General features: G+C 37.5%; 1 protein-coding gene across 3 annotated transcripts; it reads left to right on the forward strand.

Annotated features, from left to right (window-relative positions):
- The first annotated feature begins 1,958 nt into the window (after window positions 1-1,958).
- On the forward strand, window positions 1,959-56,992 carry LGI1 (leucine rich glioma inactivated 1). Of its 3 annotated transcripts, none has more exons than XM_044665694.1 (8): window positions 1,959-2,197; window positions 2,571-2,642; window positions 32,951-33,022; window positions 33,116-33,187; window positions 49,359-49,430; window positions 53,067-53,236; window positions 53,751-53,915; window positions 55,833-56,992. In XM_044665694.1, the coding sequence occupies exons 1-8, from the start codon at window positions 1,974-1,976 to the stop codon at window positions 56,666-56,668; spliced, it is 1,683 nt and encodes a 560-aa protein (XP_044521629.1). In that variant the 5' UTR covers window positions 1,959-1,973; the 3' UTR covers window positions 56,669-56,992. The 3 variants fall into 3 exon arrangements, with proteins under 3 accessions (XP_044521629.1, XP_044521630.1, XP_044521628.1); XM_044665695.1 differs by having other exon boundaries at window positions 1,974-2,197; window positions 56,614-56,992; XM_044665693.1 differs by lacking the exons at window positions 32,951-33,022; window positions 33,116-33,187 and having other exon boundaries at window positions 1,974-2,197.
- The last annotated feature ends 15,097 nt before the right edge of the window (window positions 56,993-72,089 follow it).

Consider the following 72,089-nt stretch of genomic DNA (forward strand, 5'->3'; position numbering starts at 1 on the left):
TGCATCTTTCCTTCCTTCCCTTCCTTCTTTCCTTCCTTTCTTTTTTTTCTTTCTTCCTTCTCTCTTGCCTTCCTTCCATCTTAGAATCAATACTGTGTATTGCTTTCAAGTCAGAAGAGCAGTAAGGGCTAAGCAATGGGGGTTAAGTGACTTATCCAGGGTCACACAGCTAGAAAATGTTTTGAGGTTATATTTGAACCCAGGACCTCCTGTCTCTTGGCCTGGCTCTCTATCCACTGAGCCACCTAGCTGCCCCCAGATTCCACATTAAAAATAAATCATATTAACTCACATTTATGAGAAGCAGTTTGGTTCAGTGGATGGAAACCTGGCCTCAGAAAGACCTGAGTTTAAATCTCAGCTATGTATATTGGCAAGTCATTTAACACCTAGGAACCTCAGTTTCCTCATCTGTAAAATGGTGATAATAAGAGAGGCAGAATGGTACAGTGTGAAAGAACAATGAATTTGAAGACAAAAAGAGTTAGGTTCAAATCTTACCTTTGCCATTTGCTATGTGTGTGACCATGGGTCGATATTTGACCTTCCTGGACCTCAGTTTTCTCATTTGTAAAAGAAATGGGTTGAACTAAATGTCTTCTGAGGTCCCTTCCTGGTCTAGATTTATGTCTAGAACTATATCTAATTCTCCTGTGTTATCTACCACCTATGATGATTCAATGAAATCATGTAGATAAAGAGCTTTGCAAACATTAAGTGCTCTTTAATGTCAATGATGATGATGATGTCTATGGGTGCTTATAAATTACAAAGCACTTTCCTCATATAGAATGCTCAGGATGGGGGTGAGGCTGGGAATGGGAGAGGAGAGAGCACAGGGGTCTCACAAGGTGATGAAGGGAGATAGGCTGGGTGGAGTCCTACTGTGTTCTATATTTACAATAACCCAGTGAGGTAGGAAAAATAAATGTCATTATCCCAATTTGGTAGATAAGGAAATGAAGGGTCTGGCTCATAGTCACATAACATGGAAGTAAAATAATTTGAACTCAAGTCTCCTGGTTCAAAAACTGGGTCCCTTTGCTGTTAAAAAAAAAAGTGCTTTATTCACATAAAAAGAACTCTTCCCTTTTGCAGCCTAATTTCTCATTTTTTTAATAAAGGAAGCTTCATTCATGCATTTAAAATAGGATTCAATTTGCAAAAATATGATTTACAGGAAACTTTTCAGGAAACACTTTGCTTGGGTAAAGTGAGGCATACCTGAAATCTGTTCAGCCTTTCCCCCAACCCCCCACCCCCTCCTCCATACTAATGCCTCCTCCCCCCTGAGGTATTGATCCACACACGTTGACAATACTTTATGATCACTATTTCCCTTGGGCTCATTTTTCTTCAGAAGAGAACTTGAACAAGGTAGAATAAAAGGAAACGTCCAAAGGCTTTCCAATAATTGGGAGACTTTCATTCTAACTTCGTTTTCCAGCGGGTGTCAGCTTTAAATATAGCTTCACTTCTGAGTTTGCTCGCCATGGGGATAGAAAATTCCCCAAGGTTTCTTGTGAGATTGCAGCGAGATCCAGTGCAGGATGACTGCTCCCACCCACCCACCCACCCACCCACTAATAAGCCATAATGCTGCCCTATTTTTGGTAACAATTAAAGGGCCTCCCTGTGAAAGCAGAAAGCTGTTTATTTTCTCTTACATCACTTTGCCCTCCAATGCTGTGTGGGGCTCAGTGTTGTCGCTGTGATGCAAGTCTGTTTTCTCTTCCAGCCAGTTGGATTCTCCCCATCTTAGAGCACCTCACAGGTCTCTCCCTCGGAGCTGTGCATTGCTTGAGTGAGGAGCAGCTCACGAATCAGCTGCAGGTCCCTGTTTTTTGAAAAACAGGCACAGAGGCAAAGAGAAAAGGGTGGACGAATTTTTCTGGACTTGGCCTGAGAGCAAGACAATCACCCTCTGAATCCAGAAGCTTTCTGTTCATGCTTGGGGAGATTTTTTCAACTGGATGGAACCAGAAAAGATCAAAAGGATGGGAAGTACCAGCAGTGCCAGCATCCCCTTGAAAAGAATTGCTTATTTCCTATGCTTTTTATCTATGCTTTTGCTGACTGAAGGGAAGAAACCAACGAAGCCAAAATGTCCTGCCTTGTGTACTTGCACCAAAGATAATGCTTTATGTGAAAATGCCAGATCTATTCCACGCAGCGTTCCTCCTGATGTTATCTCACTGTAAGGCCCGTAAGCATTTTGTTCTTTCATTTATGTTATGATGATTTTTTAAACAGAAACCAGTGCATTTGGTATTTTGTACATGCCGACAGAAGGATGATCTGGGGAGGAAAATTCCTCCTGCATGCCAAGCCTTCTGACAGTGTTACAGTCCGGCTGCATTTTAAAATCCTGCTTCTCCCCCTCTTCTAGCTGATCTTAAAACCCTTCAGATTTTTCTGTTCATTGTTATGAGAAACCTGTAGCAGATTCTTGCTTGTGACTTCATCTGGAAAGGAATAGTATTGTGTCACATGAAATGCTCTTTAATATAGTGACTGTTATGCTAAACTCGATTAACATGAGCTTCTTTTTCTTTTTTTTTTTCTTTCAGATCCTTTGTGAGATCTGGTTTTACTGAAATCTTAGAAGGGAGTTTTTTACTCACACCATCTCTGCAGCTCCTGTGAGAAATATTTATATCATGATTATTTATTATACCTTATTGATTACATGCCCCTAAAAAGCTAAGTATTAGTCTTAGGAAAGGCGTGGATGTGTTTGATAACGTGTGTATGTGCGTTCGGAGAGGCAAAATCAGAAAGAAATGGGTCTTGTCATCTCCCACTGGAAGCAGAATGCACAGCCCGGATGGGGTGGTCGCAGATTTGTTAACCTGTTCCACTGGGGACTCAGAATGGCAATTGCTGAAGTTGATTGACCATGGCAACATTTCTCCCAATTTCACTGCACTATTTCACTTTCAGTTTGGGCTTTGAGACTCGGGTTATTCTGTCTTTTCATCTTGAATTAGTCAATACAGACCGATCATGACAACATATGTACTCAAGATGTTGATTCTCAGGGAGATTAAGCACGCAGTTGCAATAAGGGATTTACCAAGTGAAAAAAAGACAAATTTTACCATCCTCCGCATGGCTAATTAAAGTCATTGCTAAGAATTCTCAATTGACAGGTTGTTGTGTTTTTTTTTGTTTTGTTTTGTTTTGTTTTTTTTGCTCATTAGCTAATCTTTAACAATTTAAAGGAGTAGCTGCCTTGGCTTCGTGTTTTGAGTTGGCCACCAGGGACCAACATATTCGAGTCTATGCCTGAGAACATTTCCAAAAAATAACATTTGACCAAGAAATCAGTTCTCTGGTGATAGTGATTTAGCTGGTTATTTCTTTCTCAGTTGTAACATTTGGGAGGGGACTTACATGACTGGGCTCACCCTCTCTAGAACTCACATTCAAAACGATGCTCAGGGTTTGTCTCCCCAGAACAAAGTAGAAATCTTAGAAACATAGGATGCTTTTGATCATTTAGATAGCCTCATTGGATACTGAAGGGTTCAAAAGGGATGCTTTTGGCCTGAAGACAATGATTGATTTGGATGCTTAAGGTTTTTAGCTGCCCATCTGCCCAGGTCCATGCAACCCGTATGAAAGGTAAAACATTTAACCAACCCATCATTTTGTCTATATGATGTCAAAAAGCTGGCTAGACTGGGATTTTTCACCTAAGTCGTTAAATCGGCCAGTTATTTTGATGTTAAATGGGCATCTTGGTTAATGACCATCAACTGGCTAATGACTTTCAGTGAGCGAGCGACAAATTTACTTGACACAGAATCTTAGAGCAGAAGGGTCTTCTAGTGTCATCTCCTATCCAATGATAAAATGGCTTCTTTAGGATTTTTATTTTACTGTTCCTGGGAATTATGCTTCTGGTTGTTACTCTTTTGCCCCAGGAGCTGTTAGTGGGGGTGTGGAAATGTTTTTTTTTTTAAACCCTTAACTTCTATGTATTGGCTCCTTGGTGGAAGAGTGGTAAGGGTGGGCCATGGGGGTCAAGTGACTTGCCCAGGGTCACACAGCTGGGAAGTGTCTGAGGCCAGATTTGAACCTAGGACCTCCCGTCTCTAGGCCTGGCTCTCAATCCACTGAGCTACCCAGCTGCCCCAGGAAATTGTTTTTAAAATAATATTTTATTGTTCTAAAATCTCCTAATGAGGATGGTTCATCCAGGGGTAAAAGTTCAAAATAGAAGTGTCAACACAAGTCCAATTTTTTTTCTTTTCCTGGCCCTTGATGGATATGTGCTGTGACAAAGACAGCTGAAATTGATCAAATAAACCAATTACCAAATCTCTACCCCATTTCTTCCTGTGTAGACCGAGCCTTGGAAGGCACAGATGTGGTAGAACATTATGGAAATAGTTACTGTGGCTGCTCAGATAATGCAATTACACTTATTTAGAATCACAGAGGGAAGCCAAGTGACTTGTTTTTAAATAGCCTACTTGGAGAATGTGCCATGCTTCAGTGTTCCATGCTCTGAGTTCCTATGGAACATTCCAGCCCTTATTTCTACAAGCAGTTCAGATTTCAGGAACAACAAAAGGACAAGTAACTCTTGTTCTATGCCCTCAGCTAACTCATTCTGACATGCCCCAAAATGGTAGATTGGTACCAGAGCTGATTCTCTGTGACACTAAAGTCAGAGAAGTTTATTCTTGAGTCCAGGGTCCTTCTCCTCCCCCCTCCTCCAGCTTTGTCCCCCTTTAGCTATCAATTCCCTCCTGTTCTCTCCCTCTTAACAAGCTCAGGCAAGTATCTGATCAACTCATTCACACGGAGGTGTTAATAAATGATAAGGTTCAAAGTGTTGTTCCTGCACTTTAATAAAGAACAAAGGCTTAAGCCAAAAAAAAAAAAAAAAAAAAAGATGCCAAGGATGTAATTTCAGTCATCAGAAAATGAATGAGACAGGCATTAAATGGGACGGGGCGGGGACTGGAAGACCCTCTGGAAACTTGAAAGCACAGTAGTAGGGCAGTCACTACTGCCTTCCTCTAAAAGACGGGAGTTGGTTGGTATACACAGGAGCAGAGGTTCTAGCAATGTGTGACTGCATTGTCAGCAAGGCGAGAAATGCAGGACACACCAGTTATTACTTGTGATTTGCAGTTGTTTTGAGGAAGAGATATTAAATGGTTAGCATAGGTTAGAAAACAAATTTGTGGTGTATCATATCCTGTGAAGAGATTCATGTCAACATTCAAATCACTTTATTGAGATGCAAAGGCAATTAATTGCTCCCCATTGTGCTATGGGGGAAAGAAGGAAAGAAATGATCTTTTTATTATTATTGTGGAATCAAATGCTTTTGCAGCCTTTCTGGGATTTCTAAGCATAGAAGGCAAGATGGGAGGTATTTTTTGAAATGTCAGGCTGGGGTACGAAGGGAAATAGGCACAGTTCCTCCTTAAGTTCCAGGCAATGTGTGGAGAAAGAATCATGTGAGACTGAGACTGCCAGTTTGTTTTGAAGAGGAAAAAAAAAAACAACACAAAAAACCCTACACTCTTGGAAAAGGAGAAAGGAAAAATCTGCCAATGGGAATAATAGAATGAACAAACAGAAAATTAAAATTGATTCTGTGAAAATTATTTGAAGTAATGTCTCCATGTAAGACTGTAGTTAACAAGATTTGCTCAAGCAAATTCATCTATCTATATTCGTATTTTTTATGAAAGTCAGCGATGAAACATCATCATTAAGAGCATGTTCTCCCTCTAAGCTTAGTGGGTAAGAAGGAGATTTCAAGAGTGAATACAATTTAGAGCACAGTGTTTTTTTATGATAATATGGCCCCTTTCCCTCTTGGATATAGGCTGTTTTTTTCTTCTTTGAAATCCCCTAAAGGGAGGGAGTAGTAACTGGAACTTAACTCTAATTTGTAGAGAGTGAAGTGTGACTAAATCACCATTAGTTTGTGAAATGATTTAATGCACTTAAAGGCTCCCAGCTCCTAAGAGAATTCTCTAAGTACAGCATGGATCTTAGATTTGGATGTAGTGTCTCGGACTTCAAAAACTAGATAGAGAAGGAGGTGTTGTAAATAGAGAATATTCCTATTTATACCAGTGAGATTCTGGCTGTGTAAGGGCTGCAAACTTGGTCCCCATGGAAAATCTAGAAATATTTATCTCTTTGATCTTTCCTTGAATCTATGAATCAACCAACAATTTGGCAGAGATAAATAAACTATTCCAAACTAGAAGAAAAATAAAAATATGAACTTCAGAAATAATTATCAGCTTCCTAAGTTGTTTTAAAAAAATGAATGGGGTCCTGTTTATCTCTCCCTCCCCACACTTACTACTCACATATCTCCCCTTTCCAATTTCCATTTATTCCTTTTTCAACCAGTTATCATTTCTCTAAAAATAAAGACTCCTTGAAAGAACTAAACCACACTCAGTAAATAGATATGGTCACACAAATCTGGGAATCAGAGTGCACCTCCATTGATATCTACTCCAAATCATACACCAAAGGAATCTCTACTATACCATACCTGATAAGAGTTTTTTCAGCCTCTATCTGCAGACTTCCAAGGAAGGGAAACCACCATCCCCAGAAGCAATCTAGTCTACTTTTTGGGTAACTTTAATAAATTAAAAAGGCTTTTCTGGCCTTGAACCTAAATTTGCTTCTTTAGATTCCACTTGTTGCTCCTAGTTCTGTCCTTTGGGGTGAAACAGAATAAGTCTAATTTGTCATCTACATGACAGCCCCTTCAAATACTTGAAAACAGATACCTTTCTGTGTCTTCCCTTCCCCACTCCAAGTCTTCTCTTCTCCAGGCTAAATATGCCCAGATCCTTCAAATAATACTCATATGAGACAGAGTTAAGGCCTTTCACCATACTGGTTTCCCTTCTTTGGACACGCTCCAATTTATCAATGTCCTTCTTAAACCGTGGTGCCTAGAATTGAACACAATACTACAGATAACATCTGAGCAGAGTGTAGTAGGATGTTCTATCCCTGGAAACTAGGACCCATTAATGAAATACAAGATTACATTAGGGTTTTTTGTTGTTGTTGGGTTTCTTTTGCCTGCTTCATCACCATGCCAGTTCATATTGAGCTTGCAATCTACTAAAAAAAAAAACAACTCTTTTTTTCTACTAAATCCCTTTTCCAAAATAAGTTTTAGCAATCCATGTTTCCCCCATGTTATACTGGTGAAATTGATTTTTTGAATCCAAGCGAAAGACTTTACATTTATCTTAAGTAAATTTCATCTTATTAGGTTCAGTCCAAAGCTCTAGCCTCCCACTATCCTCTTGGGTTGCCATTGTCATTTGGGATGCCATAACATCCAGTATGTTACCCTTCCTAGCAATGTGTTTAGGGATAAAAAACATAGCTAGTACATTTATTTTTTTGGTCCTTTTCTGCATGATCCCATCTTCCAGGAAAGGTCTGTTTCATTGCCTTATTGGGGCATGGAGATGATCCCAGCTCAATTAGTACTATAGGTTTGTTTTCCTACCAAATTGGAAAGGCTTCAAGATGCATTAGCAGTAGTCTAGATGTCTATTGTCTGAGGACCAGCCCAAATTTGGAAAGGTTTAATATCAGAGATCAGCTGCTAGGAAAAGTGTTTTGGGTTTTTTTGTTTTTTTTGGTTTGTTTGTTTTCATAGCACCAGCTCATATAGGCCATCTGCTCCCAAAGTGGAGTGGAATTTTAAGCTGCATTGGTAGAGGGAATCTTTACTACTCCAGTGGAGTACATCCCAATGAGATCTATGATCTCATTAATGTGGTTATTTTCTTCAATGATGCACCTAACAACCTATCCATGCTTGCCCATTCCTTGTGACTGGCATCTTTAAAGTCTCCTGAATTATCCAGAATGGGTGTATCCAAAGTGGTGGGGCCATTTTACATGGCCTCTTGGCATTATGAGGATAAATATTAAAATATATAGATTGTCCATTAATTGCCCTTTACTCTTGCTGCATGTATGACCCATCACACATTTATTTAATGCTATTCCTTTATACCATTTGTGTCTAATTCCAGGTTTGAAATATATTACAGTCTGCTTATATACACTTTACACTCAGATCCCACCCAGTTCTTTGGAATCTGAAGTGTCCCATGACTTGCGGCCATCAAGGTGTTTAAAAAATAGCTCTATGTTTCAAGAAGAAGCTTGGAGTAATTAAAAGAGCTTTGTAATTTTCTAAGACAATTTTGTCACTCTCTTCTTCCTATTAATTCTGGACCCAGCTCATGTCCTTTTGCAAATTCTTCCTGAGATAAGAATAATAGAAAGAGATAGAGACACAGAGAAAAAGATACAGGTAGATAAATTCTATAGGTCATCCATTGAACAGAATAACGGTCTGAATTATAGGCATTTTTCATCCTCTTGGTTTTTCCTGTGTGGGTAGTTAAGCCAAACTCTTGAGCAATAATGGATCTCATTTAGGAGGCTACACAATGCTTCCAAGAGTGATGTAATCAACCCAGTGTTACTGGCAAATAAGAATATTGTGAGGACCTAACCGTTTACATGATATCACTCTTCAACTGGTACTCTGCCCTGGATCTCCTCCATGACAATGGCAAATACCTTTGGCAAGCATTTAACTCCTTTTTTTATGCTTTGTTTGATACTAATAGTGATAGGGTCATTGAACAAGTTAATCTCCTATAAAAAGAATCTTGCATATTTTTGACATGTACACAAGAGACATCTTATTAGAGGAGAACCTTTAAGAGATCTTTTTTTTATGCTGAACCAAATGCTTTTTTTATAGTTCAGAAACAGACACAGTGAATTATTTTATTCTTTGTGCTTTTCAGTCAGTGTGTATGCTAAAAATGTCTAATATTAGTTGCAAAAGTCTACCAATTCCTTTCTAATATCTTCTTCAAGGGTATCTTCAATACGTGGGTGGATTAATTCTCATGAAAATTTGGTCTAGAATGGAAAGCAGGTGCATAAGTTGGTTGTTAAAGCTAGTTATAACGAGGTCCAAGATTTTTCCCAAATCCCTAATTATTTTCTCACCCTTCAGATTCTTCAGTGCTCTCAAAATTGCATCACTTCCAGCATAGACCTGCTCTTTAAATACTTGGTCTAGTCCTGTTGATTTTTCCATCTTTTTTTTTATCTGAATTATTTTTACTTTATCAAGATACACATCTAAGACAGTATTGTTAGAGTCCAAATATGGTGGCTCCTCTGTCCTTGATGGCAAAAAGAGTTTGCTATGAAAGACTTTACAGATCTTTTCTAATTTTTATTTGTTGTTTTCTTCCAAGTTTCATTCTTATGTATCCTCAGGAAGATTTTATTTAGCTGGTATATCTTTAAACTTGCTTCAAAATTTTTTTCCTATCATTAAGTCTGACTTTATCAGGCATGGTTGGCTGAGGTGGTTCCTAGGATCATATGATCTTCATGTCATGACAATTGAAATTTATATCAGTTAAACCTTCACATGAAATTCTTATAATTGGTGTCAATCGTTTTTCCACTATCCATATTCCATTTTTCAGCATTAGCAATATGTCTAAATAGTTCAGGTTGGAGTTGTTTTTAATTGTGTCTGACATATGTTTCTCATTTTTATTCTAGTTCTTAAATTAACTTTGATTTTTTTCTCTAACAAATCAGTGGTCTTATTGTACAAGCCAAATCAATCAATAATGACTCCCACATCAATAATAAGTAATGAGCCTGGCAAAATATAAGCAATTTCCTTTTTATGATGTTATTTGATGGTTGCCACAGTGCCTCCCAAATTTTGTCTCATTCATGATATATAGGCATGAGGTTTCTGTGTGATCTACAAGCTGTGGTTTTCTCCTCTTCATTGTTTCTGAACAATATTTTCCAACATGATTTTTGCCACCTTGACCTTTGCATGGAAGATATTGAGTGCAAGGAACATCTTGATTTAATATGTAGTGTTTTATCAAGTTCTTGATAGAATTTCTCTTCCTCCTTATCCTTAGCATCAGCTACTGGTGCATACATTGAAGTCATTTTCCCCATGCTATTTTTGCAAATATTTATTTTGAACATTTGACTACAAGATGACCATATGAGTCTATGAAATAGTTTCCTGTTGTTTTTGAAAACTTAATTTTCAAAAAATCTCTATTTGCCTCTTCAAGAAGAACCTACTTACCTGCATCTTCCTTTTGCTTCTGATTTTGTTTTGAATGAAGATGTCAAGCTAATCATGTATATTAGGCATTAGACAAATTTCTCACATAGGCTACTAATAACTAAGTTATCATTTGGAAATGATCTAAAAATGTGTGATCCTCAGCATTCTGTACCTTATTTTCTTCCGCTTTTCTAACTCTGTCCCTGCTGACACAGAAGTGGGCCACACAGGATTGAGAATAGTTTTCTATTTTTCATTTTTCTATGGATTTCTATTTCCAAAGCCTCAATTCATTGTGATCTTTAGCACTATTAATGATATTCTTATGGACTGTGCTACTCTTCTCTATCCTCTTTTATCTGCCGTTGGTTCTATAATCTGCACTTATATTTCTCAAAATCTGATATGGCTGGTGAGTTTCCTGTACATCCACATCTTTTTAGACACCTTCTATTTTTCTTTCCCATCAGAACTAGTTGAGTTTGGAGAGGAAAGCTAAGAATAACAAAAAAATAATTCTGTAGCTATATCAGAGAAAAGAGAAAGAACAAAGGAGGGGCTGGTCTTTGCTTGAGACAAACTAAATAATACCAAAAGAAGATAGAGAATGGGAAGAACTGCTTAGTTATTATTTTATCTCTGATTCCTCTGTGAAGGAGAATGATCTTTGGTCTAGAAAGAATAGAACAAAAATGTCTCATGAAATCTTGATATCTGAGACAAAACATCAAACTGCACTTGATGAGTTCATAACCAGTAGATAGACTACATCCTTAGCTACTGAAGGACTTTAGGAGAGGGATAGCTGAACCACTGACAATGATCTTTGTAAAGATCCATGAAGAATGGAATAAAAAAAAACATAGACTGAGAACTGGAAGGATTTCATAGGTTATCTACTGCAATCATCTTACTTTACAGATATGGAAACTTGACATCAGTACAAGGAAAGTCCAAGTGTCTTGCCCAAGGTCAAAAAGACAGTAAGTGGCAAGATTGGAATTCAAACCCAAGTTATCTGTACTCCAAATCCAATATTCTTTCCACTACATCACATTCATTGGGGAAAGAAAGTGGCACAATACTGGAAAAAGGCAAATACTGCCCTGATTTTCAAAGAAGAGAAGAGAATAGAGTCTATAAACTACAGGTCAATGACCTTGACTTTCATTCCTGGAACAAGTCTAGGATTTAATTACTAAAGGAATGATTAGAGAACATTTAGAAAAGAAAGTAGTAACTACATTAGGAGAAATCATGCCAGAATAACTACATTTCCTTTTTTGACAAGACTACTAGATCAAGGGATGTCCTATCAGTATATTTGACAAAGGCTTTCATGCTATTCTAGTAGAAAAATGAGAAGTTGTAGACTAGATGGTCAGAGCTCTCCCAAATTAGTTTTAGGAGATCTATAGTATCCAAGACTAGAGATACAATAGATCTAATATACTCTCCCCTAACCAGACCACTGTGTTCACTTTGGGGTACCACATTTTTAGGAAGAACTCTGATACATTAAACAATATTCTGAGGAGGAAAACCAGAATGGAGAAGTGATTCTATCTTATGCCTTACAAGAAAGAGTTGAAAGAACTATGAATGTTTAGCCTAGAGAAGACTTTGGTGATGTTTTAACTATCTTTGAGTAGCAAAAGGGCTAAAAAAGGGATAAATTCCTAGACTTGTCGTCTTTGTCTGTGGAGGTTAGATACAGTTAGCAGTCACAAAGAGACAAATTTAGGCTTCCTAACAATTACATCTAATAGGGGAATATGTGCCTCACAGCTTAGTGGGTTCCTCTTTAAGAGGCCTTTAAATAAAGACTGGATGACCACTAATCATGTAGGTTAGGAGATTCCTGTTTACTTATGAATTTGAATGGATGGTCTCCTTCAGTCTCTTCTACTTTCTATGAACAAACAATTGCATAGAGATATTTGGAGCGTATAGACATGGCTTCAAAGTTCCTCCACAGAGGTTTCAGAATTTATACTAAAATCAAACAGTAAAGGCAAGATTCAGTAATATTTCTACAGGTCACTATTAGATTCTCTCTGAGAAAAACTTGATCTCATGAATTCACTACACCACAAGGATAACAACTATTTCACTGTCTGCTATAGTTCAGTTGTTTCAGACATATCTGCCTCTTTATGATCTAATTTGGGGTTTTCTTGGCAAAGATACTAGAGTGGTTAATGCCATTTCCTTCTCTAGCTCATACTACAGATGAAGAAACTGAAGCAAACAGGGTTACGTTAAGTCTAGGGTCATACAGCTAATAAGTTTCTGAGACCAAATTTGAACTCATGAAGATGAGTCTTCCTGACTCCAGGTCCAGGACTCTATCCACTGTACCATTTATCTGTCCTCCATTATAATTATTAGAAAATTCTTCCTCCTACAGAATTGAAATCTGCTTCTCTATACCTTCCATCCATTGCTCTTAGTTCTCTTTCTGGGACCAAGTAGAACAAATCTAATCCATATTCCGTGACAACCCTTCAGATACATAAAAGACAACAATCATTTCTTTCTCTCCTTAGTCTTCTTTATTCCAAGCTAAACATTCCTACTTCCTTCAACCAATTCATAAAAAGTAAGGCTTGAAATGTCTTCACCACTCTGGTAATATTCCAACTTGTCGATATTTCTCCTAAAATGTGACAACTGAACACAACATTCCAGATGTGTCTGACCGGAGCAAAGAATGGTGGGACAATTTGTGGGTACCATTATGATACAGTACAAACTAATAGGAATTTAAATGTTTAGATGAGGGGAAAGAATGGAAAATTCTTGAGGACACAGAAGTGGGGGTAGGAAAGGAAAGAAGCCACAAAATCTATTTGATGTTGTTGAACTAGCTGGAGTATAAATCAGTTTGAGTTGTTCAATCAAGGAGCATGCATGATCAGCCATAAGGACAAGTAGGTTTTTGTTTTGTTTTATAAATCATCAAATATTGGAGGGACCACAACTGCCTAAGCAATCAGGAAGAACCCTGAAAAAAATGTTTATTGGAGCAGCTAGGTAATATAGTGGATAGAACACTAAGTCTGGAGTTGCAAGGATCTGGGTTCAGATTTAACCTCAGATACTTCCTATCTGTGCGGTGACCCTGGGCATGTCACTTAATTCCAATTGCCTCACCCTTACTGCTTTTCTGCCTTAATATCTATTTTAAGACAGAAGGTAAGATTTTTAAAAATATTTATCAACAGTTCTTCCCTTAGGATTTTCCCAACTCTCTATATTAATTTTAATGACTATTTTTAACACATGTAAAAAGGTAAGAGTTTGTTTGTTTATTTGTTTTTTTAATATATTATGTGACCTCTCTATTTTGACTTCAGGTGTCCATAATGAGAAGGCAAAGGAGTTTCTTTGTAGGAGAAAATTCCAAGATGTTGGAATCTTACTGCCCTTTATGGCTGGAAATTAGAATTAATATATCAGGCAGCTAGTAAGTCATACAGCTAGTAAGTGTCTGAGGCCAGATTTGAGCTCAGGAAAGATGTCTTCCTGACATCAGGGCTGGCACATTAGCCACTATACCACCTAGCTGCCCATATCAGGCAGTGCATGCTTAGAAAAAGAAAAGAAAAGAAGGGAAGCCAACTGGAGAAGAAACAGAAGTTAAAAAACAAAATAGATCAGAACTGGAAGACATAAGGGGGAGCATATAGAGTTATGCTTCTGCTACCTAATCATGTCCTGGCAGAATTCTTACAACCCCAGCAATTAGGCAAGAAACTTCAGAGTCTTCTAGCCTTTCCCAAAAGACACCAATGGAACTCTTTTAGGTAGCTTTCAACCTCAAACTTTTACCACTGGATCATGAGTTTGCTGGCTATGTACATCTTCTAGAGTTGGGGGTGGATTCCATAGAGATAGAAAACAGATTAGATTACAGTCCCCCTTGATTCTACAGAGGGTTGTAGTCATTTTGCATATGGCGGCAGAGAATGATTCTACTATTTTATTCCTTCTTAGTACTTACATTTTTGCTTTCACTTTTGAATTTATGACTACGCATATTCTAATAATAGAGTTTTACAGTGCTGGGGACTCAATCCATGACTTGTATAGAATCATTGTGGCCCATGGGCATGCTACCCAATCACCAACTCTTCCTCTCTTCTTTTTCTCTGAGATAGCTTGCTCACCCAACCTAGAGTCACAATGAAAGATAAGGGAGGTTACCCCATTATCACTATAATTCAACCTCAGGATCCTTGGTGTTAGGGAGCTATATACATCTACAACTCAAAACTGAAGTTCCTGAGCCCCAATTAACTTTCTTCCCATTTAAGCAAATTAACCCTCATTCTATCATTAGTTCTTAATCATCAAACATTTCTGAAACAAAATGCAAAGCAAAAATGATCATAACAGTCAATTCACAAACATAGGTTATACTTTTCCCACTAATGTGCTCAATATATGTAGGGAAGGTGGACACAGACTTTACAGAAAATTAGCAAAGAGACATGGGAGTAGGGATTGCCCTTTTGACCAGGGTGACTCATGACTCTGAAATGCTGGGTTTGAGGACCTTGATGTCTTTAAGGAATAGGGCAAGTTTTCTACTTGGAGTGCCACTCCTGACTGCTGTATTTGGACCACTTCTTGGCTGGGATCCAAGAAAAAGTATTATGTTCTTTTCTAGTTCCCCTATGTCTTGGATCTGCAAAGCCATTTATGTCTCCTCTCTTGGCTGTGCTCTGAGGGATTTTCTCTTCTTAAGTCACAGGTGGCAAGGCTAGCAAACCTCTGAGTTTTGCTTTTCTCAAGAAAATGGTGGTAGTGCGGGGCCAGTCAGACCAGCATTTCCTTTCCTCTGTTGACAGCAAAAAATTTCTTCTTCCTCCAATCTGCACCAGCAGCAAAACTGTTCCTCTAATCAGTAGCTCCCAGTCACAGTCTGTCTTCCTCCAGGCAGCTCAGGGGAGACAAGGAAGGTTCTTAGCAATTTTCTCAGCTCTCACTCTCAGCTTGGCAGCATTTTTATGAGTCATCTACTCAGGTGGACTTTACTGATTCTGGCTCTCTTCATTTATGAGGGAGTAGTCTATGCTTCTGTATTCTTCCTCTACTTCTTTGGGTTCTTCTACCTTCTCTGCTTCTCTTGTCACCACTCTGCTTCTTCTATTTCTTTTTCTTTTTTTTTTTTTTTTTTTTTTTTTTAAAACCCTTACCTTCCGTCTTGGAGTCAATACTGTGTATTGGCTCCAAGGCAGAAGAGTGGTAAGGGTAGGCAAGGGGGGTCAAGTGACTTGCCCAGGGTCACACGGCTGGGAAGTGACTGAGGCCAGATTTGAACCTAGGACCTCCCGTCTCTAGGCCTGACTCTCATTCCACTGAGATACCCAGCTGCCCCTTGCTTCTTCTATTTCTGACTGATTCTCGTTCCACAGCAAAGTCTACTTTAAGTCGAGAAAACAAAATTTATTTTCTGTCATACACACCATAAAAAGGCAGTATACAATTCTCCCATAGTCACTGAAAGTTATCAGGGTATCTTAGCTATCAACTTTAAAGTCCTCATAATAGACATATGTAAATTTTCTGCTGGAAAACAAGATTTTTGGTCATTTGTGCCTTCAAGAACGTTTTTGTTTGTTTGCTATCTCCCCCCCACCCCAAGATATTTTCTCCTTAGGCCCTCCCAGAATTATTTCTCTCCACATACTTTTTTTTATCATCTACTTTCACAAATTTCCTTTCTAAACTATTTGTTTTTACCCCTTTAAATAGAAAAAAAAATCCAAATCCAAAAGATGAAACACTTACATTTGGTTTTTTTATTGTTTATTTTTTTAAACCCTTACCTTCTGTCTTAGAATCAATAATGGGTATTGGTTACAAGGCAGAAGAGTGGTAAAGGCTAGGCAATGGGGGTTAAGTGACTTGCCCAGGATCACACAGCTAGGAAGTGTCTGAGGCCAGATCTGAACCTGAGACCTCCTGAGTCTGGGCCTGGCTCTCAATCCACTGAGCCACCCAGCTGCCCCCTATTGTTTATTTTTAACATTCTTTTCTACATTTTGAGTTCCAAATTCTCTGCCTCCCTCCCATCCCTCCTCTACCTACTGAAAAGGTAAGCAATATATCAATTATACATGTGAAATCATGTAAAATATGTTTTCATAATTATCCATACTGAAAAAAAAGCAAGAAAAATTGAGAAAGTGGGAAAATTATACTTTGATTTGCACCTAGAGCTCATGAGTTCACCCTCTGAGGTGGACATCATTTTTTCATCATGAATCCTTTGGAATTTCTTAGATCATTGTATTGATCAGAATAGCTAAGTCTTTCACAGTTGATCATCAATATAATATTGCTATTTCTAGGTCTAATGATCTCACAGTTCTGCTCACTTCATTTTGTATCAGATCATAGAGATCTCCCCATGTTCTTTCTGAAATCATCTTCCTTGTTATTTCTTATTGCACAATAGTATGCTATCACAATTATACAGCACAGTTTGTTCAGTCATTCCTCAGTTAATGATCATCCCCTTTATTTCCAATTATTTACCACTACAAAAAGAACTGCTATAAATATTTTGTTCAAAAAGATCCTTTTCCCTTTTTTTTTGATATTTTTGGATATATAGACCTTTTGGTGTTATTGCTGGGTCAAAGGGTTTGCATAGTTTTATAACCCATTGGGCATCCTCCAAATTGTTCTTCAGAATGGTTGGGCCAGTCCATGACTTCAACATCAAATCATTAGTGTCCCTATTTTCTCTCATCCCTACCATCTCTGAGGTACCACCTCATACCTATAATAGGTATGAGGTGGTACCTCAGAGATGTTTTAATTTGTATTTCTCTAATCAATAATGATTTAGATCATTTTTATATGACTACAGATAACTTGATTTCTTCTTCTGAATACTGCCTGTTCATATCATTTGATCATTTATGAATTGGGGAATGACTTACTTTTTATGAGTTTGACTTAGATCCCTATATATTTAAGGAATTAAGAAAAACTCACTATAAATTTTTTTAAATAATTTCATTGTTTATAGATTTTTAGCAAAATGTAGTTTCCCTCGTTATCTTAGCTCCTTATATTTGTAAAATTGATGAACTACACTGAATTTGGAAAAAGTAACAGGGAACTATAGACCAGGGTCCTCAGAGTTTTGATCACTCAATTGTAACATTACTTTAAAAAACTTCCAATGCTCAATTTTAAAATCTAAAATTATTATTCTAATTTTAAGTATTATATCCCTCCAAATTAAAAAGAATCTCTCCTTCCCAAAACACAACAGTAGTATTTCATAAAGCCTCTACTTCATTTATAGACTTCTGGGCTCCTATAGTAATATCCTGGGCTTCCATATTTTTCTCCCACTTCTTCCATTTCCCTCTGAGACCTTAGGAACCCTTTAGCTACATTTCCTTTCTTCTTTTGCTGCTTCTTTAGATCTGATCTAGTCCTGGTTTATATTTATCTTTCCTTTTAACCTTACTATTGCTTACATCTCTTCAAACAGGATTTACTGCCTGTCTGTCCGTCTGAACCTTCATCATTTACCTTTGAGCTGACATCTCTTCAAGGTTTCCACATGATACTATCCTCGCTTGCCTCCTCCTTTTTGAGGCCCATTCTATTAGATTCCTCCAAATTATTAACAAAAATATTTTCTGCCTTCCTTCCTTCTTTCCTTCTGACATGAGATGATCCTTATTTTCCAAGCCTGAACCTGGAAACCTTTAAATATTCACTTTGAAAGATTCCTCTTAAGTTCACTTTTTATCAAACCATAAAGTCTCAGCTTCAAAATTATTATCCCATTTACAAATTTGATTATTTACTTAGTTTTACCTTTTGAGTTCATTGTTTTAGTCTTAATTGAAATTGATTTGTCTGTGATCCTGATTTATGTGTCATGAATTTCTTCTCTCAATTATTTCATTATTTCAAGTCTCATTAATTCTCCTTATTTTCTACTCTTCCTAATTCCACCAAATGCTTACAAGGTAAAAATGACCACAAAAACAGGAGATTCTTTTCTCTTTCTCTTGATGCTTAATGTTTTAACACCTATCTCTAAACACAAAAGTTCAGCTAATCCACCTCCAGAGAAAGAATTGTTGGAGTAAAAATGCAGATGAAAACAAGTGACTTATCACTTGTTGATTTGGGTATATGTTTTGGGGTTTGGATTCTCTAAGATTATTTGCTTACAAAAAATGAATCATATGAATTGTTTGTCAGCTCTGGGAGGGGAAGGAAAGAAATGAGGGAGACAATATGGAATATATAACTTTGGGAAACATGTAGAAATTTGTAATCAAAACAAAAAAATTAAAATAATAAAATAATTCAACTAAACTCATCATCCTCCATAGCTGGGACCTAGTTCTGATGTTTTCTGCTCTGTTAGAGAGACTTAAGAATCCTTCATTTTATTTTTCTTAGAGGAAGTTTCCAAGTCATTTATTTGCCAACTTTCACAGGAGTTCAACTCTAGAAAATATTGAGTATTTTGTGAGATTTGGAACAGAAAGAGAGTACTTCATAATGTCTTTTTATAGTTTTTATAGTCAGGACAGACTATAAATCAAAATTTGGCAAAGACTAAAAGTTATGTTCTAACCCCATTGTCTCCTCCCTTTTTTCTTACCTCTTCTTCTCTCTTCCTTCTTTTGTATATACTGAAATTCTTTACAGTTTAATTTGGGCCTCTCATCCTTTCACATAATTACATGTTTTCCTCACTTCTATTCATTTTCCTTCCTTTCAAGAATCAATATTTGTTAAACTATATGATATATTCTGCCTTGTTCTAGGCAATATTTTTTAACATATAAAGACTTGACCCCTGCTATGAAGGGCTTTATACTCTAACTGAGGGAAACACTGGGTAAATTTGTTTATGAACATAGACTTCTCCAGTTACTAGCCTACAGAGAGAAAAAAATCTTCTTTTTAAGTATTAGAAAAGGAACAAAATTTTATTATATCCCAACTTTGTTAAAAAAAAATAACTTTTTTCCATCACAATCCATGATGTCTGTAGCAGCAAAAATTATACATACAACTCAATTTCAACTCCCCATAGTTCAATCAACTGCACCCCAAAGTTCAAAATTTTGTCTTCATGGTACAGTGAAGGCTTTTCAGACATCTTTGTAGTGTCTTCACCAAACAGGTTCGTCGTCTGGATTCTGGGGAGATGGCAAGATCCTTATCCTGAAATTATTCTCAAAAGAATTTAAACTTTACATTATAGATTACAAAACATACATTTTCTTCTGAGATTTATACACTATTGAATAGAACATGGAAATCTACTTTTCAAAGCGACCCAATGGGATCTCACCAGAACTTCTCCCATGTGATCTTGGGAAGGGCTAGGGAAGAAGGGCTAATTCTCCTGATTAATCTACACATTAAGATGTGATACAAAATGTTTTAGCTTTGACTAAAATAATGATACATTTTAAAAAATATTCCTATCTGGGGGGCATCTAGGTGACTCAGGAGATTGAGAATCAGGTCTAGAGACAGGAGGTCCTGGGTTCAAATCCAGATTCAGACACCCCAGGCAGGTCACTTAACCCCTATTTCCTAGCCCTCACCACTCTTCTGCCTTAGAACCAACACACAGCATTGATTCTAAGGTGGAAGGTAAGAGTTTAAAAAATATTACTATCTGAAAATTACCTTCAAAGATAATTCATAAGATAAAGAACCTATACCTCATTTTGACATAGACATACTCCAAAGGTGAATACCCAATGAGCCAATTTAGAATGATTCTTGGGTACTTCCAAAAATTATTTTCTCCTTCAAATACAGAAATTTTTCATCATTGAGAGGATGAGAAAGAATGTGCCCTAGGCATTGAATAAGATTCCCAAATAGAAATTCCAAAAATGTTTTGAGCAAAGGCAGAATCTTTGAAATAGTATCCTGCTTTCCCAAGAGACAACATTTACTTAGATCCTTAAGTTCTGTCTATCCACTGGAAAAATCAGTTATTATTTTATAGTTATACTTGACAAATGTGGGGTAAATCATAGGTTCCATTATGAATATTGTTACAAAGAAAAGCTATATCCATATCCCAGCAAATATTGAAAATGTTTTGCTATTATTGATATGTGATTTCATCGGAGCTATGTCCCTCTCTAGATTTTTGGATAATCATATAACAGGATTAAGGTTGGTCCCAACTGATCTAGATCTAGGACAGTGTCAAGGACTCTTTTGGCAGTCTAGTGAAGCCAATAAACTCCTTCTTAGAACTGTGTTTATAAACGATTGAAGGAAATACTACATTTCAGTTAGAAGTTAGTAAAAATGAAAATGGAAATTTTTTCCCAAGTTCATGGTCCTTCTAAAATCTATCCATCGATTCTTTGCCAACCTGTGGACTCCAACTTAAGAACCCATCTTCTAGATATATAAAGTTATACTACACTTATTTTCCTGGTCAAATTAAATGGAAGATTATATTTTTCAATATAGTCAATATTTTTAAAAGTGTGAAATAGTTTGGTTATGTGTAGTTTCATAGTTTAATATTTACATGCATTGGGTTCATATTTTTAAATGATTTATTTAGCATATTTATTTAAAATATGTTTGCTTAAACATTAACACCTGAGTAAATTACCAGGCCATTGTTAATTATCATTTAGTTTAATTCTGTTCTCTAAATGCAGAGGAGAAAAGTTGAATAATATTAACAATGGTAAAATTCATTTGGCAGCTAGATACTGTGGACTGTAAAAATCGAATCCTCAACAAAAGGAAATTTAGACAGAGCTCCAAACAATTATCAATTTATTAGAGAGACCAGTAGTCCCTAATCAACTGGATCTAAGACCTTTCTTGTAGTCAAGGATCCTTACTTTTATAGATCTTGGAAGACTACTAAAAATAGAATGAGGTATTATAATTCATGATTGGTCATCTTCATTCTATCCTACTTAATTTACTAATACTGACATCCATTCAATACTGATTTAATTGAGTAGATGTTAAAATTATTTTCATAGTACATAGCAAATGAAATAATGCATGTCATATTGTTTATAAGCCTTAAAGCACTTCCTTATTATTTCTTCCAAAAGAAACTCCATCTCCCGCCTCTCTGCAATTTTACTGACTTTCCCCATGTCTAGAATTCTCTCCCTCCTCAACTCTACCTCCTGGTTTCCTTGACTTCTTTCAAGTCAGTCAAATTTCTGTCTTCTATAAGAAGCCTTTCCTAGTCCTCCTGAATGATAGTGCCTTCCCTACCAGATTACCTCCAATTTATCATATATATATATATATATATATGTCTTTTTTTACATAATTGTTTGCATGTTGTTTCTTCCTTTAGATTATAAGTTCCTAAAGGACAGGAACTATTTCTGCCTTTCTTTGCATCTCTAGCTCTTAGCATAGTGCCTGGCATAAAAGTACTCAATAAATGTTTGTTGATGAGTTGGGGGAGCGGGGAAGCAACTGTAGAAGTGTAGGGAATATAAGCAAAGAAAAATAGATGCATAAGTCATTCCTTTTCTCTCTAGGAAACACCTTCTAATGATGCCTTGGAACTAGTTCAGGTGATTCATTGGCCAGCGGAATGATCCAGTACATATGCATGAGGCCATTCTGAATGGGCATTATATCTGAAAGATATAATAGGCAGACAGGTATAATGGTCCTTTTTGGACAAGGTGTCATCGGCCTCCTGAATGTGAAAGGGAGCTTATGCCTAATTATTTAAGACCCAGTCTGGCAAAAAGAAGTGGTGAATTAATGCAAAGCTTCTCTCACCCAAAATAAACTAGATAATTAAGGAGAAAAGAATTATTTTGGTGAATTATATGCACAGCAGTGCCAAGTCTTCACATTGATTCATTAGTCAAGACATGAATCAAATATAGAATATTCAAAAATGTGGCTCATGATTTCTAAAAACTTATTATCTTAGTAATTTGGAAAAAACTGGAAGGGAGAAAAAACGACTCCCCAAAAGCTCATCTTTTCACTTATGTTCCCTTAATAAAATAGCAGTTCCTGGATGACAAAGTTCAAGGTTTTTGCCATTCTAGCATAGAACTTGGCACAGTGTGAACAGTCAGCTTGTAAAGGATGACGGCAATGAAAATGGGAAGCTAGACAGGGCTGGTGACCATTGAATCTTCCTCTTAACTCTAGAGAAGGCTAAGTAGAAGAGCTGTTGAATATTAAAACCCACCACTCTGTTTATAGAGCCTACATATCTTTAAAAGAATCCACACATTAATGAAAATCAGGACTTTCTAAAACATCTCAGGGTTTACCCACTAAGTTTCTATAAGCTTTGGTCCTGGCCCAGAGTTAGATGGAGAAATCATCTCCATCTTTAATTTAACTTAATTACTTCTTTTTAACTTAATTTAATTTATTTTATTAGTTACTAAATTATTCATTTAATTAATTTAATTACTTCTTAATTTAATTACTTCTTCAACCTATATTCTCTGAGACTTTAGCCCCTGAGCTAGTTCAGGTCTCTGACCTCTCTGTCTTCTAGTCCTTGCCCTCACCATTAAACTTCTTACTCCTCACCTGTGACCTCAGTCCTGAACTATTTTTTTACTATTGAATTTGCCTTAATCAAAATGGGATGGGGGCTAAAGATAGGAACTCAGAGTACCTGCAACATAACTCAACTGTAAGGCTCGAATGGAATAAAGGAAGTAAAGTGCTCTTCGAATTTTAAAGAACTATAAAAATTTGGGTAGCTTTCATCATCATCATCATCATCATCATCATCATCATCATCATCACGACTAGATCTCTGATAGATAGTATCATCGGTCTTCTAGTTTTCTCTAGAAAAGCCTAACCAAAAGAAAAAAATTTTAAAACATTTAAAGTTTTTTCATTGTTATCTTTTGTTTTTATATTATTATCTCCAAATATCACTGTACCTCTGCCCAAAGGACAAACTAGTCCACTTTGAAAAACTTTATTATAAGTATTTTTACTACAAATATTTAAGTTTATTACAAGTATTTGATTATTACAAATATTTGTTTATTACAAGTATTTGACTGTTACAAATATTTAAGTTTATTACAAGTATTTAAGACCATACTCAGATTTAATACTGTACAAAGTCTTTCACTTGCACATAAACATGCCACTTTGATTCACTGTGGTCCATCCAAACTATGGAAAGTCTTGAAATGTAGGTAGGCATTGATTACTCGAATGCCAAGCATAAAGTGAAGATGGCCTGGGCTAGGATGGCAGCAATAAGAATGAATGAATCTGAGAGACATTGTAAAGGATGACGGAAAGAAAGCAAAAAATAATAATAAATACCAGAGACAGTGGAATAAAAGTTATTCCTTTAATAGAAAAGTAGAGGAGGGCTTAGACAAAAAGGTTACAAATCAGATTGTTCAGATACAGGTTAGATTAGGTGGCTTCGGACTTTACTTTCAATTCTGTCATTCTGTGAATTCCTTATCAGGAATTACTCCTGCAGTTCAGTCCCTAAAGTCTAGGCAGGAACTGCACTGGTGATTGTTTCATTAGCATTGACTTGTTTTTCAGCTTTCCTTCTTTCTGGCCATCTATACCTTTACATTACTACCCCTCCTTGGGCCAAATATTTTCCCCTCATCCTCATCCCTCTGAGGAATCTTCTTTGTTTCTGATAGTCCCTAACTCCTGATAACTGTGCCTATCCTTTAGTTCCCTTGTTGATCTTTGGCATGTGTTAGGCTCTCTACCCTTCCTCCTACCCTAGATCTTTAAGTAGACCAGCAATTGGCTAAATATCCACACCATGATGCTGGTACCTTTTTGATGTATTATTACATCCAAATGGAGATGGTCTCTGAGCAGTTAGATGTATGTGGGGCTGGAGCATGAGTCAGGGATTGGGGCTGGAGATTTAGATACTGAAGTTAGAAAGACAAGCTTTAGAACCAATGGGAGTATTAGAGATTGTCTCAGTGAATCCAGGTTTCAGTTTAGGTGGTCCAAGGAGATGAGCATAACCATAGATGAGCTCTCCTGAGTTGCAAGAGACCTTACTAATAGTCCAACCCTGTATTTAATCCAGAAATCCCTTCTATGTTTTCTCTTATGATCATTCAAGTCTTTGTATGAATATTCTCAGTGACAAGGAATTCATTAACAGGCTGTTCCACTGGAAGATGATTCTAATTATTACAAAGTTTTTTATTTAACGTTGACCTCAAGTTTACTTCCGTGTAACTTCCATGCATTAGTTAATTCTGCTCTCCAAAGCAACTTACTACAAATTTATTTTCCCCAACTATTTGTAATTTTTCAAATATTTCAAGATGACTATTCTATCTCACTTTATTCTTCTCCCCTCCTGGCCGTGTCCATACTTCCTTCAACTGTTCCTCATATAGCATTATTTCTAGACTCCTTACCGTGTTTGTGGTCCTCTGGCCATATTACAGTTTGTCAAAATCTCCCTTCAAATATGGTACACAAAACTGAACATAGCAGTTCAGTTGGTCACGGAGATGTGGCATGACCACCAGATGTAAGTATAGTTCACCCTGCTTCTAAAAGCTCCTCCCAAGCTGCTAAAGTCAGCACTTGGATAACTGGGAAGCAAATATAAGTCAAAACTTGGATTTTTGCACAGAAAATCCAAATCATCCTATACATTAAGTTGGCTTATGCCTTGTATCTATGGTAAATTGACTATTAAATGGAGAGGGACTTATGCAGGTATCTGTTACACAACATTTTTCATTAAATTAGAATTATGTCCATACTAACAAAGCAATGTTTGTTCTCTGTTGGCTAAAATGGCCCACGCTACAGACATGAACATTTTAATGAGGATGGTTTCAGTGGGCTGCTACCTATAATTCATGGATGACAAATACAATCTGCCTAATTCTCCCCACTGTGCTAGTTTATTTAATTTAATTCTTGAGTTTAGAAAGAAGTTTTTGTTCCCTCCTACTCCTATCCATCGTCTACTCTCGTACTGAGTTTATTTGGCTGCTGGGTAAGACAGTTTTGTAAATACCTTTTCAAAAGTGGGCAGCAGTATTAAAATGAGAGCTGTCAGAGAACATCAGTCTGCCCCCAGGGGAAGATTCCAAGCTTATGTAAGGTAGGTTATAAATCTTCTTCCCTCTTATACATCAGACAGGGTAGCTTTTACAGAACAAAGAACAGAAACAAAATTTTGTCTCCACTCCTTTAAGGTTCCTACTATGTGCCAGATATTGTCCTGAGTGCTGAAGATGCAAAGAAAGGCAAAGCTCCAAAGAGTCTATTTTCAAGGAGCTCACAGGGCTGTCTTTGCAGCTTTGCATAAGAATAGTTTTCTGTTTTGTGAATTAGAGAAGAAAGTTCATGTGTATAATTAAAAATGTATATTTTTATATAATTTATGCAAGTTTTTACAATTAGAAAATTAGTATATAGTACAAGTCCCTTGGGATACAGTTGTCAGAGGACAGAACTAAAATGTATTACAGGACAGCAACATTAGATCAAGCTTTTTTGATGTTGTTATATTTGAAAGTCATGAGCTAATCCATTTCTAAATCCTTGTACTGTAATAATATATGTTATAACGGGGCCCTGTTATAGTAATCAATCAACAAGTATATATTAAGTACCCACTATTTTCCATAAGCACTGTTAAAGAAAAAGGGGACGATATAAAAACCCCAAATGCTAGTCTAGCTGGGCTGCCAGGCTGGCTCAAAGATCCTCAGGTGGTAGATGGATCTAGGCTAAGTGGGAGATGAGGTTTGCCTCAGTGATCACCAAATGTGCTAGTAATCCCCAGGGCTTATAAAGTTCAGCTTAGCCAAGCCTGTGCCTCTTTAACAGTGCCCAAGCCAAAGTATCAAGTGGGAGTTGTATGTGTGTTTAACAACTCCTTTAGCCCCTTAGCTTGGGGTTGGATTCGAAGGTAAAAGTTTGGTTTGGGCTGGTGTTGATGGATAACGGGATTTTCTGACTGTGGTTTGATAAATCCCTTCTCCCTACAGCTGCAGATATTTACTATTCAGGAAAGGAATACCAATCTTCACTTGGATTGAACTTTAACAGGATTTATTGCTTATCTAAAGGCTTAGGAAAAAGGAATAAGGATTGAAGTTTGGGAATTCTATACTATGTCTAATTAAATTAAGGTGAACAAAATCTATAGGTAACAGTTTGGTAGTAGGCTGGAGATTCTTCTCCCTCTCTCAATCCCCGTCTGACCTGGCCATGGTGCAGACCAAAGGACAGGGAAGGATAATGATGCTCTTCTTAGCAGTTGTGGTATTAATAGCTCTCAGCTCTACTGGTATCAGGTGAAATGGACTTCCTGTGGCACTGAAGTATGGAAGCTGGATTTGCAGGTCTGTGGCCTACCCTCCCTCCAACCACCCTCCTCCCAGGATTCTCTTCTCAAAATTGAGACCTTGGGCGGTGTAATCGGAATCTTCATCTTGTCCCAGAAGTTCCTTATCACAGCATGTAGGATAGCTAGTTGGCTCAATAGATAGAGTGCCAGGTCTGGAGTCAGGAAGACCTCTATTCAAATCCAGCCTTAGTCACTAGCTATGTGACTCTGAGCAAGTCATTTAATCCTGTTTGCCTCAGTTTCCTCATCTGTAAAATGAGATGGAGAAGGAAATGGCAAACTTCTCCAGCATCTTTGCCAAGAAAACCCCAAATGGGGTCATGAACACATGAACCCAAATGGGGTTGGACACAACTGAAACAATCAAACAACAAAAAAATATACCATAAGAATCCACTATACACCAGACACATTTCTAGGTGCTAGGGATACAAAGACAAAAATGAAACAGCCCCTGCAGGGGGAATAGAATGTGTATTTTTTAATACATACTAAATATATAAAAATTAAATACAAGTTAATTTCAAAGGGGAGGTGTCAGTGCCCAAGAAAATCAGGAATAGGTCTCATAGAGAAGGTGGTGTTTGTGGTCAACTTTAAAGGAAACTATGGATTCTAAGAATCAGAGATTAGGAGAAAGTTCATTTCAGACTAGGGGGAAAATCCTGCACAAAAGTATGGAGAAAGGAAATGGGATATTGTATGTGAGAGAAAATTTGATTGAAACAGAACATGTGAAGGAGAGTAATATGTGAGCCTAGAAAGGTAGGTTGGAGCCAGGTTTGAAGGACTTTGAAATATTTTGAAAGAAAATAACTAAAAAAACAATCTCGAGCTTTTTTTCAATTTATGTAAACTGCTCTGCTGTACTATTGATGTCTACAGAAGATAGTCCTTAGAACCATATTTAGAAAATGGACAGACTCATCAAGCATGGTGGTGCAGGCCTGTAGTTCTCTGCTGCTGAATTGGTTCCCTCTAACTCAGGATTTATGAGCTGCTGTAGGCATAAAGCTGATTGGATATCTGTACTAAGTCCAGAACCAATTTGGTGAGCATCTAGGATGGGAGGGTCACCAGACTCCCTGAGGAAGGGCAATCTGGTCCAGGTCAGAAAATTGAAACAGGTTAGAACTTCTGTGATGATTTATATTGGAACTGAGCTTCTAAGTGGCTGCTACATGTCCAGCCTGGGAAAGATAGGGAGACATAGTCCTTTTTTTCCCGAAGTGTACTAGCATCCTATGCTATAGTTACAGAATTTGTAAGTCTGCATTAATTCCAAATGTAGAATTCAAAAATGGTTTATTTCTGCCTTATCCGGTAGCCTCCATTCATGTAGTCTCTCAAGAGTTGAACATAGTGTTTGTTTGTTTTTTTAACATGTAAATATTTAGACCAAATTCTGCCCACAAATGTCCAATTTGTCAGTCTCCTTGACATCTGATTGGGCAGAAGTATAATACGTAATGGGAGTTGTTTACTCTGGCAACTTGGAATGTCTGATTTGAAATTACTGACATATTGTTGGGCAATTTTGCACAATAGCAGGACTGGGAATAGTTTCCATGCTTGTCTTTATCTTTTCCTCCTCCATCTTGACCACTGGAGAATGTGTCAACATAAGACAGATCAAAGGTCCCCAGCTGCAGAAAGCTGCTAGAGATGGCTACAATGGCATGCTTTAATGATTAAGCCACTAGTACTGGTCTTGTTATTTTCTGAAGGCATGAGGTGAAACCTTAACCAGATTGGCACTTAGAGAAGAGACATTGGGCTCCTACTCAGCCTTTCTGGATAGGTAGGACCTGACAGAGCCATCACCAGAGATTTGACCATGGATGAAGAATATTTTCAGTGACACCAACTTACAAAGAACTGTCTGCAAGAGTATAAAGGGATTGTGATCTGTGCCAGGGGAAGCAATCTCTTTTGAATGAAATCTTGGTCACCTGAAATACTGAAGTGTTAAAATATGAGGTGAGAAGCCATTATATAGGGAATTCACACCAAAAAAATCCCTGAGTCTTTTTTTTTACAATTTTGGATCTGTAACATGGGGAAGCACTGTTTATGTTGCCCCAGGATGCAAGGGATTTCTTGTACTCGGTAAGCTATCTTTGGCTTGCAACTTCTGCACATCAGCAAGTCAGGTCTTGGCTCATTAATTTTCTCTGTAGGTTTCAAACTGATAATCAACACTTCTCCATGTTCCTCTAAATTCTACTCTCCCCCAAACCTATAGTAGAGCACAGAATTTCATTCACCTTATCCTTTTCCCTGCTTTCTGACAACAATATATCAAAATTTCAGATATTTAAAGAGGAAATGACTTTGAAACTCTTCAAGGAATCATGTAAACTTGAAGAGGGGTCCAGTGATAGTTGGAAAAAGTTAATAGTTTATAAAGGTTTTAATGTTTAATACAGGTCTTCTATAAACTAATGGCATTTGTAATTCTCCCTAGATCCCTCCTGCCTAAAATCTTCCTTAGGTGATAGGATTTTAAAGTTCCAATTCATCTTATGAGTTACTGATTAGCAAATTGAGACTCAGAGAGACCCAACATCACTTTACTAAGGTCATGAATATAGAAGCAGGGCTCTTTGCATCCCAAATCCAAGGCTCTTTCCACTAGACCAGAGAAGAAGGAAATCCAGGTTGAATACTAGAATTAAACTGTAAAGCTAAAAGGACTAATTCAATCTGTGCTAAGAATTCCTTGAGAAGAGCCAAGCCCAAATGGCAAGATAGCTCTTAAAGGCTGTAAGTGAACTGTTAGTTATATAACCCATTTCAATTTATCCTCCTCCCTTCCAGTGAGTAAGGAATGGCCCTCTCCAATTGTAAAATAGAAACAGATGGAAACAAAGCCCCTTTTCAGACACTGAAAGGGATGGGGTATTTGTGTTAGAGAATCCAAATAATCAGAATCTCTGCTTTGTGATAAGGGAGATGAAAACACTGAAAGAGAAAACGGATTTTGTTCATTGTTTCTTCATTTGTGGGGAGTGATTATATTGTCATTCCTTCCCTGTAGTATTTATAATTTTAACCTAACTGCATTATGAACCAAATTTGATTTATAGAACTTCCAGGATGACCATCTAATCTAACCTAATGTTTCATTGCTCTTTATAACAAACTAAATGAAGAGTTATCAGCTTCTGCTTAGGTATCTCCAATGACAAGAAATTCATTACCTACTTCATTAGACAACCAGTTCTATTTCTGGATAGGTCTAATGATTTGGAAATTGACCTTTAGCCTGAAACAATTTTTTTTTTCTCTTTACTCCCCAGTACTTATAATTCTCCCTTCTGGGATCATACATTATGTCTCTTGTCTCCTCCACTAAGCCTTCCAAGAATTTAAGAAAAATGATCAGTTCCAAGTGTCTCCCTCTTAGGTCTGACTAAGATCATGTCTAAGTCTTCTTCTGGTAAATAGACCCATGTCTTTCCTCCTATAACACGGCTTTAACCATCCTATTTGTCCTTCTCTGCACATTCTCCAATTTGTCAATGCCACTTTTTAAATGGTTCTTAGGCTCTATAGTAACTCAATTCTAATTCCACAGTAATGAAATTTGGCTGTCCTCCATAGTCTTCTATAATTTTGTTGCCCCCAGTTTCAATATGGCACACACGAGTCTAGTCTTGGGCAAATACTTTTTTTCTCAGCTACCTGGCTCTGTCATCTTACAGCACTTCACTCTCAGCCCACTGACGAAGGATACTGAAAGCCTATCGTGTATTTGCCCATTTCCACCAAAGTCCCAGTAAGAAATGAGCATTCCCTATCTGTTCCCAAGGTCCTCTCTACTTTGTTACCTCCTTCCTCTCTGCCCTGGAGGTCTGAATGGTCTGACTCCAGCTGAAGCAGCTCATCTTTTCTTGCCCATCTCACAGCTCTGCCCATTCTCTGGAAGCAGGTCACATCTTTCAGTTGCTTGAACCCTTGACAAACTATTAACATACATCCCCTGAGGTATGGCCAAGCCAGACTCCCCTAAATCTGACCCTTCTCCCAGATGCTCTTCCTCCCTTGTCTGGAACCTATATTCCCAATTCGACCCTCCTCCCTTAGGTCCCCTCTATTGGCTAAACTAGGGTGATAGACATACCAAGTAGCTTTTAGAGGCTGGCCACTTTCCCTAGTCCTCAGCTAGGGATCCAATCATGGTCTCTTTTTAGGGTCTGGCATTATTGTCCTCATTTAGGCCACTCCTCACTCCCACATTCCCATGGGTCCCAAAAGCCACTGCTAAGAATTTATGGCATATTGAAATATCAACATATTCTTTATCCCATGACCCAAAGAAATACTTCATTGCCCTGTAGTTGTTCTTTTATGTTTATTTCTTTTTCAGATAATGATGGAGCCCTTGGGCTTAAAACCCTGGGAAAAAAATAGATGGGGACTAGATGGTGGGGGAGGAAAACTGGAAGATTAACCAAAACGTTTTAAGGAAAGGGCATAAGAATCACAGAATCTTAGAGCTGGAGTAACATTAAAGATCAACTGTCACAATTCTCTGTTTTTCAGTGAAGGAAACTGAACCTCAGAAAAATCTAGTGACTTTCCCATTGTAACATTACTAGCAGAGTAGGGAACAGAGGCCCCGGCCAAGTCCAGTGCTCTTTCTTTTTATTCCTCAGTGATGAAAGTAGAGCCCAAAGTAAGGACCCAAACTCACAAACCTGAAACTGAGCTCTCTGCTCACTGAGCTAGTCATTTTGATCTAAGAATTGACAGAATCAGATCCACAGTTCACTCAAATTGCAATTCTAATTTTGGCAAGAACATCAAGGGACATCTTGGGAAAGATCATTATTGCCTTCTTTGATATTAACCTCAAAGATTAGTGACATTCCTCAAACATTCTAGCTTCCATTTGAAACCATTGTGTCATTTATTAGTTTAACTAAATCTTTTTGAAGCTTCATTTTCAACCTGTACCATCTTTGGGGATATAACTTCCAGAAACTTACCGTCTAAGTTCTTATCTCACAATATGGAAAGTGATCTATAAACCTTAAAGCAACATAGAAATAGGAATTATTATTTTAATGGAACTGTGATTCAATTGCTATAAGGAACTTCTAAAGAGGAGATTCTCTGTACCCACATAGAGTCACAAATGCTCAGCAATTTGTAGTTAGTCATAAGAAGTTGCTCAGGGCACTGAAAATTTAAATGATTCACCTACTGTCAAACAGGGCACAGTGGATGGAGTCCTGGACTTGGAATCAGCAAGACTCATCTTCACAAGTTCAAATGTAGCCTCAGACACTATCTGCGTGATCCTGGGCAAGTTACTTAACTCTATTTGCCTCAGTTTCCCCATCTATGAAATGAACTGGAGAAGGAAATGGCAAACCATTCCAGTGTTGCCAAGCAAACTCCAAATGGGTTAACATGACTGAAATGATTTAACAATAAAGTATTACACAGCCAGTATATATCAGAAATGGGACTTGAACCCAGAGTTTCCTGACTTGGAAACCTTTTTTTTTCATCCATATGCCATGTGGTTTCTTCCAGATTAATATTATTACTATGTAAAATAGTCCCTTATTTATCTTCATGTTTCTACTTCAGAATATCTGAAATATTCTTTGAAGAACTCACCATTGTGTTGTGGCTGGCAATGAAGATTACATTTCATAAGTGGCTTTTAAAATATTCCCTTCTGACTCTCAATGTGGATGTCAGTTTGTCAGAATGCCAACACGGCTTGTATTGTCTAAGAAGAAAATGGGCTTATGGCTTTTTCTTCATCCTACATTTTGTACTTGACTTCCCTCTCCAAAAAATGTCTAATTATTACTTATTTAACTGGTACAGATGGCTCGGCTGCTTATTTCCTCACCTCACCACTTAACATGCCATCTTATTGGTTCATCCCTGGCCAACTGGCCAGGAACCCCACTGCCTGGTCAGATGTTGCTCTGGTTGTCAGAAATCCCAAGCAGAGGAATTTCTGAAATAATTTTTTCCCCAAAGCTATTGGCTTTGCTCATTGAGTGGTCCTGCCTGCCTTGAATATAACTTGAACTGCAACTTTTGAGCATAAGGATAAATGTCTGTGGTGTGTGTGTGTGTGTGTGTGTGTGTGTGTGTGTGTGTGTGTGTGTGTGTGTGTGTGTGTGTGTGTAAGTACAAGAGGGGGAGGGAGACGGATCAGAACATCTGCTACAAGCTTTTTATAGCTTAGACAATTTGGGGTTACAAAAACTGCTTCAGAAATTATCCAAAGGAATATCATAGGAGGCAGCCAGCAGGTGTTTTCCATACTGAGCTCCTATTAAAATAAGGATTAAAGGCAGAGAATCTTGTGATTGTTACCATTTTCCTGGTTACAAATTTTAAACCATATTTCTTCTCTGCAGGTTATTCACATCAAATTCCTTTGATGTAATCAGCGATGACGCTTTCATTGGCCTCCCTCACCTCGAGTACCTGTAAGTGAGCCTCTTGGGTTTCTCATCACAATTCAGTACAAGAGCTTCCCAGCTGCTGTCGTTGTTTGACTAAAAAGTTATAACCTGTTGCAGATTCATAGAAAACAACAACATCAAGTCAATCTCAAGACATAGTTTTCGGGGCCTAAAGTCTTTAATCCACCTGTAAGTACAGAGGTTGTGTGTTACTCCTTCTTCGTCTTGCTGATTGAATATTCAGTTAACTCGCTGATTATTTGTATAGAGATCATCCAGGACCTTATGGGTTATTTTAAAACCTGAACCATCTCCTAACTCCATTTCCATTTAACTCACCAGTCTCTGGCATTCTTCTTAAGGGATTAAAAATTAATTTGAATATAAATCTAAAGAATGTGATCTGGAAAGCAGTCTCATACAAAGAAATAATGAGAGGGCAGTTTGGTGGCCCAGTGAATTGAGAAGCAGGCCTAGAGATGGGAGGTCCTGGGTTCAAATTTGACTGTAGACATTTCCTAGCTTTGTGACCCTGGACAAGTCACTTAATCCCTATGGCCTACCCCTTTTCTTCTGCCTTGGAACGAATATATAGTATTGATTTTAAGGAAGATACGCATTAAAAGAACAACAACAACAAGGAAATCATGAGAAAAAAATTCTGGAGTTGCCAAGATCACTGCCTACCTCCATCAACGTGGATAATTGAGAATTAACTACTTAATTTTATTAAATATTTGGTTTTGTTATTATTCTCCTATCTATCTATAACCCTGAACTTGGCATTATCTCATAAAGGGGTTGAAAAAGTACAAAATAAATTCATTTTCATGGTTGTTTCTTCTGAATGAAGCCAAGTAACTTGTTCTAGGTGGAATTTTTCATCAAACCAGGAACTCTTTTGGTGCCTCTCAGATACTCCCTCAAGAAGTGAATTACCTACTGAGTCATAGAAACCTAGAACTACATTCTGGAATAAGTTTATATGATTTTAGAGCAGGAAGAGACCTTAAAGATGTTCTAATCCATGATATACACAAATAAAAAATGTCATATCCTTCTTTCCCTTCCATCTCCCAGAATTCTTTTTCATCTCCCAGAATCCTTTTGCCTTCGTCCACCTAGCATCCTTAAGTATTATAAATAAGTTAGGTGTAACCCTTCCTTCTTGCTCTCATCTCTCCTGACTGTAGCTGGGTTAGCTCCCTCTTTACTCTAACTTTTTATTTTCCTTTACTTCAAGTTATTTTTAATAAATCTTATAAAATATAATACTTGTAGTTATTGTATATTAATTTTTAAGCTTACATTTATGGTGACCACTTTGGGATAGAATTCACACTAAAAAAAATTTAAGCCTTAAAAAAAAATAGAAAAGAATTATGGGAGATGGAGTCCAAGGGTTCAAGATTTCTAATTACACACTCTGAATATACCACACTTTGTGAGCCCATTTGGAGTTCTCTTGGAGAGTGGTTTGCCATTTCCTTCTTCATGGAAAACATGGAACCCCCAGGAGAAAAAAAATTCTTAGGATCCAGCATTTTAAAAGTTTATATTTCAAGATGGAATCTAAAAGCAAAAATGGAAATGAGGTCATAATTCAAGAATTCTTCTCCAGTGGAGACTATATATACTTCTCAAGAGTAGGTACTATTTCCTAGAGTATCTGGGTGACTCAATGAATAGAATGCTGGACCTGAAATCAGGAAAAACTGAGTTCAAATCCAGTCTTAATCATTTATTAGCTGTGTAACCTTGAGCAAGTCAATTAACCTCTGTCTGCCCCAATTTCCTGTAAAATGGGGAAAACAATAGCACTTACCTCCCAGGGTTTTAAAGATAAAATGAGATAATATTTGTAAAGTGCTTAACATAGTGCCTGGCACATAGTACTATTTAATAAATACTTGTTTTCTTCCTTTTGTCTTTTTATAGAATAAATATATAGAAAAAAAGGGCAGCTGAGCGGTATATTGGATAGAGTACTGAACTTGTAGTCAGTAAGACCTGACACTTGCTAGGTTACTCTGGGCAAGTCATTTAACCTCTTCCTGCTTCAATTTAACAGTAAAATGAAAATAATAATAGCATTTACTTCCCAGGATGGTTGAGGATCAAAGATAATATTTGTAATACCTTAAAGTACCATATAAATACTAGCAATTATTTCTATCTCCAACACCTAGACAGTGCTTTGCACACTGTATTTACTTAATACATGTTTCTGGTTGAATCAAATGGGATCCTAGAAAGAGTTATGAGGCATGTGACTTATTATAACTTGGAAACTGTTCTGATAGTAAAGAATAATAATAGCAAGCTCCCCGATCAAGGAGGCAGTATCCTTGGAAGTCATTAGATATGTTTTTCTTCCATCTCTTCCCCTCCTCTGATTCAGTACAAGCTTGTATTAAGTTGCAATCTGAAGATGCTTACTTATATTTATTATATTTAATATTATGTTATATTATTAATATATCAATAATAATAATATTATACTATATGTGTATAGATAGAAAGAAAGTCAGTAAGACAGACAGACAGATAGATAGAAAGACAGATAGATAGATAGATAGATAGATAGATAGATAGATAGATAGATAGACAGATAGACAGAAAGACAGACAGATAGATAGATAGAGATAGATAGATAGATAGATAGATAGGCAGACAGACAGATAGACAGACAGACAGATAGACAGACAGACAGATAGACAGACAGACAGAGACATTGCTTACTGCTGTTCTGGAAATATCTGAGGGACAATGGAGGCTAGCCATTCCTCACACTGCTCTGGAGTCTCTCTGGCTGTCCCTCACCATGGTAGTGGGGATGGAGGAATGAGGGAAGTGGGGGGGAAGGGGAAGGTCAGGGAAGGCTTCCAGCTGGAATCTGGACGTCCCCAAATAAATGGAGCGAATGCTCTAAAGTGGCTACAGCCCTGAATGGAAGGAGTCTTATGACCTCAATGGGGAACACATTCTTTTCAATTCATTCGAACTCGACAAGTATTTAGCAAGAGCCAACTACGTGTTCAACACTCAGGACAAAAGAAGTACAAGGCAGTCCCTGCTCTCCAGGAGCGAGTAACCTAATTAGGGAGTGACTGGGCAGCGGAGGATCTGGAGCACGCGGCTGGCAGGGGCTCAGTACCCTCTGTGGCGGTTCCCATTGACTCTGTAGGCTTCAAGGGCAGGCTGGACCTTAGCTATATCCTCCTCCTCCTCAGTCCTGCACCCAGACTTCTCTTCACAAATGAGGAGGGGATTCCCTTTCAACCCCCCTAGCTAACTAACGAGCATTAACAGTGGTTGCTTAACAACCTATCAAAACCAGCCAGTTATGTCTGAGCAGAATTCTCCGTGGGTCACCCGATCAAAATGAATGATAAACTGGGTCATAGTGAAGCCCATCCATCTTCTAGTGATACAAGGTTGAATGGAAGCCCACAAAGCGAGGCTTTTCTCTCCCTCCAACTCCCCATTGTGTGCAAGTGAAATATAATTCTGTTTCACTTAATAAACATTGTGGAGCTCCTACTATGTACAAGTATGTGTCTTGGGTGCTCAGATATTAAGATATGATTTCTGCCCACAAGGAGATTAGAGTCTTCATGGCTTATGGAATGAAAGAACCTTAAAGTGGAAGGGAATCCAGAAATAATCTAGTTCAGTTCTTACATGAAACAAGAATCCTCTCTTTAAAATCACATAAAAAGGATTGGATAGTTCCCACTTGGAATTGCCCGGTGGTTTTCTAATTTTAGAAGAAGCCCATTCCATTTTTGAATAACTCAAATTTTGAGTAAATTCTCCCTATATTAAACTGGAATATCTCCCCATAACTTCAACCCATTATTCCTTGTTTTGCTCTCTGGGACCATCTTCCATTATGTAGCCCTTAGAATATTTGAAAATTGTAATCATTCCTTCTCCCTCACCCCTACTTCTACCTACCAAGGTTTCCTCTCTTTTTTCAAAAAATCCTTACTTTCCATCTTAGAATCAATATTGATTCTAAGTTAGAAGAATGGTAAGGGCTAGGCAATGGAGGTTAAGTGATGTGCCCAAGGTCACGCAGCTAGGAAGTATCTGAGACAAGATTTGAACCAGGACCTTCTCTCTCTCTAGGCCTGGCTCTCTATCCATTGAGCCACCTAGCTTTCCCCAGTCTTCTCTTTCTCCAAGGTAAACACCATATTTCTTTCATGTGAATCTCAAAAAAATACCTCATTACCTTCATCTGCATGCACTCCAGCTTGTCTCTCACCAAAAATATGGGGCTCAAAATAGAATATGATATTCTAGAGATGGCTCAACTAGGGAAGTAGACAGCAAAACTATAGCATTTCCTTCATTCCAAATATTTGTATTTCGTGCAGACTAAGAGCATGATGGACAAGACTGACTAATATTTTCCCCAGATCACCTGGAAGGGGAACAGTTTTCATGAAAAGACAGTTTGGGAGAGGGAGGCAATTGTAGAACCATAGAATATTACAGCTAGAATGAACCTCAAAGATATTCACATCCATAAAGAGGAAACTTGGGTCCTCAAAGAGTTTACACAGTGATGGTTACATAGCAAAAAAGGCCCTAGAACCCAGGCTTCCTGTCTTCCATGCTGAGTGCTTTCCTCGCTATTCCACATGTCCACTCCTTTGTCTTGGTATTGGGAGAAGTTGTAGTTTGACTGTGTGTCATTGTCATTGGAGTGTATATGAAAAGAAGGACTTTCTAGCTGTTTCATGGCAGTAGCCTGAAGTAAAAAGAAGGCTTTTCCCCTTCTTCTCATGATAACATATTATTCTGTATTAGCCAGCTGTGAGATCTTGGCAAAATATTTCACCCCTTCTGGACCTCAGTTTCCTTATATAAAAAATGAGCAGGTTGGAGTCAAGCACAAATTTGGTCCAAATTCATAGTTTTGCCCTGGGCTCTAGGAGTGGTCCTGCTTATATCAGCTATGTCACTAATCTTCGGATTGACCAGTTGGCACATTTTAACAGAGCAAGGTCACTTATATATTAGCCCTCCAGTTTTTGAAATACATGATAGGAGAGAAAGTGCCAGGGTTGGTTCCTGCCACCATTTAGGAACAGAAGATTATACAAACAAGGCTAGTTCTGCAGCTCAGAGCTCTTTCTGTCCTTCTCTGTCCTGGAACTGGTTAGCTGTTTCTAATTTATTATCAGCCTTCTGCTGCTGATAATGGCAGATGGAGGGTATACCAAAGACCCCTGGTCCTTTGCTACCGTGGGCTGTATACAGCACCTGAAGGTACATACCTGGGGGTGTTAGATCACCATTGACCATCAGGAGATATTAAAAAGGTACAAAAGAACTGAGTTTGGTCATCAGAAAAAAATTAAACAAAGTGTATGTTCTAGCCTCTAATTTAATTCATACTATATCGCTTTTAGCTATAGACAGAGTTACTAACTGGTAGGAATGGTCAATCATCTCTTTTTTTTAAGCTGTAAGTAGTCTTTTGAAAGGTTATTATTAATTACCTGCTTGCCAAACTAGAGGCCCTCCCTCCCCAAACTAGAATGTCAGGGGATAGATAAGACACTAAGGAATGAACCTCAAAGACTCAACACAGCCTGGGTTCCTCATTGATTTGCAATTTCCTTGTTTGATTTTTACTTCCTTGGTTTCCTAAGTTAAAGAGATTCCAGTTGGCCTTTTGTTCCCAGCTTTGTTTTTAAACTTTTGGACTGGCTAATAAATCTGAGCTGGTTCTACTTGCCTGAATGTGAGAGGATTATCAACTTTTCTCTCTCCATGCCAGTTATCTGCCTTCATGAAAACTTATTGAAAATTAGGTGAGATTCTTTCCCCCTTACAGTTTCTTCTATTGACCAACATTTGAAAATCCTCCTTTTTGAAGGGTATTTTGAGCTCTTGACATTTTGGAGCCCAAATACCCTTACTGGTTTTTTATTTCAATCCTTAAAGCTTGGATCACAGGATTAAAGCTGGAAAGAACCCTAGAAATTAACTAATCCAACCCTCTCATTTTATAGATAGAGGAAACTAGTACCAGAGACATAAAGTAACTTCTCTGAGATCATACAATTAACAAATGGAATAGCCAAGACTAAAACCCAGGACTTTTGAGATTTTTGACTCCTAAAGTTTAGTGTTCCTTCATTAGGCTCCTCCTGATCACATTTTTCAAAGTGTAAGTGAACCTACTTCAGAAGTTGATCATTATTTTTTCTTTATAAATTTAAGTTTCAACCTATGTAGGTAGAAGAAGCATGGTTTTACTGAGATAGGAAGTTAAATGACAGCCAATGTATGTTAGAACTAGAACTCGAACCCAGTTCTTCCTGGCTAGCTCACTGTCAACTAGGGCATGCTGCCTCTCTTTCAACCTCTTAATCTTTCCCTAATATTCACCTTATATTTACTCTCCCAATCCCAGAGAAAGCAGACCATCCTAATATAGAGAAAATATAGCTGTTGGCCAATGGAAGACCTTGAGTTCCAGGCTTGACTTGCAAGGCAAATTAGAAGAGGTGGAAATGGAAGATTCCAAAGTTAAGAAATTCAGTGCAATGGCTAGTATGTGCTTAGACCCAGTGTACAAAAGGATCTAGTATTAGGCAATTACAGGCACAGAGACAGGATTTGGAATTCACAGTCTGACTCTAAAGCCTTCCCAAGGAATCTTCCTGGCATCTTGAAATTTCATCCCCAAACTGAGTTGAGCTAGGGCCATTTTGTCTTTGTATCTCCAGAGCTGAGCAAGGTGCCTGGAACATAGCAGGGACTCGATAAATGCTTTTTGAATAGTTATCTTAAAAAGCAACAACCTTATCCCATCTTCTCGTGCCTCAATGTTCTTTACCTGCCTTTAGAGAACAATTTGAAATTAGCTTATAGCCTAGTAATAAGATCTTACTAAGCATTCATATAATGTCTTTCAATACCTATGAGCTATTAGTAATATTTCCTAAGCTATCACATCAGGTCGGCTTTGATCCAATAGTCTGGGGAGGAATTATTGTAGGCATATGTTTATGTGTAACATTTGGGAAGAATTTTTATCACTTTCCAAGTATCTACCGAACACTTACCACATATTTAACACTGTACTGGATGTTATAGGATACACAATAAGTCTTTGTCATAAGATGTTTATCATCCCACCGTTAACCCTTAATTGTTGTTGTTCTGTCGTTTTCAGTCGTGCCTGACTTTTCATGACCCCATCTGGCGTTTTGTTGGCAAAGATAGTGGAGTGGTTTGCCATTTCCTTCTCCAATTGGTTTTGCAGATGAAGAAAGAGAGGAAATAGGGTTAGATGATTTTCCCAGGGTCACATGGTATCTGAGACCAGATTTGAATTCAAGAGAAGTCTTCCTGACTCTTGAGCAGGCACTCTATTCACTGTACCCTGTAGTTGCCCTTAACTTCTTAATAGTTTATATTTAGATAATGCTTTGAGAATTACAAAATGCTTTGCATGCATTACACCATTTGAGCCATAGAAGGGTGGTGGTGGTAGATAGATTGAGGATTATTTTTTCCATTTTATAGAACAGGAAACTGAGTCTTGGATTTTTCTGAGATGACATATCTAGTAAGGGTCAGAGCCAGAATTAAAACATAGGTCTCCTGACCCCCCAAGGCCATAGCTCTTTCCATTTCCATTTCCATACCTCCCCCTCAAATCGATGATTCTGTTTATGCAGGGCACTTCTTGGAGAGAAAACTCCCTCCACCGGTGCAGGTTTCATTTGTAACTTATGGTTTCAGAGAGTTGCTTAGGGGTTCTGAATTTGACCATGGTCCTATTTTTAGTCTAAGACTGAGGCAAGACATGAACTCAGGTTCCTCTGACTCCAAGGCCAGCTTTCTATCCACTATGACATGCTGGTTGTAGTTAAATACATCAATATGGAAAGGTAGAAAGAACCTACTATGTTCTTTTTTTTGGCAAGCTAGAATTTTAATAACCATTCCTACAGCTCTAATATTACAATGATAACTTAGAGAGTGGTTTTGCATTTTAAAAATGTTTTGGAATTTTGAAAGATTGCTCTTTAAGAAATACCGATTCAGTGAGACAAAAATGAGGACGAGGCTATCTACAATGCAGGGAAGAACAGGCCTGCACATATGGTTGTGGGTGGTACTTTCCTAACAACAGAACCCAATAGCCCTGACAGTACATTTTGGGAAACTGTACCGTTTGAGTTGGTCTGTTCTGTTCTGGGAGGTGGGCTGGGGTGGGGTTCCAGCTGGTCCCATTTTCAGATCTGGATGTTTTTTTTTTCCTCATGTAAACAAAGAAAACCCTAAAATAGAAGGAATTACCCTGATTCCTGTTTGAAACCAAAGGCTATCTGTGGACACTTGGCAGTTCTACTCCAACAATGAGTTTTAAGTCTTCGATAAATAAAATAATCAAATGTCCAATCTAGAGATAATCCTGCTTTTATAGCTACCAATCAATAGGCATTAATTAAGCACTTACTTTGTGCCAAGTACCATGCTAGGTGCTAGAGACGCAAACATAAATTCCTGTTCAGTAAGAATTTTGCCAGGTCTCTAATGGATCTGTATAAGGACCCAGATAATATTTTGTTCAGTTGTTCTTTGGTTTATGTCTGATTCTTTTTGACTTACTTTGGAGTTTTCTTGGAAAAGATACCAGAGGGGTTTAGCATTTCTTTCTCTAGCTAATTTTACAGGTGAGGAAACTAAGGCAGACAGGGCTAAGTGACTTTCCTAGTAAGTGTCTAATAAAGCCAGATTTGAGCACAGATTTTTCCTGATTCTAGGTTAGGCACTCTATCCACTGTGCCACGTAGTTGCCCCATTATTAGCAATAAGAAGTTAGAGGCAAACTGAATAACCAGATCTAGGCTAAGTTGACATGAGTGCTTTCTAAATTCTTGTGTCTAAACTAATTGCTGATTAGTTTAGGACAAAAACTCATCATACATCATAGACTTTTCTGGAGCCTGAAGGGATTTTATAGGTCACTTAGCCCACTTCTCTTGCTTTGTCAATAAAGTGACTAAGACCCAGAGAGAGGAAGGGATTTGCTCAAGGTTACATAGTAATTAACAGAATTAGGACTGAGTTTTCTGTTTTGGTTTGTTTTTTTTTTCCCATGACAATATGGTGGCCATTTCCATCCTGGGGGCCAGGAGCTCCTTGGATCATCTTCTTGCTTGACCTAGCAATTCTAAGACAGAGAGAACAGGGGAGGCTGAGTCATCTTTGACCTAAATGAGCATTCCTCTCTCCATATTTGTAGTTTCCTGGCTGAGGATTATGGAGCAAGGTTAGCACCAGCTATATAACAATATAACCACTTTATCTACAAAGGCTAAAAGAAGGGATGGAGAGATTATTTTATAGAGCAATCTATCCTTTAGATAGAACAAGAGGCAAGAGAGGAGACAATGTGGGGTACGATGGAAAGAAAGCTATACGCCTGGGTTCAAATCCCAGCTCCTCCACTATGTGATTTTGAGCAAATCATTTAATCTTTCTTGGCCTCAGTTTCCCCATTTGTAAAATTAGAGGACTTAACTAAATGATTTCTAAGATCCTCTCATATGCTATATTTATGATTCTATGAGAAGAAATAAGAGTAATATCAACATAAATCAGATTCACTTTGGGGGCCATTGGATGTGAATTGTACCATCCTAAAAGTCAGTCCCACCTCTGCTGCTAAGGTCAATGTGTCATTTTGGGTGAGTTATCTCATTCCTCTGGACCTCAGACTCTTCTTCTGCAAAATGAAAGGTTAGACAAATTCTAAGTTTCCTTCCAGAACCTTCCAAGTTTCTGTGATTTACCTCGCCTGGATTCCTTTCAGGCTTTGACAGTGTGTCAGTCAATTAGTAGTGTAAGATTTAAATTAATATCAACAACTCCAAGTATTAATTTTATAAAGTTTATTAATAAGCACTTGAAGTAGAAGAAATTAAAAAAAGAAATAAAAGTTCAAAGCTTAATTTTCTAACTAAAGTAAGACCATGTGTGTAAATTCTCCTGCCTGCCTGAAAGCCAGCTTCAGCAGCTGCATTCAGAAAGAGAGAGAGACAGAGAGAGAGACAGAGAGAGAGAGAGAGAGAGAGAGAGAGAGAGAGAGAGACAGAGAGAGAGAGAGAGAGAGAGACAGACAGAGACAGAGACAGAGACAGAGACAGAGAGACAGACAGAGAGACAGACAGAGAGACAGACGGAGAGAGACAGAGAGAGACAGAGAGAGACAGAGAGACAGAGAGAGAGACAGAGAGACAGACGGAGAGAGACAGAGAGACAGAGAGAGACAGAGAGAGAGAGAGAGAGAGACAGAGAGACAGAGAGAGAGAGAGAGAGAGAGACAGAGAGACAGAGAGACAGAGAGAGACAGAGAGAGACAGAGAGAGAGAGAGACGGGGTCACACCAAAACTTTATCCTCCATATGTATGCATGCAGTGTTCACACTGAGTGTGAGCATACAAATGGGATGCTGGGTAAGAGAGTCCTGGGGAGCAAATTCTATCCACACAGTATGTATTGAACATCTACTGTGTCCTAAACCCTAGGAGCCATTGATAGTATCTCTGAAAGGTAGGGCAAAATTATGAGGTTTAGATACAGTTCCAGAGGACCAATAGTAAAGCATGCTATCTTCTAACAAAAAGATGAAGAATAAGAAATCTATTTTTCAGACAGAGCTAGTGGGAGAATCTGTTTTGCTTGACTGGATATTTGTTATGGAGGGTGGGGTTATTTGTTTTTATTTTTTCCAATGGGGGTTGGAGGAAAGAGAAGGAGAGAGCAGGTGGGGATAGGGTAACACATTCAAAAAGGGGGGAAAAAGAAAAATGAATGCATGAAAGAAAACAGAAGGGAGGGCAAAATAATAGACAAACAGAACACTTTTGAAAGTTATATGTCAAGGCAGCTAGGTGATGCAGTGGACAAAGAACCAGGCTTGGAGATGGTAGTCCTGGCTTCAAATTTGACCTCAACCACTTCTTACTTGTATGACCCTGGGCAGGTTACAACCCCAATTGCCTTGACCTTACCACTCTTTGGAGAGGATACTTAGAATTGATTCTAAGACAGAAAGTAAGGTTTGGTTTTTTTTTTAAGTTACATATTGAATTTCTTATATATTTTAAAAGAAAAATAAGTGGCGCTTCATAGAGGTTTATAGTTTCATATTCATGCCTTTTTCTGATCTGTATTTATATAAATGTCCACTTTACCTGGTATTTGTTAAATTCAAGAAAGAATTAGTTTAACAAAATTATGACAACAGCAAACTTTAGCTTTAGCAATCATTATTTCTGCCCCTTGGAAAATACCCCATGCTCCACCATCTTAAACATCTAGGAGCTCCAGTATTCTCTCTGCTCCCTTCCCATTAAAACCTGATTATCAAAACTCTTTCCATGAAAATAAATTTTATAATATCACCTCTCTCTCTGGCGTTTGATTTTAATTGAAAAAAAAAAAAAGGAATGATTCCCTAAGTGTGAGGATTCATGGAATTACAGAACCCCAAAGTCTTTTTCATGGGTCTTGTTCATATGGACAGGATTAGCTGCTTGGTATTTATTATTTCATTCTTCATCTGCATATAGCTTGTCTGGTGCTTTGCATCCTCTAGAGAATCTGTCCTGGATCAAAGCACTAAAGAGGCTATTCCATAATACTTGTTGATTTAAATTCTATGAGTTGAAATCTCATAATATGTAAATTCCACCTTGCCAGGGAGTTAGACACCTTTAGAAGCTACATTAACTGTCTCAGGTTGCTAGGAAACTGTTTAATGTACTGGTAAGATACCTTTGGAAGCTATGTTAACTGTCTTGGGTTGCTAGGATACTGCTTAATGTACTGAAATGATTATTTATTAATGGTAATGTCATGAGCTGAAACCATTAGTGCAGCTGCTACAAGTGCCTAACTTATTCCTAAGCACAGATTACTTTTTTTAAAAATGTATTCAATTTTTTAAAATGGAAGTATTCACCTACATCCAAAATGGCTTGAAGCTGTCTACCATCTCAATACAAGATAAGATATTTAAAGATAAACTAATGTTGAAAGGAAGCAGAAGGAATAGATGTCTTCAGGCACCTTAGTTTAGTGGAATGTAGTATCACCAGAACAATGAATCTGGCATGAAGTTTTCTTGCAGCTGAGGGAAAAGGAGAAGCACAGTTATATCATTTTTGCTTCATCTTCAGAGAGAAACATTTTTTTAAAGGTCGAATGGGTCTTTAGAACAAAGGACCCTGAGAAGCTAGCATAATGGATGATGTCCCAACCACAATTTTACAAAAACTGTAGAAATGCTGTTCAGCAACAAGGGATGCATTGATCACCCAGAAGAGCAGAGGGCAGGACATTAAATGATAATCTAGTGAAGATATTTTTTCAAGGAGCTGAGATAATGCAGTTTGAGTATTTGACTTTCTAATGGCCTGACAGAGATGGAACTGGGAAAATCCAGATGAGTGGATAAGATAGCATATCCATTAGATTCTTTTCCAAATATCAGGTATCTCAAATGAGCTCAGGACAGTGATGGGATCTCCTTCCATTCACAGCTTTTGCTAGAAGGGCAAAAAAACGTTTAGTATCTTAGGAGCACCAAGAAGCCACTATAAGGGCTCATGTCCCCGGTCAGCTGAGCCTGATGTTCACAACAACTTTGTCCTGACTGGTTCTTCAGCCTAAATCTCATAAACTTAAAGTATCTTTTATAGTTCCTATATATTTCTATATTCATATATATTCCTATATATAGTTCCTATATAACCAATATAGTATTTTTGCAAGACAATGAATCTGAACCATTCTAAAGGATTCTCATATGTCACGAGCCTAGACTGATTCCTTTTTCATTAAAAAAATTTTTTTAACCCTTACTTTATGTCTTAAAATTGATACCAAGTGTTGGTTCCAGGGCAAGAGAATGGTAAAGAGGGGCAGCTGGGTAGCTCAGTGGATTGAGAGCCAAGCCTAGAGATGAGAGGTCCTAGGTTCAAATCTGGCCTCAGACACTTCCCAGCTGTGTGACCCTGGGCAAGTCACTTGACCCCCATTGCCTACCCTTACCACTCTTCTGCCTTGGTACCAATACACAGTTTCGACTCCAAGATGGAAGGTAAAGGTTACTTAAAAATAAACAAACAAACAAACAAACAAATAAGTAAATAAAAAAGAGAGTGGTAAGGACTGAGCAAATGGATTTGAGTGACTTACCTGTATCACACAGCTAGGAAATATCTGAGGTTAGATTCGAACCCAGGATCTCTGAGTTCCCAGCTTGATCTCTATCCACTGAGGCACCAAGCTGCCCCTGGATTGACTTCTAATCTTTGAGATTTCCCAGAATGGGAAGGTTTGAACCTATGCAAAGAATGCTCAGCCCCAGCCTACTCCAACTAGCCTGCACATTACCGGTTATGGTCCATGTGGGATTTCTTGGCAAGCTCTGGCTGGAGAAAGTCCAGTAAATTATTGTAGACACAATCTTAATATATGTGCCATTTCTCCAGCCCCATCCAGGGGCAAGAACAATCATAGTCTATGGCTGGGAACATATCACACTGCTATTAGAAGCCTTCTTGCTGCAACAGGGAAATTCTTGTTTAAGATAAGGGGTCAGGAAGAAACATCAGAGGGCAGCGGGGTTCAAATCTAGCCTTAGACACTGCCTAGCTGTGTGACCCTGGGCAAGTCACTTAACCCCCATTGCCTAGCCCTTACTACTCTTTTGCCTGAAACCAATACAGTATTGATTCTAAGACAGAAAATAAGGACTTAAAAAAAGCATCATAGAGAAAAGTCAAAGAGAATGTGGATTGTAGAACTGAAAAGCCAGAGATAAAGAGTAGTTTCTGAAGCAAAAATAGAGTCTAAACCAAAGTAGACACAATCAAGGGGGAATGAAGAAAAGAAAATCCAGGGTCAGGCTGTTGAGTATTTATTGCCAAAGTAGACAGCAAGGGGTGGGGTGGGGGGAGTCTATGTTTAGCAGAGTTTTCTCTACTTGCTACACTCAATGTTCTATAAGCATATATCTGTTTTCCATATTTGGCCATGTGTCTCTGGGTCCATTTTCTCCTGCTTTCTCTGACTTTGACTCAGCTAGAGAACTCTCATTGCCTTCATATGGAGCTCCATCAAAAGAGTAATTTCTAAACAGCAATGGATGATAACTAAACCCACTACCCTTGATCAAAAACTCCAAGAAAATCTGTTTATCCCAAAGCATGCATGCAAAAAATGATTCTTGTCCAAGACAACACTTTTCAGGCTTGTAGAAAATCATTCATTCATTTATCATTCCCCAGTACTTATTCAATGCCTACTAAAGTCATGAAAATTTGTTGGGGCTGATGGTTTTCGGAATGGGTGTGTGGTCTAGCATTACTTTGAAAAGTACAGTCAGTCTCTAACTTACAAATGAATTATGTTCCCAGTTTGTCTAGAAATTCGTTGTTTGGAGCTCAGAGTATTTTTCTCTTAGAAGCAATGCTATAAATGATGGGAAAGCTCCCAGGCTAGCTCACCAAAGTCACCTGAAAAAAAGTTGTAGAAAATAATAGTGTTGCTGCTAAAATGAAACAGTAAAACAGTCCACAACAATTTTATTTGTATGTTATTTGACAAAAAAAAAGTAGGTTTGCTTACAAGAGGATGAAGAAGTAGGATTTTATGAAGAATCTGAGGGGAACTTCAGAACATTTTCAAAGGTTTTGATGAGCATCAGTTCTTCTGTTCAGCTTCTCTTCAAAATTTATCATTTTCTTGTCCTCAAAACAAATGTTTCACTAACATTTTATACCTGAGATATAGAAAGGACTTTTAAGGGAGTGGATCACAAGTGGGAAGAAAAGGAAGCAGATATTTTTCTTTAGGACAAGAGAAGTAGGAAGGGGGCTCAAGAAGTATGAGAAAAAATTACTTGCTAGATTTAACTGAATCCTGAGTCATAAAAAAAAAACAAAACAGGAGAAAAGGATTATCATATGTAGGTTATACAGAAGCCTCAAGGAAAAAGAAAGGGAGTGATGTCCTTCTGACAGAGAAGTGATGGATTAATTTGCAGAATGAGACACTCATGTTTGTGTGTGGCCAATAAGAGAATTTGTTTTGATTACATTCATTTTATTACCAGACTCTCTCTCCCCCACCCCCTACCTCTCTGTCTCTGTCTCTCTTTTTCTCTCTCTCTCTCCCTACCTACCTCCCTCTCTCTCTCTCTGTCTTTCTGTCTGTCTGTCTCTCTGTCTTTTCTTCAGCAGGGTTGGGGGGAGGTGGAAAGGAGAAATTAATAACTGCTTATTTAAAAATAAAACTTAATTTAAAAAAATTTAAGGATGAAGATGATATAAAGAGATCTTAGTTTAGATAGTCCTCTGCACTAGTCAATAAGTAGTTACTAGTTTTCAAGGCTTAGTTTCTACATATGGATGCAGGGTAGTATACATAGGGTTATTCAAAAGGTAAGTATTTATAACTTAGAGAATAGCTGTACCACAAAACACTAGAGAATCTCAGAATGAGATCATGGAATTTGTTCCAAAAATATATTATTATATTCATATCTGTATCATATTTGTACTAGGTGGCACAGTAAGTAGGTGACTGGACCTGGAGTCAGGAAGACCCAAGTTCAAATACAGCTTCAGACATTTATTAGTTACGTGACCTTAAGTCAGTCACAACTTCTGTCTAACTCAGTTTCCTCATTTGTAAAATGGGTATAATCATAGAACCTATCTCCCAGTGTTGTCAAGATCAAATGAAATTGTATTTATTTATTTTTAAACTCTTGCCTTCTTAAAATCAATACTAAGTATCTATTCCAAGGCAGAAGACCAGTAAGGGCTAGGCAATTCGGATTAAGTGACTTGCCCAAGGTCACACAGCTAGGAAGTGTCGGATGCCAGATTTAAACCGACAACCTTCCATCTTAGACCTAGTTCTCTATCCATGGAAACATCTCTCTGCCCTGAGATTTTATTTGTAAAATGCTTCACAAACTTTAAAGTACTATATAAATACTAGCTATCGTTATTATTTCTATAAGATGAGCACATTCAATAATCATTTTCTACCATCTTCTATAAGTGCTAGAAATGTTGAGTGTATGATGAAAAAGAGGGTAGAAACTGAAAATATAATAGGATAATGCATCGTAGCAAGAAAAAATGTGGCAAGTTGATGCATGAATAATGGAAAGAATTGATGTGATAATGATTATAACAGGCCTTTTGCATTCGAAGCATTTCATCTGTATAATGACATATCATTGGAGTATCACACTTATTCAGACTGATTGGAAATTTTCTTTCTTTTTTTCCCTAGGAGTCTTGCAAACAACAATCTCCAAACACTCCCCAAAGACATTTTCAAAGGCCTGGACTCTTTAACAAATGTGTAAGACGTCAGCAATTATTAATTTCCAAACAATACTGAGAAAATAGGTACCAGATGGTTTAGATAATTGTATTTAAATTGTACTACAGTGTTTAGTCTGACTCTTTTTAAAAGAATATCCCACAATATTATTGGTGCTCATTGCCATTAGTAATTCTGAATACAAACTCAAAAACATTTTTTTAATCTAGTACACCTAGGAGTTTGCCAATCTGTATACAGAGGAGGGAGGAAAACTGGCCTAAAATATAAAGAATTTTTTTTTCTTCATGAGTGATCCAGAAAAGTGATTATAGAAAAAACTTGGAGGATTCTGGGAAACTGATATCTTAATGATGAAAAGCTAGAGTTACTAGTTATTTGACCTAAAAATAGTTGGTGAGAAGGCAGAGAGAACAACCTTCTCATTGGATTAAAGAAAATCTTTAGGCTTTATCGTCAGGAATTTGACTTTAGTTCTAGGAAAGGAATTCTATCCTGGATTTTTTTTCCAATGAAAAGTCTTTAAAAAACAAAACAAAACTTTAGAATGAGAAGTTTTTGCACTTAAGAAGATGGAACTTAAAAACAAAACAGAACATAATAACAATCATCTGTAAGCCTGGAGTTGAATGACAATATAATACTCCATTATAGTAGAATACTTCATAATATATAATATAATACTTCATTATGTGTTTGATTTCTATAGTATAGAATATCATAATGATATAAGCAGAATAGTATCTGGGATCATAGTAATCCATTTGCAAATCTTATGAGCATATGATCTTCTGAGATTACTTAGAACTTTTAGATAATAAAATCAGTTTTTAATTCTCTTACGTATAGTGGTCAGGTGTTTCATTCTAGACTTCCTAATACTGTACCAGCAAGCCAGTGATGAGGCCCACATTAACCCCTTTCTACTATTCCTACTCCTAGGTCTGATTTAGTCCCAAATCATCTCTAGGATTTGAGTCCAAGCATATGGGCTATTTAACTATTGATCCCAATCAGGCTATCCCTGGACCATTCTTGAACCACAGAATTCTTAGAAGATTGGCTGGTTTTGGAGATGGTTGGAAACTGCTCCACATGCCTGGACCTGGGGGTCTAGATGAGTCTGAATATCCTATCCAACCCTGGAACAAATTCAAGAGAAAGTCTAAAATCAAGTTGACCTCCTGGAAATGCCTCAGAAATGAGTTAGTCCTCCTGGGGTCCTTATAATTTAGGCTTATATCTCTGGCTTGACTTAGTCTTGGGGGGCAGGGGAAGTTGCTGTAAATATTTGCTTCATTGTAGAACAATCACAATAAAGAGGTACCAGAGTACCTTATTTAGCATCTAAGGGCTAAGACATCAGGAAAACCGACCCAATCCTCTAGGAATCCTCTGCATCAGAACTGACCCAGAGTTAGCCTGTGATCAAAACTCCAAACCAATATATCTGGTTTTCATACTACCAGTTAAGAAATAATTTTTATGGAGGATCTATTTTGGAAGGAGCTCATCTGAACTTCTTTCTACTCTTCTACCATGTTGGCTCTGCCAGAAAGAATATTTAAAAGATCATACCATAATAATGAAGACAGCTGTGAATCCCATTCTAAGTTCAAAGGAAAGGTACTATTTTTTTTATATGCCTCAGCATTCCAAATGATTTGGAAATTGCCCGGTCATACAAAACAAAAAGTAAAGAAATGTAGTTTGAGGTCCAGGATCATATCTGAACCTGCAAATGGAACCCAGCCATATTCATCAGCAATGGAGTCATCAGAACATACATAGAATCATTCAGAGAGTCTAGAGGTCCAATTCTGCAGCCCATCTTGACCTGTCTCTGCCATCAAATTTATCTCTAGTTCTAGGATCATGGCATCATAGCTTGAGAGCTGGAAGAGAGCTTAGAAATCTGACCAAATAGGATTAGAAAGGCTAAAGGACTTGCCCAGAGTCCCATAGCTAGCAATTGTCATAAATTGGGATTCAAAATCAGACCTTCTTAACCCCAAGTCTAGCACTCTTTTCACTATACATACTGCTTGTCTCATTTTTCTCTTTTACATCCATTTTCTCCAGAGTCCCACAGCCTCATCTTGACTTCAGCCTCAACTCCACTCAGCTCTCCTCCCTCAGACATATATTTAGTGTGCAGAACATTGCCAAGGATGCTTTAAGGACCCACGACCTCATTATTGGGGGTATTCCCTCTCTAGCACCTCTTCATGTCTTCCTGAATGACTATTAATTTTTTTTCCTCTGGTGGTCAGCCACTTGCTGATGAACCTTTCCAAACTTAGCTTGGGTGGTCCTCAGAAAAGAGACATATAATCTGTTGCTGAATCTAGACTAAATATCTTGGAAGTTGGGTGGACCTTCCAGAGCTTGCCATCCAGTAGGTAGCCCTTAAGAACCTAAGATCATTACTCCTCAATGGGACATGGTCACAGAGGTCAAAGGAAGATTTCTTAACCTGGGGCTCATGAAAAATTTTTTTAATATTTTGAAAACTTCATTTCAATATAATTGATTTCCTTTGTATTCCTATGTATTTTATTTTTACACATTTAAAAACACTATTTCAAGGAGTCTAGTACCAGACTGCTAATAGGGTCCATGATTTTAAAAAAATGATTAGATTAAGAACCTTAGGTCCATGGGAGTAAAAAAATAAATAAGATGCATTCCCTGCCCCCTAGAAGCCTACAGTTGAGCAAGAGAGGTAAGGAATAAACACAAATAACTAGAATGTGAGGCAGTGCCTATGAGGATTACTGACAACTTGTTACAGGTACTGAAAGGAAGGAGAAATCACTTTCAGCCAGGCTAAACAGTTGAGGACTCATAAAAAAAGGTGGAATTTCAACTTAACTATAAAAGATAAGATTTTGATCATTGAAAATGGAGTTCTGAACCAAAAAGTGGTCCAGATACATGTGTGTATGTGTGTGTGGTTCTATTATTATTATATAGGTGAAAATAACCTGAGTTACACAATAACGCCTTAGTAATACAGTTGCGTGGAAGGAAATTCCCATTAGAAAACAGACATCCATCCACATCACCTCATGGCAGGAGGGGGACTAATTAAATGTGTGTGTCTATAAGACAAAAAGAGAGAGAGAATAGTAAATAATTCATGTAATGATGTGTTAGAATATTCATCTCATTCTCTAACAATATAATGGGGGGAACACCTTAAAGAGTCAAGGAGGAAGACTGTGTTCCCCAAAACTATGGCTTAGGGGGTTACATCTTTGCATCCTTCTGAGCCCAGAAGGAGAGAATCAAGCCCAAACAGACTGACTGAAATCCAAGTTAATTTTGATTATTTGTTAGTCTAAGGAATTTCTAGTAAGGAAACTCCCACTATTCTGTAGAACTGGTTAGCAACTTAAGAGTCAAGGAGAGTTGTTTGGGGGTGACGGGAGGATAAATATCTTGCCCAGAGTCAGTATGTATTAGATGGGGAGCTTGAATTCAGGTGTTCTTGTGTCCAAGGGCTCACATCTATTCACTGCTTCCCAGCCCAAGTGAAAGATCTAAACCAGAATAGAGAATGGCCCTGAACAAGTCCCTGGTGGAAATATAATTAATTCCCACAGAGATGGTGTCCTAGTACAGTAACAGCAGCTGAAGTTTGTTTTTCAGGGACTTAAGAGGGAATTCATTTAATTGTGACTGCAAACTGAAATGGTTAGTGGAATGGTTAGACACCACCAATGCAACAGTGGAAGAAATCTACTGTGAGAACCCGCCAGAATATAAGAAGCGCAAAATCCGCAGCCTCTCTTCGAAGGATTTTGATTGCATTATTACAGGTAATAAATTCAAAATCATCACACCTCATCAGATAAATAGCAAGGCTACATTTTTTTACATGTACAATGGTTGATTATTTTTCCCCATTGTGAAAGTTGAACAAACAAATTAATTCTTTAAAAACTGAGAATAATAATAATAATTGATGCTTCTATACAATTTTATGCTTATGAGGTGTTTTACCATTCATTTGATTCTCATTACAATTCTAGGAGTCAGGTAGTACAAATACTCATTTATAGATGAAGAAACTACAGCATAAAGATTTAAATGACTGGCTGAAGGTGGCACAGTTTGTCAATAGTAGAGTTGGGCCTCAAATTCTTTTCTCCTGAATCAAAGCCCAATAGTCTCCATTTCATTTAAGGATAAAATATGATCACTACTAAAATGTATTCCTTTAAAATAGATTAATAAATTCCCATTTGTATTTCTTTGTTATACAGAATTAATAATTAAGGGAAATGCTTTCTCCCAGGCCTTTTTAAAAAATATTTTTTTATATTTTTGCAGAATTTGCAGCATCTCAACTCCTGCCCTACCAATCTCTGTCCATAGACACTTTTACTTACATGAATGATGAGTATGTAGTTATTGCACAACCTTTTACTGGCAAATGTATTTTTCTTGAATGGGACCATGTAGAAAAAACCTTCAGGAATTATGACAATATTACAGGTATGTAAAGTTTTTTCCATATTTTGAGCCATGTATTTAGATGCCTAAGTCCAATCCAATTCAATTGAGGGCAATAAACATTTTTAAGCATTTGCTCTGTGCCAGACTCTATACTAAGAGTTGGGGATACAAAAGCAGAAATTAAAATAGTGATCTGCCATCAAGAAGCTTGCATTGCATTTTATTGTATGGAGGGAGAAATGGCTAAAACTCGAAAAGTATTGACTTGCAGATACTTATCAATATTTCTGGGGATTTCACTGGAATGTGCTTAAGTTCTCTTCCAAGGCCTCTCTCTTATCTCTCCTCTCAAGGAGTATCTAGTCTTGTCTGGCACCAGCCACCTATAAGAAGTAGCACACTACTCCCCAAATTCCTGTATAGCTTTGAATGCCTATTGGACTCTCTTAGGGGATCAGGGTAGTCCTTTGGGGGGCAAAGGCAGTAAGAGATCTGCCTTAAACTTGAACATTTCTCTGAACTTTTTCTCTCAGGTCCTTCTGTTGTTTTTTTTTTAAGGGAGTTGGCTTCATGGCCCTCTAACTTCTTCCTCTTCAGAATCTTTCAGTAAACTTTAGAAGAGTCCCAAGCAGTCTTGACTAGGTTTCTCCCCAAACTGTTAGACCTCTGCATCCTGTAATTTACTATTAAGCAATATTATTATTAATAATTTTTTTTATCCTGGGACTCCATTCTAGGAGCATAGGGCCATAACCAGTAGGCAATGGAACACACAGTCGCTCAGGGTCACCCAGCTGGGAAGTGTCTGAGCCCGGACTTGAACCTAGGACCTTTCGTCTCTAGGCCTGATCTTATTGTGAAGGCTTATAACTTGTCCCTATTGCAGATGATATTTGCTGATGGTTTTAAATATATACTGCTTATTATTTTGAGGAATGGCCCTTCTATTCCTATACTTTCTAGTGTTTTTAATAGGAATGGATGTTGTATTTTGTCAAAGACTTTTTCTGCATCTATTGAGATGATCATGTGATTTCTATTAGTCTGATAATTGATATGGTCAATTACGTGGATGGTTTTCCTAATGCTGAACCATCCTTGCATTCCTGGTATAAATCCCACCTGATCATGGTGGATGATCTTCTTAATTACTTGCTGGAGTCTCTTTGCTAGTATTTTATTTAAGATTTCTGTATCTATATTCATTAAGGAGATTGGACTGTAGTTTTATTTCTGTTTTTGGTCTTCCTGACTTGGGAATCAGTACCATATTTGTGTCATAAAAGGAATTTGGTAAGCTCTTTCTTTGCTTATTTGTCAGATAGTTTGTGTAGTATAGGGATTAGTTGTTCCTCAAATTAGACCTCTGTAGCTGTAGAGCATAGTCCATAAAGTGCTATATACAGAATTCTTAGAATTCTGCATACTGAGATTGAACCAAGAGGTCCAACTTAAGTTAAATTAAAAGGTCCTTCCCCACAAAAAGGTTGGAAATCTCTGCTATAGAGGAGACAAGACTAGTCCTTGAATGAATATCTTGCTATGAGTCCAGGCATCCTAAGGATGCCCACCTAGTTGACAATCCAAACTTATAGGCTAACTCTGAAGGTTAAAATCAACCAATAAATGAACAAATAAGTAGCAATGGGAAGATAGGCAGTCTTTGGAATATGGCCTTTAACCATTCTCGTTCTTCAAAATATAAAAGACTAAAACTCACATGTATCCATGTTTGTGCAAATCGGATATGATAGAAAGACTTGTTTGTTAACAAAATGGCCCCGTGTATGTAGGGTTGAGAGCTCTAGGTCCCCACTAGTATAGTGCTGTAGAAATAAACTGTGGAAAATACAACTAACAGTCACATCTTTTTGGTCACAGCTTTAGAGGCAACACTCATTTGTTTCTCTCTTGGTTCCAAAGATGGTACTAATCCTTTATTTATCTCTCCCCCAGGAACATCTACTGTAGTATGCAAGCCAATAGTCATTGAAACTCAGCTCTATGTTATCGTGGCCCAGCTGTTTGGAGGGTCCCACATTTATAAAAGAGACAGTTTTGCAAACAAATTCATAAAAATTCAGGATATTGAAATTCTCAAAATCCGGAAGCCAAATGACATTGAAACATTCAAGATTGAAAACAACTGGTATTTTGTGGTCGCTGACAGTTCAAAAGCCGGTTTCACTACCGTTTACAAGTGGAATGGAAATGGATTTTATTCCCATCAATCGCTACACCAGTGGTACAGAGATACTGATGTGGAATACCTGGAAATAGCCAGGACACCTCAAACGGCCAAAACACCTCACTTAATTCTATCCAGTAGTTCCCAACGTCCTGTAATCTACCAATGGAACAAAAGCACAAAATTATTTACTAATCAAACTGACATTCCTAACATGGAAGATGTGTATGCAGTAAAACATTTCACAGTCAAAGGGGATGTGTATATCTGCCTGACAAGATTCATTGGTGATTCCAAAGTAATGAAATGGGGAGGATCATCGTTTGTGGATGTACAAAGGATGCCATCCCGAGGATCCATGGTGTTTCAACCTCTTCAGATAAATAATTATCAATATGCAATTCTTGGAAGTGATTATTCTTTTACTCAAGTGTACAACTGGGATGCAGAGAAAGCAAAATTCGTGAAATTTCAGGAGTTAAATATCCAGGCACCAAGATCTTTCACTCATGTGGCTATTAATAAGCATAATTTTCTCTTTGCTTCCAGTTTTAAGGGACGTACACAGATCTACACACACGTCATAGTTGATTTAAGCGCATGACACATTCAACTCTGTGGCTGCAGTCAAAAACTTTCTACTGTTAAGTGGACAGGATGAGCTAAGTGCATGATGACTCTTCTAATCATACTTCCAAATGAATGCCTTTCAAAAGTCGAGATTGCTAGAGCCAAGCATTACCAGTATTTTCATCTTTAACTGTCAGGTCTAGTGGTGTTGGAAGTTACCTTTTACATGACAGATATAAATTGCTTAACTGGTCTTTGCCTTGACAATGTGTAAATATGTGTGCATTGGCATCTGTTATTATGAGAAGAAATATTAATATGTACTTTTCTGTTTATTTATTCATGTGTTCAGAAACAACTGCCAAATAAAATGTTTACATTTTCTCTTTCACATTCCAAATGTAATTATTTACAAGATTTATGGAGATCAAGGGTGTCTCTCACATAGCAATTGCTCAAAAAAAAATGTATTAAATGAATGAATGAAGTAATTTGTCAACGTACATGTTGAGGAAATATTCATAGCATAGGGCTATATTTTTATCTGGCATTAATATTGAATTCCAAGATAAAAATAGCAATGTGAGCTATCAATAACTTAAGAATAGCTCTAGGTTGTTTCGAGTTCAATGTCACAAGCTAAAGAAGAACCAACTTGGAAATATAGAATAGAAATCCTGATTCAGCTGACACCCAAAGTGCTTTCAGGAAGGAGGGCAGGTTAGGCTATCGCAAGTGGTAAAGAAACGCAGAAGGTGACCTATGTAATAAATAATATAATAATAACAAATAGATAATAAGCTATGAGGACATGGGGCAAAGAGGGCTTATTCCCCATCAAAAGAGATCATCGGTGTCATAACAAAGACTCAGATGTGGTGTCAACAGGAATGTATATGCCTATAATATCACCAATGCCAGAACAAAGACTTGTATCCTTTAACCTGGCTAATTTCTGAACACATTTTGTATATTATAGCATATTATATTAATTATATTATATAGTATCATATATTAAATAATATAAAATTAATTAAATAATTAACTTTATTAATTTTATTATGTTTATATTATATTAAAATTTCTCTATCCTGACAAGTTATAACAAGGTATTTCAAAGCACACTGGCCCATATTCCATAGTCTAGAATTCTCTGGGGGTCTTGGAACACTTCACAGTGTAAGGTAGCTAACCCAGTGAAACAACTGTATTTTTCTTTTTCACAAATATTTTCCCTAGTACCTTACATTCCCCAAAAGAGTCTATGGTAATATTTAAAATCCTTTCTTTGGTGTCCTGGTCACAATTTTTAGGCATTTCCAAAATTACCAGTCTTTTTGGACTCTGGTCCAGATCTCTCATAACTGGGTGAACCTGATGCTTACACTTACTTACAATGCGCAGTTGTTCAAAATCCCCACATCTGCATTGGTAATTACGACAGCAGTGAAAGTTAATCCCTAAACCTTAACTGACTCATTCAGCTCACCTTCCCCCACCAGCTGCCATACTCTCTGTATAGGTTAACCCAAGGGCTTCCAACAGAATTCAATTCTGCCTGTCCCCATTCCCCACTCCCACCAACTCCCTGTGCAATGGAATCAAAGTCTGGCTGGGGCTTCAATGTGGACATTCTCTATTTTGTAAAAGAGTTCAGTCAGAAAACTAAGGAACAGAAGAAACCAAAGCAGGATGCCAGAGTGTGACACTGGCTTTGAGGAATGAGAAGGAATGAGTCAGAAAGTGAGTAATAGAGGACTATAAGGGGTAAAAAAAAATAACTAAAATTATTAAAGATGTCAGAAGAAAGGAAACTCAATTAAAGATCAAGTACAGATAAACTAACAAGAAAGATATTCATAACAGAGGGGAATATGTAGGTCAGCTAAAGAAGTCCAGATCAGTTAAACAAGTTGAGAAGAAGAATCCACATCTGATAAGGCAGAGAATCCTGTGAATTTCCAAGAGAGTTTCTGAATAGTTTAAAAGAGAAATAAATATTGTGAAAATGGAATTTAAGGTCTGAACAGCAGAAATCAGCAGCAGAATAGAAAAACTTGAATCCATGGTGGCAAACTTCACCCACACACACACCAAAAAAAGAAATACCAGAATTTGGCTTGTTTTGCCCCATTGAGGTTCTGTCTTGGGAATATCAGCTTGTCTCTAACTTTCCCCAGGACATGTAAAAAGGGGCCCTCAACTCCCAGACAATTGCTTAGACTGACAATATGTGAAATACAAGAGAAGCTTTATTTTATCTGAAAGAAAATGCCACACAAAAGGCTCATTCCCAAACCCATGAACAAAATAACTCTCCTTCCTTTATTTGTAGACTTCCATCTTCTCAAAGGTCTTAGACTCTTTTCTTGACTCAGTATTTGCTTCTGGTAAAAACTCCCTTGAAAAGTGATGGCATCAGAGAATTAATTTCTGAAACATTTCTCTCCAATATATTCACATAACTCTCAGTAGGATAAAAATCAAGGGTTAGATTCACTCCTTTGCATCATTGGCTCTGTCTCTTGTTTGTCTTCAACTCCAGCTCCTGTTTGGTTCCCGAATTTTCCCTTTGGTCCTGAAACTAAGCATTATCCAGGAACTACTATGAAATGTGACTATGATACAAATCTTAGTAGCATAAAAGTTCATCTTGGCTAATTGTTTTCCATCTCTGAAACTCAGCTTCCCCAACTGTAAAATGAAATCTCTAGACCATCCCCTAAGGGTTTTTGCAGTACTAACATCTCCCGGAGCTGAACAAAATATTGTCAGTTCAGGTCATTGCATGGTTCTTACATCAACATAATAGAAGGCAAGAGGGACATTAAGGGATGTTATGGTTCCTTAGGGTCTCCTGACTTACCTGCAAAGAATATGTTAAGGAGACTGACTTCAAGCATGGCATTGCAGAAAGAAAAACAGTCTATAAGACTTGGGTTCTAATGCTTGATCTATCATTAATTATATATTTTGAAACAAAGAGGTCTCAAGACTAGGAACTCTAATAATCTGAAATTTAATAAGGATAATTTTAAAATGTTATGCCTGCATTAAAAGAAAGACTTCACAAGTATAAGACAGGGGCAAGAATGCATGACTACATGGCAATTTGTCTGAAAAAAAAGTCTGATGATTTTAGTGTCTTTGCAGGCTTGATATGAGACAAAAGGATGATTTGGCAACTGAAAAAGTCAATGTAGTCATTGTACTTCCAGGAATATGTATAACTTCCAGAAATAAGAAGATCATCCCACTGGACTCTGCCTAATAAGACTATGACTAGAAGCCTGTGTTTGGTTCTGGATTCCACAGTTTAGGAAGGAAATTAATCAGCTGGAAAGCTTCCAGAGGAGATCCTACCAGAATGGCATTGGACTTTGGAGCAAGTGGAGAAGATCTTCATCTTGAAGAAGAAAAGATTCAGGAAGGACATGAGAGATGTGTTCAAAAATTTGAAGGGCTCCCATATGGAACAGGGGTTAGGTTTGTTCAGTCTGTCCTCATAGGGTAGAACTAGAGGCAATTTGGGAATTGTTGGAAGTAGATGGAAATTGATGGAAGTAGTTGGAAATTGAAAAGAAGTAAACTTGGGCTCTGTGTAAGAAAAAACTTAATAATCAGAGCTATCACAAAGTGCAATGGTCTCTCTCACGAGATGATAGATTTGCTCTCAACAGAAGCCTTTAAGCAAAGAATGGATGACCATTTGTTTGTTGGTGTGTTTTTTTAGGAGTGGTTTGGATCCTTCTAAATCTGAAATATCATTCCCAAAAGGATTAAGGGCCTTGCCCAAGAATACATGGGTAGTTAGTAGTCAGGCCAGAATTTGAACCCAAGTAATAACATCAAATAGAGCTGGGATATAGGCTGCAGAGGTCATCTAGTCCAACCCCCTCCTTTTACAGTTGAGGAAACTGAGGCCCAAAGTCAAGTGACTTATCTATTGTCCCATCAGAATTTGAAACCAGTTCCTCTATTTTTAAACTTAGCATTCTTTCCATGGCACCACACTGCTACCTAAATATGGTGAAATACTATATATGAAAGTCAGCCTCAGTAGGTTTCCCCAGGTTTATGCTTAAGGATTCAACATAAATCTGTAGCCTTCATACAAGGGTCTCTGGCACCAGGAGTTCATTTAAGAATTTTTGCTATTTAAGATATAAGTATTTTAAAATTATATTGCTTCCTACCAAAAGCGAGCTAACTCAACCTGAAGGAGTTTCCTAGGATCATGCCTGACACTTGGCAAGCTATATTTTTACATTCTCATCCATTATTAACATATAGTAACTGCAACATTTTCTCTGTACATTTTAAGTTGCCTTCTCAGATATATCTTGTTTTAAAATATTTAAACTGATGTCACCTCATTTTAAAATTAGATGTTTCCCTAAGTGGATGCTACCAATAACTGATTCTGTGGCCCCATGTCCCTTGGGAATGACTTCTATCCCTCAATCATTTTCCTGTCTTCTCCAGGACATATTTTAATTCTAGACTGATCTTCATCCAGCAAGGGTAATATCAGCAACCTTTTGTCCTCTCACCTTGAGGTTGGAATTGCTCGGTGAAATCTTAGAAACTCATTTGCGAACAGGTTTTCCCTGACTTAGCTTTTCCCTACGATATCCCATTACTCATTATGATTCGTCATAGGTGGCCTGCAAAGATCAAACCTTAAAAGGGAAAACAAAATAGTACAAGGGAGTGATGGCTTTAATAACCACACTGAGTTCATCTGACTGTATTTCTATTGTCCCAATGTTGTATTGCTTTTAGACAGCTTTCATTTTCCAATAGTTGGTCAGGGGTACAGCTGCTAAGGCAGGTACTCTTTGTGACCCTATCTCACATTTTTCTAATGAGCTGAATGTGTTCTATGACCACAGAGTTATCTGCCTTACCCCCAAAAGGGACACAGTAGAAGATATACAATCTAGAATGAGCCCCTTCAAAGGTCGCCATATTGGTATTGGATTTTACATGGGCTCCTCATTGTAGTCCTAGAATTCTCAAACTTAAGTGATACACCAGCCTCAGCTGCCCCTCATAAGAGGGGTTATAAGAACATGTTCCCACCACATCTGGCCAGGAGTTCATATTTTAATTAGAGAAGACAACATGAAAAATATTGTATGTACAAGATATATCCAGAGTTAATAGAAAGCCATTTCATAGGGAAAACACTTCCAGTAGGCTAGTGAGAGTGAGTTAGAAATATCAATTATAGAGTACAAATTGAGTGACCCTTTGACAAATGGCATTTTATTCAGGTTTAGACAAGATATTCTTGGAACATTTGGTATGGTGGTGCTCAATGGTATTGACATTTTGCCATGCTAAATGGGAGTGGATTCTCCTTAGCCAGAATTCACAAAGCCTATCCCTGTGCCTTGTGAATGAGCATAATGTTCTTATCAAGACCAAATGCAAAAACTGTTCCTTCTCTATTTATCATGAAGTTCTATTTGCCCTTGTTTTCACCAAAAAACCTTGAAAAATACACCCGCTTCTGTGTCTCCTAGAAGACAGCATGATGAGGTTCTGAAGTGGCTCTTTCTGCTGGCTCAAGCACCCACCCACACCCATTTGACATATTTTGTATTAAAGTTTCACGTACTAGAAATGTTTTCTAATAGAATGCAGAACTTTGACTCACGGAGCTGGAGAGGACATTAGAAATCATCTCGTACACTTTTCAGAGAAGAAAACTGAGGCTTAGATACATAGAATGATTTGTCCATGGCCATCTAGCAAGTCTAGACTAGAACCCAGTCTTCTCAACTCTCTGGTCTGTTCTCTTTCCAGGTTCATTACACTATTGAAACCAATGACATGCTTGCTTTAATGTCCGAGGCATCAGAGATGACAGAAACATCATAACATCATAGATTTAAGGCTGAGAGGGACCTTGGGGGTCATCTTGTTCAATTTTGTCCATCCAGGTCACACAGATACATATAAAATTTCCCTCAGATCACCAGAACCAACTCTTTAAGAGACCAACTTTCAATTTTAGCTACCATAGCAATCTTGATTATAGAATAGAAGTAGCTACCTCACTCCCCCTCTACCCCACAAAATCCACTTATAATAATAATAATAATAATAATAATAATAATAATAATTTAGATTAACGTAGAAAAGATCTGACTAGGATTTTAATAGCTCAACTGCATTTGAAAAGGGCAACAGAGACAATGAATTTTCTTTTAGTCCTTAGGTATTCCATCTGGAGTTAGGACATCACATATAGGTTTGATTCTAGCTCTGACATTTACTAGCTACATAACCCTTGAGCAAGTGACTTATTCAGGACCTCAGTTTTCTCATCTTTAATGGGAATAATAATACTTGTATAACTTTTTTCTTGTGGTTGTCTTAAGGACAACTTTATAGCATTCTATCAATGTAAATTATTATTATTACCTTATACTCATAATAAAACACATGATGTCCAATGCTCAGAATATCCTGCAAAATTCAGTGCATGCCAGACATCTTCTTTCACAATACTGAAACTTGTGTGGGGGTGAAGTGTAAAAAATTTTGTACACACCCATCTGCTCACAGGCTTTTCTGCAGTAAAGAAGAAAAAACATGTGTGGTAACCGTATCACTTTAGAGTACTCCTGAGGGATTACACAACACATGTACACGGCAAGACAGCCAGACTTACATTCATGCACCTGGAAGGGTCATTGGGGCAGTCAAACTATGGCTCTTGCCAAGCCAAAAAGCAACTGAGATGTGGCTGCAGATAACATCCCTAGAATTCCAGAGGACCAGCAGTAGATGGATTCTTTGAATTCAGGAAAGGAAGGGATTAGAGAAACTGGATTTAAATTGCATGGAGGATTCTCTAATCCCCGTTCTCTAAGGAATATTGGATATACTTTCAGCTCAGTTTGTCCTTTCTCTTCCTTATTGCTATCATTATTGTGTGCTTATTGCTAAATATTTTTGTTATAAGACTCCGATGGATACTATGGATGGGTCCATTGATGCTCAAACATAGCATATCCCAAAAACAAGTTGAAGAAACAAGATCAGTTCTGAAATTGTGCTCTGTTAGAAAGAGTTCTAGATTGGTAAATGAAAGAAATGTCTCTTATTATACAACACTGGGCAAGTCACTTTAAAGATTCTTGACCTCAGTCCCTATGTGTAAAATGAGGAGTTTGGATTAGATCACTTCTTTGGTCTCTTTTCAGATCTAAATCTAGGTAGCTAGGTGGCACAATGGCTAGAGAGCTGGGTCTGGAGTCAGGAAGACTTGAGTTCAAATCTGGCTCTAAACTTACTACAAGGTCTGTGACCCTGGGCAACCAAAATGCTGATAATAACAGGATCTGACTCCAAGGGTTGTTGTGAGGATCAGATGACATAATATTTGTGAAGTGCTTGGCATAGTGTTTGGCATACAGCAGGCAGTTACTAGATCCCCAACTCTTCCAAATCTAAACTATGATAAAATAAACTTCCAGAAATTCCCTCCAGGGCAGCTAGGTGACTCAGTGACAGGAAATCTTGGATTCAAATCTGGTCTCAAACAATTCCAAGCTGTGTGACCCTGGGCAAGTCCTTTAATCCCAGTTGCCTAGCCCTTACCATTCTTCTGCCTTGGAACCAATACACAGTATTGATTCTAACACGGAAGGTAAGGTTTTTTTAAAAAATTCCTCCAAAAAGAATAGACACACAACAATAACATATAATAATGATAATTTTGCTAATAATAGCTTAGATTCTTAGAGCACTTTAAGTCTTACAAAGTACTTCTCTCAGGACAATTCTATAATGTAGATAAAGTAACCTCTACTTTTAAGGATAAGAAAACTGAGATTCTGAGAGGAGAACACAACTGAATTGTTCCAGTGGTTTTCAGTTTCATCCAACTCTCCGCGACCCCATTTGGAGTTTTCTTGGCAAATATACCAGAGAGATTAGTCATTTCCTTCTCCAACCTATTTTACAGATGAGGAAGTGAGGCAAACAAGGTTAAGTAACTTGCTTAGGGTCACACAGTTAGTCTGAGGCCAGATTTGAACTCATGAAGATGAGTCTTTCTGATTCCAAGCCCAGTGCTCTATCCACTGTGCCACCTACATGCTCCTACTACACAACTAGTAAGTATTAAAATTGGGATTTCAAATCAAGTTTCCTAACTTCAAGTCCAGTATTCTTTTCATTATGCCATGAGACTGGAAATTTGTAAAGACCTGTCCTTCCATTTTTATTTGGAGATACCTTATTAACTATATCAAGGATACAGAAAGCAAACCCTCTAAAAGATGAATAATGTAAAAAAGTATAATCTGGAAAATTATAAACACAGGTAATGCTCCTGTAAGAAGATTCTTATTAGAACGTCACACACGCTAAAGGTTAGGGTAAAAGGCACACACATTGCAATATAAACAGGATGCTTTTTCAGATGTTAAAGAAACACTCTACAACCCAGAAAAGATCTGAGACTTGAATAGCTCAACTACTTATGAAATAGCCAGCAGAGGCAATGAACTTTCCCCTAGATACAGCCTGTGTCCATACCTTTGTCCACAATTCCTAATCTGCAAATACTCCAATAGGAATCTAGGAAGTATAACTGGGGGAGTAGGAGTGATGGAGACAAATATAACCACATTTCATATTAGACTATAAAATAATAATCAAGAAAACGATTTTGTACTGATGAAAAAATAGAAAAATCAATGAATAGAAAAGACCTAATATAACCCAGATCCAACAATCCAACATAGTAGCTAGGTTATTATCATTACTAAATGGTTAAAAACAATTACAATGGTTCTAATTTTTTTCTGCTAGAGGCTCCCTCCCATTGGCAAGCTGATGAAGCTGATGAATCTCTTCTTATAATAATGTCTTTAGCTGCATAAAATAAAATACATAAAATTACAAAGAAGACCAATTATACTGAAATATACCTATTAAAATATTTTTATTTTAAAAATTCACAAAGCCCCACATTAAAACAAAAAAATGCTGAAAAAAATTAGAAAGCACTCTGATAGACATTAGATTTAGACCAACATCTTATACTATATGACACAATCAGTTCAAAATGGACACATAACATAAATATTTGACATAAAAGATTTTGTCATAAAAAAAATTAGAGGACAACAGAAGGAGGTACAACTTATAAATATGATGAAGGGGAGAATTATTTACTAAACAAGAGAGGAGTGATCAAAAAAGATAAAACAGATCATTTCAGTTCTTTAAAATTAATTTCCACGATTCCCCACCCTGGGGCTTTCTCAGGGGGGCCCTCCACTGAATCTCTGGGCACAAAGCCTCTCAAGTCCTTATCTCTGTTTATTTTAGATAGATAGATAGATAGATAGATAGATAGATAGTCTCCGGCTTTACTAGGAGGATCCTCCTTTCCTAGTTCCCCTATTGATTCTTCAAACGGTTTTGGGATGGAAAATGTTACTATATTATATTACTTGGGCATTATTCTGTCTAATATAAATACTAGGGTTTGGCTGGAGTAGGGATATGGGAATTGGGTGGCCTGTCTCCAGTTTTAGGCAATCATCTTGGTTGGAAGTCTGCCATGATTATTTTAGCAATGTACAAGGCCAATATCAACTAGATACATAAGAAGAAAGAATTACTCTTACTGGTTTCCATTAATTAATTAGGATGCCCAACCTCTGTGTCTTTAGATATTTGGGAATTGCTCTTCATGCCAGTTAGGTTCACTGGGAACAGCTGACATTGCGTTAGCTGAGCCTCCTAAGGAGAAGTTTCCTTTCTGTTGCTTCCCAGAGCACTAACTAGAAGCAAAAAGTATGCTGTTTGTTCTCCCTTCCCTAGGGGTTTAGTATTCTGTGGCAGCCCTTGGTTTTATCCCCAAGTGGCAGAAGGTCATTTTTCTATTAAAGGCTGAGTCTGGCATCTGAGGGCCTTTCAGAAACAATCCTAGTTAACATGTCTAATAAAGCTCTTTTTTCTGCAGTTCTGTACAAAAGGGCATGATTAAGAGTCCACAGGTGAAGGGCTACAGCACTGGCACCCATAATAAAGTACTAGTTTCTTTTTTTCACAGATAGGATGACATCAAGACATTCCCATCCCATTTCAGTGTCTCCTCTTGACCTCAGAAATATGAGTTCTCTTGACTCTGGTGAATATAATTTTGGGGGGTGATATTAACCATCTCTAAGGGTGACCTGAAAGAGCCTACTTCAGACAGACCATCTCCATCTCTTTGATAGAAAGCAATACTGAGACATTGTCAGCAAGTGTACTAGAGACATCATACAATAAATGTCTCGAGCGCCATATATGGTACCTGTCAGTCACATTGTGAATTAAGTTGACTAGCCCAGAAGCATCACGGTACAAAAGGTCAATGAACAGTTTTAGAATAGGAGGCAAAAGGGACTGGAATTTTAGTTCTGGCTCTTCCTTTGCATGGACATTAATATAATTCGTACAAATAAATGCAGAGCATAAAAAGATTGATATACCATAAGCTATAGAGAGTTACCAAATTCACCAAAAAAAAAATCCTTAATTTAACTAAAATAGAAGCATATGGATGAATAAAATTCTCTGAGCACTTTTACCGTCATAACCATCACAACCCTGCATTCCTTCCATTCTTGAAACTGATTTTAATATTCATCCCTGAGACATGCATTTGCATATAGAGAGTTTATTTCATCACAGAAACTCATCACTAATTCAGATTCATCGTGCCTATATTTTTCTAAAGTCATCTCTGCTACTCAGGAGTCCTTGCTGTTTGAAACCTGGCTGTAGAAAATTCCTTTTAAACTCTGCCCATCGTTTTCCTCATCTATCATGTGAATACTTTGGACCAGATGATTTTTGAAGTCCCTTCCAGCTCTGGATCTCTGATCTGAAGATCCTTGCAGCTCTAACATCCTACAGTTCTGTCCTTCTCTAAAAAGGTGTTACTCATTTAGTTGGCTCCACTCTCAGCTCTGCTGTGAGGAAATGGGGTTTTATTTTCTTTTCGGGGTAGGATTCTGTTGGAAGGGACATTGGCACTTTAAACTTTCTGGATACCAGACAGTTGGAAAAGAAGGCAGTTGCTAAGTGTTGCTAAGGCAACCTGCCTGAAAGACTCATTAATTAACTAACAAGTATTGTATGACCATTTAAGTAAAAACACCAGAGCTGGGATGGGGTTGGGGTAAGGAAAAGCTTCTGCTCAAAAATAAGGAGGGGAACAGTCAAATCTAGGAATAACAGAAGGTGAAGCTTCCTCTAATAAGAGAAAGACATAGACTTGCTCTCTAAAGCCAAGAGAGATGCTGTCTCTTTTTCTCTTGCTTTTTTTCCTTCTCAGAAAGAGGATACAGAAGAAAGATAAAGAATGGTTTTGAAATGCACTGCAGAAATTGCTACCGAGGCAGGTGGTGAAAGAGGGCATCACTGAACTGACACGGTTCCCTAAGTAACCCCAGTGACAGAACTCATGGAGGAAGAGGGAATGGATGGGGGAGGAGAGCAAGCATTAAAGTAGGCGAAGAAAGAGAGCTGAGATGCTCTCCTTGGAGGATGAGGACAGAGTAAAAAGAGGGAAAGAGTAAGTGGCGTAGCAGTTAAGAAACGAGAAAGATAATGAAGAAAAAAAAAACCTATCCAATTATACAGCACTTTAGTGCACTTTCCTCAACAATCCCAAGAGGGAGTAGAAGATAGAACTTTATTTAGGCATTTTATTTCGTTTGAAAAGGTCATTTTAGAGTGTTGCTTAATTAAAGTTTAGATTTAAATTGAAAGATAGTTATGAGGAAATGACAATTTATAGTTATCCGTGGGCGTTGGGGAAATGATGGGAAAAGGAAGAGAAAGGTCCTGTACAACCTTGACCAAATGAAAATGATTCCTCACTGCCACCTACCGTCATTGAATCTGAATTGCATGAAGGCAATGACAAAATAAAGGTTTTGCGATATCTGACCACTATTATCTATTTTTCTATTATCTATTTATTTTTTAAAACTATTTTATCTGTCATTGTTTATATCTCTCTTTTTTTAAAAAAACCCTTAATTTAACTTAATTTCACCATAGACACTCATCACTAATTCAGATTCAGTATGCCCATATTTTTCTAAAGTCATCTTTGCTACTCTGTAAGTCCTTGCTGTTTGAAACCTGGTTGTATAAAATTCCTTTTAACCTTTAATGCACATCATTTTACTCATCTATAATATGAATATTCTGGACTAGATGTCAACGCTGGTCTTTGCTTTGCTCTCTCCTGACTGTATACTCTTTTACCTACTCTTTGCAATTCAAGATCTCTCTTCCTGGTCCTGAATCCTCGCCCACCTCCATCTCCTCTCTCTATGGTCCTATTTCTGTGTTCTTCCCATTTCCACAATCTATATGATTTCCTCTACTTTAAAAACAAAACTGCTACCAATTCTTAATTTCCCAGTTTACTTTATTTCTCGGTTTCCTATTCTCTACATGGGTCTTAGGCTTCATGAATGTACAGACTTTAAGAGTCTTCTAATTAGCTTATCTGAAACTGAGTATCAATAAAGATCTTATTTAGAGCCAAAAGCTTTTTAAAGAAAAAATTGTTATAATGATCTGTGTTTTCATTTCAGAAGAGAGGCTACAAAGTAAGCAGTGTGATTAGGATTTATTTATCAAGAAATGATGACAGTAGGGCAATTTTGTTACTATCATCTTAAAGTTAATATATTAAATTATAGGCAATCAAAGTTCACAATTTCTCATCTAATCCTCTTTTTCTATTTTCCTTTGTACACTGAAATGTTGATATTTGTTGATGTTTCTTTAAAAAATTGCTACTAATGATTCACTGGTCCTAGGCTTCCCACCCAGGCCAAGCGCTATCAAAGTTGTTCCCACCAACAGGTTTTAAATCAGCTCCAGTGGTTGGTTTCTGCTCCCACAAGAACGCAATCAATCTGTATTTATTAAGCACCTACTATGTGTCGTGTGAGGCAGGAAGTTGCTTCCATGGACACATTTCTTGGTTCTTGGCTTATATTTCTCTTGGTTACCTGAGCTCTTGTACAAATTCCTCAGCAAGCTTTGGCTATCCTTGTACCAGTTGTATCTTGTGTGGCATCTTTCTGATTTTCTTGTCCCACTTTGTGTATCCTCTGATTCCTAATGGATCTCTGATTCTTTTTCTACTGATATCTCTCTCTGCTGCTGACTGTTGGACTACTCTGACACTGATATCCAACCTTCCCCTGTTGGTCTATTCATTGCCATGACACTGGTCTATGTCGAATTCTCTAAGTCTTGGCTCCTTGCCTTTCCTCCACAGGCTGCTAACATCAATACCTCGAAATTAATAACTCATCTGATTACAACAGCTTCTTCCTAGCAAACAATTCTAGATGACAAATGAAAGATTTCCCTGGACGTTGTCCATATACAAACTATTATTCCCATAATCGGTACATTTGTGGACTATAACTATCACTCACTGTAACCAAAATTATGTCCATTTGTAAGCTTTATTGTTCTAAAGATGAAGCATCACAGTTATTAGTCCACTTAAAAGTAGCTTAGCTACTGATATTATAAATGTGAACTCCTTTTCCAAAAACTAAAGAATTGACATACTACTAAAATATCTGATTGATATCAGTGTTGATATTTTCACTTTAAATGAAATAAAAAGATATATAGAAGTTAAACTTAATTGATGGATGGCTTACAGGTTCTCCTTAGAGGATCAGATCTATGAGATAGTAGAGTTGGTTTTATCATATCTCCAAGGAAAACAGAAATATTTCATGAGATACTTTAGTGATCTCTCCTTACATGGGTCATGAAGAATATAAGCAAAAAACCAAAAAAGATAATTGTGGCTTATTCTAATATCTTTTGTAGAGGATAAGTTAGAGCAATGCTAAAAAAAGAACTTATTAAAATCTTTCAAACTAAGGTAGCATATGCCTGAATAATCAATAACTAAGAGACAGTTAGATAGCACAATGGATAGAATGCTAGGCCTGGAATTAGGAGGACTAAGGATCAAATATAGGCTCAGATATGTCCTAGCTAGGTGACTCTGGGCAAGCCACTTAAACCCAATTGCCTAGCCTTAGCTATTCTTCTGTCTTAGAATTGATATGAAGACAAAGGTAAGGGTTTAAAAAAAATAACCATTGACTACAATGCAAAGGTGAGTAGTAGGGGAAAATATGTCAGAAAATATGACTCAGGCCTAAGAACAAAAGAAGTCAAAGATTTGTATGTGACATAGAAGCCTAATATTTTAAAAATCATGAATGCTTTATTCAAAAAGAGAGTTAAAAGGAGCTGAACATAATGAGCACAGCAATAACCCCAAAAAGAAAAATTATATGTTTAAAAAACAAGAAATTTATGCTCACTAATGTTGTAGTCATTTCTGATTCTGTTTTCTTTGGGCAATGAGACCATTGTTTTGGTAGAGTCCAAATTAAAAATAAGGCCAAATTAGAAGAAAAGATAAAGTTAAAAGGAAGATTATGGTGTGCCATTATAACTAAACAAATTGTTTATGCTTTAAAAATGACATTATCATCATTTTCTTTAGAACTTTAGCTAATTCAAAGCAATTGCCACGAAAAGTGTGCCCTAAGGGTCCAAAAATTGCCTATGCAGCTAATATTCCATCTTCTCAAATATGGCAAAACATGGAATTCTAGAGCAATTTTGATGTAGACTAAAAATTTCATTTGTAAAATCTTACAGAGGAATATGGCTAAAGATTAGAACTACTACCACTTCATTGAACATTGAGAAATAGTATGGGAAACGAGTTTTCAGAGAGTATTTTGTGATACCCAATTAAGCTAGGTCATAAAAAGATGAAACAAATGTGTTGTGTTCTCCTTTCTGGAGAATAGGATGACAAGGACATGGACACGGATGCCATGTGTAGATGGGCTGCAATCTGAACCACTAGAGTATAAGGGTTAAAAATGGTTTGACTAAATTTATGAGTTAAAAAAATTGTTGTGGTCGCCATTTATAAAAATTAAAAATTAAACTATGAGTATGTTAGTAGCTTTGTTACAGCAGGGTAGAGGTAGAAAAGAGGGAAATGTAGGAAAGAGGTAGAAAATATTGCCTGGCTAAATACCCTATAATTGCTGAGCTGAAGAAATCCAGCTCAACTCTGACAAAGGCTTCCTCAGGTCCTGATCTCCAATCAGGAGTCATGGTAATCTCTTCAGCAAGAGTCTTACCAGGGCAGAATCAATCTCCAATGCAGAAGTCCAAGGCAGAAGAATCCCTCCAACACAGAAGACCATTCAATGCAGAGCCACCAATGTAGAAGTCCTCCCTCAGCAAAAGCCACCAAGACAGCAGAATGAATCAGAATGCCCTCGCCTGGATTTTTTATAAGCAGTTTTCTCCATGTCACTTCCTGCTTTCTCTGGTTTCTCCATCCT

This window comes from Gracilinanus agilis, chromosome 2, assembly GCF_016433145.1.
Source record: "Gracilinanus agilis isolate LMUSP501 chromosome 2, AgileGrace, whole genome shotgun sequence".
Classification (NCBI taxonomy): Eukaryota; Metazoa; Chordata; class Mammalia; order Didelphimorphia; family Didelphidae; genus Gracilinanus; species Gracilinanus agilis.

Coding starts and splice junctions, on each gene's coding strand:
- LGI1 (XM_044665694.1), top strand. CDS start 1,974: ATGGAACCAGAAAAGATCAAAAGGATGGGAAGTACCAGCAGTGCCAGC. Junction 49,431..53,066: donor CTGGACTCTTTAACAAATGT/GTAAGACGTCAG, acceptor TTTGTTTTTCAG/GGACTTAAGAGGGAATTCAT. Junction 53,237..53,750: donor TTTTGATTGCATTATTACAG/GTAATAAATTCA, acceptor ATATTTTTGCAG/AATTTGCAGCATCTCAACTC.